Source organism: Triticum aestivum, chromosome 5B, assembly GCF_018294505.1.
Source record: "Triticum aestivum cultivar Chinese Spring chromosome 5B, IWGSC CS RefSeq v2.1, whole genome shotgun sequence".
Classification (NCBI taxonomy): Eukaryota; Viridiplantae; Streptophyta; class Magnoliopsida; order Poales; family Poaceae; genus Triticum; species Triticum aestivum.
Window position 1 is genome coordinate 505,439,424 of NC_057807.1, and position 72,089 is coordinate 505,511,512.

General features: G+C 46.3%; 1 protein-coding gene across 2 annotated transcripts; it reads right to left on the minus strand.

The window, feature by feature from the left end:
- Positions 1 to 29,277: 29,277 nt before the first annotated feature.
- On the minus strand, positions 29,278 to 36,952 carry LOC123112804 (transcription initiation factor TFIID subunit 5). 2 transcript variants are annotated; one of them, XM_044533898.1, is made up of 19 exons: positions 36,648 to 36,952; positions 36,164 to 36,245; positions 35,575 to 35,653; positions 35,340 to 35,437; positions 35,159 to 35,215; positions 34,526 to 34,613; positions 34,325 to 34,434; positions 33,994 to 34,095; positions 33,622 to 33,776; positions 33,182 to 33,292; positions 33,034 to 33,103; positions 32,920 to 32,959; positions 32,386 to 32,550; positions 32,049 to 32,125; positions 31,232 to 31,348; positions 30,831 to 31,096; positions 29,926 to 30,021; positions 29,767 to 29,842; positions 29,278 to 29,665 (listed from the first exon to the last, which is right to left on the minus strand). In XM_044533898.1, exons 1-19 carry the CDS (start codon positions 36,779 to 36,781, stop codon positions 29,618 to 29,620), a joined length of 1,971 nt encoding a protein of 656 aa, XP_044389833.1. In that variant the 5' UTR covers positions 36,782 to 36,952; the 3' UTR covers positions 29,278 to 29,617. The 2 variants fall into 2 exon arrangements, with proteins under 2 accessions (XP_044389833.1, XP_044389834.1); XM_044533899.1 differs by lacking the exon at positions 35,575 to 35,653.
- Between the last annotated feature and the right edge of the window lie 35,137 nt (positions 36,953 to 72,089).

Below are 72,089 nucleotides of genomic sequence, written 5' to 3' on the forward strand. Positions count from 1 at the left end.
ATCAAATATACTGTTAGAAACTTCAATAGAACTATTTTTTGTAACTTATATTTCATCCGTACTATATAGTGATACGCGTGCATCTTATGAACTAGAAAATGGGAAGTACAAGATTATATATAACCCTTAGAACTTTGTGCAAATCATAACTAGGTGAGGATTGGGGCGATGTGTCGTTCGGTGATGGTTCTGCTGTGGGCATGGTCTCTCGGGGGCACAATGTACGCCGACGCATGTTACTCTTGGATGATGTCTTCTCGTGGCAGAGACCGGCCAAAGGACCTAATTACAAAATGAAGCTACCCCTGCCAAATAGACAGAATTTGCAACTCTAACCTCACGGACCAGAACGACCAGCAACAATCTATGCCATCAATCATCGACATCGCGTTGACGTCATCCTCAAGATGAGGAGGCTGGAGGGACCTTATTCGTCGACCACCAGCAATGTGCTACTGCAGAACCCTTACCTAAGCTATCTACGGGCCAACATCGAGGTACCAGGGTTCTCCTCCCCCACACCACCGAAGAGGTCTCCCCCTTATCGCCTTGAGGATCCGATGAGGGAAGAGAGATGAGACTTCCATGACCAAAACTAGACCTTAACAAGTTATTTATCGTAACTGGTTTAGATTTGTAATCACATTTTATTATTCCAACTACTATTTTATAAACATGAATATGATTTAGCATTGTTTTTATTACACTCTTTTGTGAGTTGCATAGAAAAAATATCCTTTTTCTTCATAGAAGCGCTTCAATTTTTTGGAAAAAAAAAGTTCGTCGCTTGTTTTTGACATCAAAAGGTTTGGCACATAGGGTGTGTTTGGTTTGGCTCTAGCCAGCCGGTCAAACCTTTGCAAGCCTATATTTTGGTTAAGGTTTTACTCGCCCAAATTTTATTCAATATTGACCAAAAGGATGAATTGGAGTTGGCTAGAGTCAATGAGAATTGTCGAAATATTGGCAACCATGCATCCAACAGAACAGCAAAAAAAGGGGTAAAAATTGTCACCACCCAAACATACATGCGGATCCTATCATGAGAATTCAGGCATACACATCTTCTTTTTTGCGAAAAGGATCAAATCTATTATATAAAGATTCATCGAAAATACAAAGCATCTCAAACATAATAAAAATTATATTGAGGTCCATGGACCACCAAACGACCATTGCTGCCGCCAGAACGAGCCACCGAAGTGCCGATGTCACCACTCCAATATCGGAGCCAGCCTGACCTTGTCAATGACAGCCGGGAAGTCTGCATGCACGTACACCTAAGGACCAGCGCCCCAGAGTCACAGTCGTCGTCATTGAATCCTTGAATCATCTGAAAAATCTGACACCAAATATCTCCGTTGCGTACACGTGGCAGAAAATCCTAAGCTTGCCGCACCAAGGAGCTGGTAGGAACCTACGCCAGAGCTACGTATAATCCATCTCAATGAACGAACTTGATGAGGATCAGAGCCCGGAAGATTGACTCGAACCAGGAGCGCCGTCATCTGTACAAATGCGGCCCCTACGAGGACTGAAACCCTATCTATCTACTAGTCAGAGCGGGAGGCGAAGGGAAGGCGAATCCACAGGCTTGCCGGCGGAGATCGAGGGGAGAAAGGCTTTCCCAAGTTGCCTTGGAAGAGAGGCAAGGAAAGATTCTGACAAAAGCCTACGTGAAGGGCAAACACATACTTCATGGGGATGCATGTCAATTACCACTTTCTGCGTTTCCTCTCGTGTTCTGAACATCTGTTTCTGTATTATATTTTCTCGAAAGAAAAAACGATCTTATTAATTCACAAACTATTCCCAGTCACATGGAGATGACCAAACTAGATTACCTAGGAATCCTCCTTCAACCATTCCTTTTGAGCTGAAATATGCAAGTTTGGCAGGCTATATGGTTGAGCGTGTCAAGTTAAACTTTTTGTAAAGTTCGGTGGTAGACTGCTGGTATATAAAATAGAGCCATGCTTGATGTTGGCACGACTCCACTGGTCCCTTTGCAACAGCAGTTTGTTACCTGATGGCGACCCACGATCATCGTGGAACTAACTAGTAACATGCATGCATTGCAGTGCAAGGTAGGTAGATCCCTTGTTTCTTCCGAACAACACAAAGCGTGTGTGAAAGCCATTGCTTCTTGCAGCTAAAGTGCCACGCAGTGCATCTTACAGGAAACCGTTAAGATGTCCCCATAGTAGGTAATGTCACATGTTAGTTGGTAAGCATCCAGGCATGCATGTGAAGGTAGTTTCTGGACATCACATAATTTGTCCAAATCTGCTAGAGGACATACATACCTTTGCCAGGAGAAGAAGATTTTGCATAAACATGGGCAACAAATTATGATGGAATTTGAAGAAGAATGGAGTTAGTTAAAGAATCACAAGTAAACATTGACAAGGGAAAAAGGTGAAGAATATTAAAGGGAGGATTGTTTCTCCATCTTATTTGGTCATCCAGAATTTTTAGAACGTCATTTTTTAGTGTACTTTCACTTTTCACTTGCAGAATTTAATTCGTGATTCCGTGGTAAGTCATTACCAACCAAATTAGGGGGAGTTCTGCTGCTCTAGGCAGCAGTTCAGGAAGCAACAAGCCCCGTCTCTCTGGTGCATATTGCTGAACTAGCTAAAAGCTTTAGTTGTAACACTTGCTCTGAACTTTACTCCACAAGCATGTTTTCAGAAAATTGACTTGGATTTTTCTCAGTAGTTCCTATACTTATATATACACATATTGTGGGAAATGAATTGCTCTTAGATATTGTTGTGCTCTTTTGAAAAAGCGGGTCTGTGCATAAAACATACAGTGTGGGTTTCATATATATTCTAGGACCTGTGATGCCCAGCAAGCATGAACTCATTTAGCTTCCAGCTTTGTTAACGCATCGCTATGCTTTGTACAAAGTTTCGGCGCGGTGTCAGTTTTATGATAAACTAGACAATGCCCCGCGCGTTGCTGCGGGACGCTGGTATGACAAAGAGCTTAAAAGGGAGGATGGCAATGGGGAGATGAAGGAGTAAGAATGTGTTGCTGCAGATTTATTGTCCTGCAGCAAGAGTAGGAATATAAATGAGTGTTGCATTGAAACATGCAAGTGTGACAAATTATAACTTATTAAAACATATGGGATTTGTTTAATAGAGGAGGTATGCAATAGAGTGGGCAATATTCAGAAGAAATATCGATTGACAAACTCTCCATATCCTATTTGTGGATGTGTTGACCCAATACGTACATTGTTCATTTGCATAGAAGAAAGGCGCTTCGCAAAGAGATGCTTGTTTGTAACCAGTTAGAAATTAGTTCGGCAAAGTCTTCCAGCACCCTTTTTTTGCCTACTAAATTCCTTCATAAGCAAGCACAGTGGTATAATGCATAACTTTAGTTTGCCTACTTACTTAAAACAGGTGATCACTCCTATAGAAAACTTAAGAAAGACAGACCAATATTCAGTAGCACTACATTTGGATTTCCATCGGGGACCATTCAAATAGGAAGATCTCTTATGCTCGTATCCCAAAAGAGTACATATTCATACTGTTGATAACCAATTATGTTGCCTTCAGCGCGAACTACTAACGAAACAATATACATAAAATATTAACATTCGATTGTCCCCAAGAAGATGGATGAGCATATAACATTGTTATCTCATCTAATCACAAATATGATAGCAAACCAATGTTTTGAACGCCTTCAAATGAAACGGTAAATGAGGGTATAGACAGAAAAAGATAACATGTTAAAATTTTAACCGGCTAATTCAACTCTGCCTGTAGATATGAGCAATCAAGCATGTGCTGCTTTGTTCAATGTAACTCTGTAGCTCACACATGTAGCCATACAAAAGTATTGACCGGTTTTCATTTTGGCAAACACTTGATATGCAGAGAAATTAGCAACGGTAGTGGTCCTGAAAAGGCAAAGGATAAAATCATGGATTTCTATCAGTACCAATATTTACCTATTGAACAATGAACAGACCAAAGCTGAAGAAAGCAATTTGTCTGAAGTCAATGCCAGTAGCAAGAAATTGTTTAAGACAACTGAAAAAAAAATTGTTTAAGAGATTGAATGGCAAGAAATTTTGACCACCAGAGTGCAAATGAGACATACAAATATGATCCATCTCCATCCATTATTTAATTATAATGGGTTCCATAATACTGTACAGTACTTACCAAGGCCACAATGTGAGGACATAATATGCAAGCGTACCACCGCGAATAACAAAGGGCTTGATTAACTGAGACATGGTAGAAGGAACTGAACGGCGACGGCGGGGGCTGTGTATGTAGAATTACTAAGCAAGACGGCTTTTATGACTAATGCTGTAATGCAAATTCAGATGTACAACATCGTACTGCCCAGGAGGAAAATAGAGACAGGCAATGCAGGCCATGGTTAAGAAACACCCAAGCAATTTCTTATAGCAAAAATCGGATCAGTCCCGATAGAAACAATCTGATTTTCAAGCATTGAAGTCAGACATACACTCTGCACTGTTAAGGTGGAGTTGTGAAAACTAACATCAAATGTAATATCTTGGAAAAAACGACGGCTAATCCGACTCACCTGCTTCTATAATCTCTATATATGAAGTATTGCATGGCGGAAGATAGGAAGCAGAGACGCATAAGAATCCCTGTCTTGAGGCTCTGGGAGCAAACTGGTCCGGAGAGGGGAGGCGACGTCATCATCAAGGATTGCAGATGTTCCCGGCTAACACACACGGCACCAACAGGCGATGAGTGACCACAACGAAGACATCAAATTCATCCTATCAAGGATACTTTTACGAGGGTGCAACCCGACTGACACTCGGCCAGGGGCGTGTGCACGAATCTGTGTCGAGAACATGAACTACTCAGCTCCAACGCTGGCGGAGGAGACCTCAAATACGTCCCTGCTCCTGTACGTCCTGGGATTTAAGGAGATGTAGAGAAGATGCGTCAGTTACCCCTGCATGAGGAGGGATAAGGAAATCGATCGGTTTCTATGGAAGAAAGTAGTGGAAATTTAAGGAGAAGGGGTGAATGTGGAGAGGGGCTGTCGTGTATGTTAGAAGGGAGAGAAGGATTTGGTGGAATAGTTTTGGACGCCGATAAATGCCACACGTGTGGGCGTTAGAGGATCTGCCCACACATTTTGTGTGATGTATAAGAGGAACAGCCCACTCACCTACCTGTGGGCAAAACAAGTAATACCCATACACCTCTTTTCTTCCCTCCCGATCCCTCTCACACGCGTGTGTGTGGGCGAAATAGATAACGCCCACACGCCCCGTGCGTCAGGCCTCGTACCTCGTGGTCTCGCACGCCCCGCGTGACAGTCACCGCGCGCCCGCAGTTGCCATGGTCCAGACCCTCGTCCATGTTCGTTTAACTGTAGTTGCCATGTCGCTGAACTACGGTTGCCATGTCGGACAACTACAGTTGCCATGGTTGCTCAACTGCAGTTGCCATATATGGTCTGGTCTACTGCAGTTGCCACGATTTCAAAACTTTAGGAGTTGCCACCTACTAACACTAGGCAGTTGAGAGAGTTGCCATGTGCTCACAAGCACGCTACGGCAGTTGCCATGTAAAAGGAAGAGTTGCCATCTTCTTACGTGCACACTAAGGCATTTGCCATGTACAATGCAAAAACACATGGCAACTCGGGTAAAAGAGAGTTGTCATCTGCTTACGTGCACATTAGGCAGTTGTCGTGTACCCTGCAAAACACGTGGCAACTGACATGTCCGGGTAAAAAAAAAGAGTTGTCATCTGCTTACAAGCACAATAGAGCAGTTGCCATGTACACTGCAAAACACATGGCACCTAGCAGCTTGGGTGTGGGAGAGGAGACGGGCGTGTGGGCGAGATGGCAAATGCCCACACACCAGCCCTTGTGCGTTAATGGAAAGTGGCGTGTGGACGAACTGTTGAACGCCCACACACCGGCCCCTCCCGTGTGATGAAACGGCCGTGTGGGCGACCGGGTGAATGCTCACACACCAGCCCAGTCTTACATGGCACTAGAAACATGCCAAGATTCATGCGCTCACACACGGACGCGGATCCACGCGTGTGGGTGAGATGCAAACGCCCACACGTGTGGGCGTTAGTGTTTCCGATAGTTTTTATATATTGCTTGAGCCTCGTGGACATATATATAGGAGTACAAGGTAAGTCAGAATATTTCCTAGTCTAACATATGTTTCCTAATACAATCACGTTACTCAACATCCCCCCGCAGTCACAACGGTAGCGACACAGGCGGTGAGACTGAAGAAGAATCTGAAGGCAAGCCGACGGACACCCCACCCATAGTCGTAACGGTCGACGCATCGCGGAGTCGTGGCTGGAGTGAAAACCAACGAGGTTGCACAAGCAGGCGGTAGCCCTTTGTGCCGTTTGTCGTGGTAGCCGAGAGCGTAGGTGGTGGAGCCATGGTCAAATAGCCATGTGAAAAATACCGTGGTCGATGTCGAGTCGAGGTAACCGGTGTCGATGTAGTCGCCGTGGAGCCGCGGGCACAAGGCGGCACCAAGTTAGCATGGGCGCAGTGGTGCGCCGGGAAGAAGATGTTGTTGACGATGCGTCGCGGCGGGTTTGCCAAGCCCGGGGACACATCATGGATGAAGGCACGCACCAGTGTTGCCAGCACCGGGCATACGTAGACGGATGAAGACGAAGTTGACGAAGCGTCGCACCAGGCTTGCCAGGCCCGGGGACACATCGTGGACGAAGGCACGCATCAATGTTACCAGCACCAGGCATTCGTAGACAAGGGACCAGCACGAGCTGTACGCCATGTCGGAGAAGTCGGAGGGGCCAGCAGAGAAGAACTCGACGATGATTGCGGCGTCCATCAGCACGGGGTCGATGTCACCAACGGTGGTCGGAGTAGACGAAGTGGTGGGGGTAGATGACGGCGACGCTAGCGACGGCTGGTGCTTGGACGAAGACAAAGGGGGTGGACCGGGGTGGCGGCGGCTATGAAGGTAGCGGCGGCAGCGGCCAAAGAAGAGCGGCGGCGGCGGCCTGACGGCAGCGGCGGCAGCTAGGTTAGGAGTGCGGCGGCGGTGCTTGAAGTAGGCGAAGAACCCTGATAGTGTGACGAAGACCGGCGCGGACGGTGGTGTTCCCGCGCCAAGGGAGACAGTGCGGCGCATACCACAGGAGGTCGACGCGCGGTGACAGCGGAGTGGACTGCAGGCCGCGGCACTACGGCCCAAAGGGGCGACGCAGCGGCGGCAGGCGGGTCGGGGCGACGGCGGGAAGACCTCAAGGCGGCGGGGGGGGGGACCGCGGGCCGCGACGCTGCTGACCGAAGGGGCGACGCAATGATGATAACCCACAAGTGTAGGGGATCGCAATAGCTTTCGAGGGTAAAGTATTCAACCCAAATTTATTGATTCGACACAAGGAGAGCCAAAGAATATTCTTGAGTATTAGCAGTTGAGTTGTCAATTCAACCACACCTGGATAACTTAGTATCTGCAGCAAAGTGTTTAGTAGCAAAGTAGTATGATAATAAAGGTAACAGTGGCAAAGGTAAAGATAATAGTTTTTGGGTTTTTGTAATAGTTGTATCAGTAGCAACGGAAAAGTAAATAAGCAAAGAACAGTATGTGAAAAGCTCGTAGGCAATGGATCAGTGATGGATAATTATGCCCGATGTGATTCCTCATGTAATAGCTATAACATAGGGTGACACAGAACTAGCTCCAGTTCATCAATGTAATGTAGGCATGTATTCCGTAAATAGCCATACGTGCTTATGGAAAAGAACTTGCATGACATCTTTTGTCCCACCCTCCCGTGGCAGCGGGGTCCTAGCGGAAACTAAGGGATATTAAGGCCTTCTTTTAATAGAGAACCGGAACAAAGCATTAGCACAAAGTGAATACATGAACTCCTCAAACTACGGTCATCACCGAGAAGTATCCCGATTATTGTCACTTCGGGGTTGTCGGATCATAACACATAATAGGTGACTATAGACTTGCAAGATAGGATCAAGAACACACATATATTCATGAAAACATAATAGGTTCAGATCTGAAATCATGGCACTCGGGCCCTAGTGACAAGCATTAAGCATAGCAAAGTCATAGCAACATCAATCTCAGAACATAGTGGATACTAGGGATCAAACCCTAACAAAACTAACTTGATTACATGGTAAATCTCATCCAACCCATCACCGTCCAGCAAGCCTACGATGGAATTACTCACGCACGACGGTGAGCATCATAAAATTGGTGATGGAGGATGGTTGATGATGATGACAATGACAAAACCCCCTCTCTGGAGCCCCGAACAGACTCCAGATCAGCCCTCCCGAGAGAGATTAGGGCTTGGCGGCGGCTCCGTGTCGTAAAATGCGATGAAACTTTCTCTCTGATTTTTTCTCCCCGAGACGGAATATATGGAGTTGGAGTTGAGGTCGGTGGAGGTCCAGGGGGCCCATGAGATAGGGGGCGCGCCCTATAGGGGGGGCGCCCCGCTGTCTCGTGGACAGGCCGTGGGCCCCCTAGTGTATTTCTTTCGCCCAGAAATTCTTATTAAATTCAAAAAGTGCCTCCGTGGATTTTCAGGACATTCTGAGAACTTTTCTTTTCTACACATAAAACAACATCATGGCAGTTCTGCTGAAAACAACATCAGTACGGGTTAGTTTCATGCAAATCATGCAAGTTAGGGTCCAAAACAAGGGCAAAAGTGTTTGGAAAAGTAGATACGTTGGAGACGTATCAACTCCCCCAAGCTTAAACCTTTGCTTGTCCTCAAGCAATTCAGTTGATAAACTGAAAGTGATAAAGAAAAACTTTTACAAACTCTGTTTGCTCTTGTTGTTGTAAACATGAAAAGCCAGCATTCAAGTTCCAGCAAATATTATGAACTAACCGTACTCACAATAACACTTAGGTCTCACAATTACTCATATCAATAACATAATCAGCTAGCAAGTCATAATAATAATACTCGGATGACAACACTTTCTCAAAACAATCATAACATGATATAACAAAATGGTATCTCGCTAGCCCTTTCTGAGACCGCAAAACATAAATGTAGAGCACCTTTAAAGATCAAGGGCTGACTAAACATTGTAATTCATGGTAAAAGAGATCCAGTCAAGTCATACCCAATATAAACCAATAGTAATGAATGCAAATGACAGTGTGCTCTCCAGCGGGTGCTTTTTAATAAGAAGGGTGATGATTCAACGTAAAAGTAAATAGATAGGCCCTTCGCAGAGGGAAGCAGGGATTTGTAGAGGTGCCAGAGTTTGATTTTAAAATAGAGATTGAATAACATTTTGAGCGGCATACTTTCGCTGTCAACGCAACAACTATGAGATGGTTGTATCTTCCATACTACATGCATTATAGGCAGTTCCCAAACAGAATGGTAAAGGTTTATACTCCCCCAACCACCAACAAGCATCAATCCATGGCTTGCTCGAAATAACGAGTGCCTCCAACTAACAACAGCCCTGGGGGAGTTTTGTTTAATTATTTTGATTTGCTTTGATCTTTTTGGATCATGGGACTGGGCATCCCGGTTACCGGCCCTTTCTCGTGAATGAGGAGCGGAGTCCACTCCTCTTGAGAATAACCCACCTAGCATGAAAGATATAGGCAGCCCTAGTTGAAACATGATCTGCTCGAGCATACAAAACAGAATTTCATTTGAAGGTTTGGAGTTTGGCACATGCAAATTTACTTGGAACGGCAGGTAAATACCGCATATAAGAAGGTATAGTGGACTCATATGAAACAACTTTGGAGTTTAAGGAGTTTGGATGCACAAACAGTATTCCCGCTTAGTACAGGTGAAGGCTAGCAAAAGACTGGGAAGCGACCAACTGAGAGAGCGACAACAGTCATGAACATGCATTAAAATTAATTTACACCGAGTACAAGCATGAGTAGGATATAATCTACTATGAACATAAATATCATGAAGGCTATGTTGATTTGTTTCAACTATATGTGTGAACATGTGCCAAGTTGAGTCACTCAATTCATTCAAAGGAGGATACCATCCCATCATACCACATCATAATCATTCTAATAGCATGTTGACACGCAAGATAAACCATTATAACTCATAACTAATCAAGCATGGCACAAGCAACTATAATCTCTAAATGTCATTGCAAATATGTTTACTTCATAATAAGCTGAATCAGGAACGATGAACTCATCATATTTACAAAACAAGAGAGGTCGAGTTCATACCAACTTTTCTCATCCCAATAAGTCCATCATATATCGTCATTATTGCCTTTCACTTGCACGACTGAACGATGTGTATAATAATAAGAGTGCACGTGCATTGGACTAAGCTGGAATCTGCAAGCATTCAACTCAAAAGAGAAGACAAGTAATATGGGCTCTAAGTTAAATAAAAAATCATGCATATGAGAGCTACTAAACATTTTCAATATGGTCTTCTCGACCACTAAAGGAAAGAAAAGAAAATAAAACTATTTACACGGCAAAGCTCCCAACAAGTAAGAAGAAGAACTAGAAATCTTTTGGGGTTTTCAATTTAATTTCTACTACAAGCATGGAAATTAAACTCACTAATTTTTTTGGTTTTTCTTAAGGTTTATCAAACACACAAGAAGAAAAATAGAAAAAGGAGTTTAAACTAGCATGGATAATACAATGAAAGAGTATGAGCACTGACGACTAATGTGTGAACATGAATGTAAAGTCGGTGAGAAATACGTACTCCCCCAAGTTTAGGCTTTTGGCCTAAGTTGGTCTAATACCAAGGACCGCCTGGCTGATATCCATAAGTGAAACCGGGGTTGTACTGAGATGCAGCGGCAACCGCCTCCTGAGCTGCAGCGTGTTGGCGAGTTGCCTCCGCTCTCCTCTCGTGTTCAGCTGCTTCCTCCCTGGTGACAACATATTTTCCTTTTGCCTGATAATCAAAAAGGTAGGGAGCAGGAAGAGTAACATGGACGATGTTGCATCTGTTATAGGTTAGTCGATATTGGAGGAATTGTTCATTCCTCCCAAGAAATTAATGACTGACCATAGCTTCATAATCCAAATAAACAGGAGGTATTATCATATCTCCCTCTCATGGGGCTATACCAAGATAATTAGCCACACGGGTTGCATAAATTCCTCCTTTTAATAGAGAACCGGAACAAAGCATTAGCACAAAGTGAATACATGAACTCCTCAAACTACGGTCATCACCGAGAAGTATCCTGATTATTGTCACTTCGGGGTTGTCGGATCATAACACATAATAGGTGACTATAGACTTGCAAGATAGGATCAAGAACACACATATATTCATGAAAACATAATAGGTTCAGATCTGAAATCATGGCACTCGGGCCCTAATGACAAGCATTAAGCATAGCAAAGTCATAGCAACATCAATCTCAGAACATAGTGGATACTAGGGATCAAACCTAACAAAACTAACTTGATTACATGGTAAATCTCATCCAACCCATCACCGTCCGGCAAGCCTGCGATGGAATTACTCACGCACGGCGGTGAGCATCATAGAATTGGTGATGGAGGATGGTTGATGATGATGACAACGACAAAACCCCCTCTCTGGAGCCCCGAACAGACTCCATATCAGCCCTCCCGAGAGAGATTAGAGCTTGGCGGCGGCTCCGTGTCGTAAAACGCAATGAAACTTTCTCTCTGATTTTTTTCCCCGAGACGGAATATATGGAGTTGGAGTTGAGGTCGGTGGAGGTCCAGGGGGCCCACGAGATAGGGGGGCGCACCCTATAAGGGGGGCGCCCCGCTGTCTCGTGGACAGGCCGTGGGCCCCCTAGTGTATTTCTTTCGCCCAGAAATTCTTATTAAATCCAAAAAGTGCCTCCGTGAATTTTCAGGACATTCCGAGAACTTTTCTTTTCTACACATAAAACAACATCATGGCAGTTCTGCTGAAAACAGCGTCAGTCCGGGTTAGTTTCATGCAAATCATGCAAGTTAGGGTCCAAAACAAGGGCAAAAGTGTTTGGAAAAGTAGATACGTTGGAGACGTATCAACTCCCCCAAGCTTAAACCTTTGCTTGTCCTCAAGCAATTCAGTTGATAAACTGAGAGTGATAAAGAAAAACTTTTACAAACTCTGTTTGCTCTTGTTGTTGTAAACATGAAAAGCCAGCATTCAAGTTCCAGCAAATATTATGAACTAACCGTACTCACAATAACATTAGGTCTCACAATTACTCATATCAATAACATAATCAGCTAGCGAGCCATAATAATAAAATTCGGATGACAACACTTTATCAAAACAATCATAACATGATATAACAAAATGGTATCTCGCTAGCCCTTTCTGAGATCGCAAAATATAAATGCAGAGCACCTTGAAAGATCAAGGGCTGACTAAACATTGTAATTTATGGTAAAAGAGATCCAGTCAAGTCATACCTAGTACAAACCAATAGTAATGAATGCAAATGACAGAATGCTCTCCAGCGGGTGCTTTTTAATAAGAAGGGTGATGACTCAACGTAAAAGTAAATCGATAGGCCCTTCGCAGAGGGAAGCAGGGATTTGTAGAGGTGCCAGAGTTTGATTTTAAAATAGAGATTGAATAACATTTTGAGCGGCATACTTTCGCTGTCAACACAACAACTATGAGATGGTTGTATCTTCCATACTACATGCATTATAGGCAGTTCCCAAACAGAATGGTAAAGGTTTATACTCCCCCAACCACCAACAAGCATCAATCCATGGCTTGCTCGAAACAACGAGTGCCTCCAACTAACAACAGCCTTGGGGGAGTTTTGTTTAATTATTTGGATTTTCTTTGATCTTTTTGGATCATGGGACTGGGCATCCCGGTTACCGGCCCTTTCTCATGAATGAGGAGCGGAGTCCACTCTTCTTGAGAATAACCCACCTAGCATGGAAGATATAGGCAGCCCTAGTTGAAACATGAGCTGCTCGAGCATACAAAAAAGTATTTCATTTGAAGGTTTGGAGTTTGGCACATGCAAATTTACTTGGAACGGCAGGTAAATACCGCATATAAGAAGGTATAGTGGACTCATATGGAACAACTTTGGAGTTTAAGGAGTTTGGAAGAACAAGCAGTATTCCCGCTTAGTACAGGTGAAGGCTAGCAAAAGACTGTGAAGCGACCAACTGAGAGAGCGACAATAGTCATGAACATGCATTAAAATTAATTTACACCGAGTACAAGCATGAGTAGGATATAATCTACCATGAACATAAATATCATGAAGGCTATGTTGATTTGTTTCAACTATATGCATGAACATGTGCCAAGTTGAGTCACTCAATTCATTCAAAGGAGGATATCATCCCATCATACCACATCATAATCATTCTAATAGCATGTTGACACGCAAGGTAAACCATTATAACTCATAGCCAATCAAGCATAGCACAAGCAACTATAATCTTTAAATGTCATTGCAAATATGTTTACTTCATAATAAGCTGAATCGGGAATGATGAACTCATCATATTTACAAAACCAAGAGAGGTCGAGTTCATACCAACTTTTTTCATCCCAATAAGTCCATCATATATCGTCATTATTGCCTTTCACTTGCACGACTGAACGATGTGTATAATAATAAGAGTGCATGTGCATTGGACTAAGCTAGAATCTGCAAGCATTCAACTCAAAAGAAAAGACAAGTAATATGGGCTCTAAGTTAAATAAAAAATCATACATATGAGAGCCACTAAACATTTTCAATATGGTCTTCTCAACCCCCAAAGGAAAGAAAAGAAAAGAAAACTATTTACACAACAAAGCTCCCAACAAGTAAGAAGAAGAACTAGAAATCTTTTGGGGTTTTCAATTTAATTTCTACTACAAGCATGGAAATTAAACTCACTAATTTTTTTGTTTTTTCTTAAGGTTTATCAAACACACAAGAAGAAAAATAGAAAAAGGAGTTTAAACTAGCATGGATAATACAATTAAAGAGTATGAACACCGATGACTAGTGTGTGAACATGAATGTAAAGTCGGTGAGAAATACGTATTCCTCCAAGCTTAGGCTTTTGGCCTAAGTTGGTCTAATACCAAGGACCGCCTGGCTGATATCCATAAGTGAAACCGGGGTTGTACTGAGATGCAGCGGCAACCGCCTCCTGAGCTGCAGCGTGTTCGCGAGTTGCCTCCGCTCTCCTCTCGTGTTCAGCTGCTTCCTTGCTGGTGACAACATATCTTCCTTTTGCCTGATAATCAAAAAGGTAGGGAGCAGGAAGAGTGACATGAACGACGTTGCATCTGTTATAGGTTAGTCGATATTGGAGGAATTGTTCATTCCTCCCAAGAAATTGATGACTGACCATAGCTTCATAATCCAAATAAACAGGAGGTATTATCATATCTCCCTCTCATGGGGCTATACCAAGATAATTAGCCACACGGGTTGCATAAATTCCTCTAAATAAATTTCCCTTTATACTATTGTTCAGCAACCTACGTGCAACTATTGCCCCCAAGTTATAACCTTTATAACCTAACACAGCACTCTTGAGGACACACAGATCAGGGACTCATATGTGACATGCTTCATCCTTACCTTTAATACATCTACCAATGAAGAGAGCAAAATAATGTATAGCAGGAAAATGAATGCTCCCTATGGTAGCTTGTGCTATGTCCCTAGATTCTCCCACAGTAATACTAGGAAGAAAATCTTTAAATTCAGATTTGTGAGGATCATTAATATTACCCCACTGCGGGAGTTTGCAAGCAGTTGTAAAATTCTCTAAGTCCATGGTGTAAGATGTATCATAAATATCAAATATGATGCTAGGAGAATTACGCACACAGTTATATTTGAATCTCCACACAAAGGAATCAGTCAATTGATAGTACTGAGGACACTTATCTTGTAAGAAGTCCTCCAGCTCAGCATTACGCACATACGCGTCAAATTCCTCCTTAAAGCCTGCTCTGACCATAAAATCATCAGATGGCCACTCACAAGCTCGTACATTCGCATCCCTCGGTAATTCAACATCTTGCTCACGTATAGCAATCCTGGGCCCTTTCTTTACCGAGGAACCACCTTGGTACATTCTTCTAAGCATATTTATTTTTCTGAAATAAATCTGAAATTTTAGTACCTTCAAAATAAAAGTGAATAAAACTAAACAAGATTGGTAGCAACTACTCCTACAAGTGCCTAGAGCCTATATCATGCATTAGAATTGCTTAGGACCTCATAAATTTAACATGCAAACTCAAGAACATGGTCACCTATGCAGAAAAAAATTGCAATGAATAAAGCAGTAGAACAAAAACTAATTGGACCAATGGAGGAGTCACATACCAAGCAATAATCTCCCGCAGCAGTTTTGTGAATGGAGCTTTGAGCAAGGAGATCGAAAATCGCAGCAAAATGAGCTAGAACTCGTGCTTGAGCTGGATGGAGATTTTTTTTGGTAGAAGATGAAGTGTGTGGGTGCTGGCATAAGTGGAGGGGGGCCACCAGGGGCCCACGAGACAGGGGGCGCGCCCTATGGGGGGGCACCCTCCACTCTCGTGGCCTGGTGCTTGCCCCTCCTGCAGTGTTTTCAATGCCTAAAATCCTCAAATATTTCATAAAAAATCATACTAAATTTGCAGGGCATTTGGAGCACTTTTATTTTCGGGATATTTTTTATTGCATGGATAATTCAACAGACGGATAATACTTTTTTTGCTTTATTTATTCTAAATAACAGAAAGTAAAAAGTGGGTACAGAAGGTTGTGCCTTCTAGTTTCATCCATCTCATGATCATCAAAATGAATCCACTAACAAGGTTGATCAAGTCTTGTTAACAAACTCATTTCGAATAACACTAAGTTACCTCAACGGGATATGAAAATCCCCAATAATAAGAATATCATACTTTTTCTTGACAGTAGGGAGAGGAAATTCAAAACCTCCCATAATGATAGTTGGAACTTTTCCAATAGAGTTGATGCTATGAACTTGAGATTGTTTCCTCGGAAGTGTACCGTATGCTCATTACCATTAACATGAAAAGTGTCATTGCCTTTGTTGCAATCAATAACAGCCCCTGCAATATTCAAAAAAGGTCAACCAAGGATAATAGACATACTATCGTCCTCGGGTCAAGGATAACAAAGTCCGTTAAGATAGTGACATTTGCAACCTCAACAGGCACATCCTCACAAATACCGACAGGTATAGTAGTTGATTTATCAGCCATTTGCAAAGATATTTCAGTAGGTGTCAACTTATTCAATTCAAGTCTACGATATAAAGAGAGAGGCATAACACTAACACCGGCTCCAAGATCACATAAAGCAGTTCTAACATAATTTCTTTTAATGGAGCATGGTATAGTTGGTACACCCGGATCTCCAAGTTTCTTTGGTATTCCATCCTTAAAAGTGTAATTAGCAAGCATGGTGGAAATTTCAACTTCCGGTATCTTTTTTTTATTTGTAATGATATCCTTCATATACTTAGCATAAGGATTTACTTTGAGCATATCAGTTAAGCGCATACGTAAGAAAATAGGTCTAATCATTTCAGCAAAGCGCTCAAAATCCTCATCATCCTTTGTCTTGGATGGTTTAGGAGGAAAGGGCATGGGTTTCTGAACCCATGGTTCTCTTTCTCTACCGTGCTTCCTAGCAACAAAATCTCTTTTATCATAATGTTGATTCTTTGATTGTGGGTTATCAAGATCGACAGCAGGTTCAACCTCTACTTCATTGTTTTTGCTAGGTTGAGCATCAACATGAACATTATCATTAACATTATCACTAGGTTCATGTTCATCACCTGATTGTGTTTCAGCATCAGAGATAGAAATATCATTTGGATTCTCAGGTGTGTCTACAGTAGGTTCACTAAAAGCATGCAAAGTCCTACGTTTTTCTTTTTCTTCTTTTTGGAAGAACTAGGTGCCTCTAAATTATTTCTCTGAGAATCTTGGTCGATTCTCTTAGGGTGGCCTTCAGGATACAAAGGTTCCTGGGTCATTCTACCAGTTCTAGTAGCCACTCTAACAGCAAAGTCATTTTTATTATTTAATTCCTCAAGCAAATCATTTTGAGCTTTGAGTACTTGCTTAGCTTGAGTAGCAACCATAGACGCATATTTGCTAACAAGTTGGAGTTCACCTTTAACTCTAGCCATATTATCGCTCACGCGTCCTATCTCGAAAGCATTATTCTTTAACTCTCTACCAACATAAGCATTAAAACTTTCTTGTCTAACCATAAAGTCATCAAATTCATCTAAGCAAGGGCTATGAAATTTAGTAGAGGGGACTTCAACTTTATCATATCCATAGAAAGAATTTACCTTTACTACCTGTGTCGGGTTATCAAGACAATGTGGTTCTTCAACAGGCGGTATACTAAGACCATGTATTTCTTCAGTAGGTGGTAAATTCTTAACATCTTCAGCTTTAATATCTTTTTCTTTCATTGATTTCTTTGCCTCTTGCTTATCTTCAGGACTGAGAACTAAAACACCTCTCTTCTTCGGAGTGGGTTTAGGAATAGGCTCAGGAGTTGGCTCAATTGGTTCAGAATTGGCTTAGAAAGAGTCCAATTATTTTCATTAGTCAACATATTATTCAATAGTAATTCAGCTTCGTCGACTGTTCTTTCCCTGAAAACACAACCAGCACAACTATCCAAGTAGTCCTTGGAAGCATCGGTTAGTCCATTGTAAAAGATATCAAGTATTTCATTTTTCTTGAGAGGATGATCAGGCAAAGCATTAAGTAACCGGAGAAGCCTCCCCCAAGCTTGTGGGAGACTCTCTTCTTTGATTTGCACAAAATTATATATTTCCCGCAAGGCAGCTTGTTTCTTATGAGCAGGGAAATATTTAGCAGAGAAGTAATAAATCATATCCTGGGGACTACGCACACAACCAGGAGCAAGAGAATTATACCAAGTCTTAGCATCACCCTTTAACGAGAACGGAAATATCTTAAGGATATAAAAATAGCGAGATCTTTCATCATGAGTAAACAGGGTAGCTATATCATTCAACTTGGTAAGATGTGCCACAACAGTTTCAGATTCAAGGCCATAAAAAGGATCAGATTCAACTAGAGTAATAATCTCAGGATCAACAGAGAATTCATAATCCTTATCAGTAACACAGATAGGTGAAGTAGCAAAAGCAGGGTCAGGTTTCATTCTAGCATTAAGAGACTGCTGCTTCCATTTAGCTAATAATTTCTTAAGATCATATCTATCATTGCAAGCAAAGATAGCTCTAGCAGCTTCTTCATTCATAACATAACCCTCAGGAACAACAGGCAATACATAATCATTGGGAGAACTTTCATCATCACTATCATCAATAATAGCATCTTCAATAATTTCATTCTCCCTAACTCTAGCAAGTTGTTCATCAAGAAATTCACCTAATGGCAAAGTAGTATCACGCACAGAAGTAGTTTCATCATGCATAGCAGAAGTGGCATCATCAATAACATGCGACATATCAGAATTCATAGCAGTAGCAGGTTTAGGTGTCGCAAGCTTACTCATAACGGAAGGAGAATCTAGTGCAGAGCTAGATGGCAGTTCCTTACCTCCCCTCGTAGTTGAGGGAAAATCTTGGTTTTAGCGTCTTTCAAGTTCTTCATAGTGATAAACAGATATAAATCCCAAGTGACTCAGAGAATAGAGCTATGCTCCCCGGCAACGGCGCCAGAAATTAGTCTTGATAACCCACAAGTGTAGGGGATCGCAACAGCTTTCGAGGGTAAAGTATTCAACCCAAATTTATTGATTCGACACAAGGGGAGCCAAAGAATATTCTTGAGTATTAGCAGTTGAGTTGTCAATTCAACCACACCTGGATAACTTAGTATCTGCAGCAAAGTATTTAGTAGCAAAGTAGTATGATAATAAAGATAACGGTGGCAAAGGTAAAGATAATAGTTTTTGGGTTTTTGTAATAGTTGTATCAGTAGCAACGGAAAAGTAAATAAGTGAAGAACAGTATGTGAAAAGCTCGTAGGCAATGGATCAGTGATGCATAATTATGTCGGATGTGATTCCTCATGTAATAGCTATAACATAGGGTGACACAGAACTAGCTCCAGTTCATCAATGTAATGTAGGCATGTATTCCGTAAATAGTCATACGTGCTTATGGAAAAGAACTTGCATGACATCTTTTGTCCTACCCTCCCGTGGCAGCAGGGTCCTAGCGGAAACTAAGGGATATTAAGGCCTCCTTTTAATAGAGAACCGGAACAAAGCATTAGCACAAAGCGAATACATGAACTCCTCAAACTACGGTCATCACCGAGAAGTATCCCGATTATTGTCACTTCGGGGTTGTCGGATCATAACACATAATAGGTGACTATAGACTTGCAAGATAGGATCAAAAACACACATATATTCATGAAAACATAATAGGTTCAGATCTGAAATCATGGCACTCGGGCCCTAGTGACAAGCATTAAGCATAGCAAAGTCATAGCGACATCAATCTCAGAACATAGTGGATACTAGGGATCAAACCCTAACAAAACTAACTTGATTACATGGTAAATCTCATCCAACCCATCACCGTCCAGCAAGCCTACGATGGAATTACTCACGCACGGCGGTGAGCATCATGAAATTGGTGATGGAGGATGGTTAATGATGACGGCGGCGATGAATCCCCCTCTCCGGAGCCCCGAATGGACTCCAGATCAGCCCTCCCAAGAGAGATTAGGGCTTGGCGGCGGCTCCGTGTCGTAAAACGCGATGAAACTTTCTCTCTGATTTTTTCTCCCCGAGACAGAATATATGGAGTTGGAGTTGAGGTCGGGGGAGGTCCAGGGAGGCCACGAGATAGGGGGGCGCGCCCCCTGTCTCGTGGACAGGCCGTGGGCCCCCTGGTGTATTTCTTTCGCCCAGAAATTCTTATTAAATCCAAAAAGTGCCTCCGTGGATTTTCAGGACATTCCGAGAACTTTTCTTTTCTACGCATAAAACAACATCATGGTAGTTCTGCTAAAAACAGCGTCAGTCCGGGTTAGTTTCATTCAAATCATGCAAGTTAGAGTCCAAAACAAGGGCAAAAGTGTTTGGAAAAGTAGATACGTTGGAGACATATCAAACGATGGTTCGCGAGTCGGTGCAGCCACGGGGATGGCCTCAGGGCGGCGACGGGGACCGCGTATCGTGGCACGGCCCGAAGGGGCGATGCAGCGGAGACACACGAGTCGATGCAGCCGCGAGGAGAACCACGGGGCGGCGGCGCTGCGGCCCGACGGGGCGACGCAGCGGCAGCCCGTTGCTCGATCAATGGAGGGGCGTGCTGAACTCAGAACAATCTTCACGGGACCTGCGGAGGCGCGCGCAACCGACGGGCCAGGTTGGTCACGCGGCGTATATGAGGCGGATCGCGGCGGCAAGCGGGTGATCAAGCTGATCGCGCACGAGGACGTGGACGCCGCTCGATGGAGGCGTGGTGGCGGCGGAGTCCTGGATGAGGCCAGCGACAACGGACGGCGTGGGACGTCAGCACCGGCACCCGGGCTGCCAAAGCAGCGCCGGCGCCGGGGCAGCAAGGCCCGAGCGGCCAACGGAGCATCGGCGCCCGAGTTTAAGGTAGCCGACAAGCCTGATGCAGCTGAGGACGAGGCCAGCGAGGTAGACCGCCGAGCCACCGTGCAGACGTGGCGGAGGTGGGTGACGTGGATCGATGGGCGGGCCAGCACACGAGCGACGGCTATGATTGGTCGTCGCATGGCGCGAAGCCGCCGGATCGGAGCGATGCAGGTTTCTCGGTCGGAGCAGGGCGGTGACGGCCGACGTAGGGCGACGGGCGGACCGACGCGCGGACGGCGGCTGGCCTTGACGAGCCGCCTTGGCGCACGTGGACGTAGGGTCGGAGGAGAGGTCGGCTGGTCGCGTCGGGGTTGGAGTAGAGGCGCACGGGGGTCGACGGCGACGGTGGGCGACGCAAACCGATGAAGATTAAATTAGAAAACCAAAAAGAAAAAATGCCGATCAAAAACGACCGGCGAGAGAGCGAAAAAACCCGGAGCAAGGGCTCGGAAAAAAGACTCTATAGGACAACCGGCCAACACGGCTGGCGGACGAACCCTAGGCACGGGCGGCGCGGCCCCCGGCGGCGATCGTGGAGACCGACCGCCCCGGGGGCGGCGCGGAGCGGAAGCGGCGGCGCAGCTAGGGTTTGGATCGGTTAGGCTCTCACCATGTTAGAAGGGAGAGAGGGATTTGGTGGAATAGTTTTTATATATTGCTTGAGCCTCGTGAGCATATATATAAGAGTACATGATTTACTTGGAATACAAGGCAAGTCAAAATATTTTCTAATCTAACCTACGTTTCCTAATACAATCACGTAACTCAACAATGTAGAAGATCAACGGGAGAAGCAAATGCGTAAGTGGGGATGTGGCCGTTTCCAACACCGACGGAGAAGACCTCAAATTCGTCCCTCCTGTATGTTGTGTGGAGAAGACCAAACGTCAGCGTTTCCCCTGCGATTCCTCGTCGTACGATTTGTACGCTAGTCAGCTTGTGGTTGGTCCCTCCTGTAAGCTCGTGATAGAATGCTAATGTGGCTTAGTTGATGATGTGAATAGGCTGCATGTTAAGAGAAATAGGATAGTGGAGATGAATTATTTAGGTATTATAGATTACGCTTCGGCAAGGTTCATATTTAAGTCTTGGTTGGCCAATTGTTGCGCGCCTAACTAAAATCTTTCCTTCAAGATTTTTTTGAAGGTTTAAAAGACTTATATTTCATCATTAATTACATCATTCTCCATAGAAATGACGGACTGAACTTGGTCGGGGACCCTCCCGTCTAATATAAATTACCATGAGATCTAGCGTAGCTAGCCAGCCCGTGATCTACTTGGTTGCACTCTCGACGCACCAGGAATGTGCAACACAACGAATACAATTCCCCTGCTTCCTAATGTTCATGTACAGTTGTACACAGTGGACAGTCTTGATCTGCAGGTCCCAGTGAATTGCAGCGCCTCAAATACTGCCGAGCAGTCGGTTTCCAAGATTACCGTGCCAGTTTACCATTCATGTGGACGAGTGAGAGCACAAGAAACAACCTCAACTTCTGCTTCCTTGGCAATGTTCGAGCACTGTCGGAGTTCAGTTCCCAGCGAAAACAACATCTGTCCTTTGGGCTGGAATGCCTATTCGTGTTGCAAGTTACTCCCACCGTCCGAAAATACTTGTCGAAGAAATGGATGTATCTAGACATATTTTAGTTATAGATACATCCAGTTTTAGCCATTTTTTGAACAAGTATTTCCGGACGGAGGGAGTACTTCCCATTTTCTATGGGCACATAATTAATCCCTTATAATTTCAATCAATCATGTATTGTTGCGACTCTAATTGGCGCCTCTCATATATACGATGCCTTTGCAAGAACAACTTTAAGTGTTCTATATTGTGAAATCTGAATGTTCAAATTGAGATCCAGAAACTGGAATGGTTCTCCAGTTTTGTCTGGTGCTTGATGCAGCTATCTTCTCAGATACTGAGATAGTTTTTCTTATCTTTTGTGATGCCACAAGCATAATTACGAGGTGGCGATGTTGATTATAAGATTCCAATAGCATTAGAAACTAGCGAATTTACTTTTATGCGCGAATTTTATTCTTTAGTTTCTGGCGGTATTCTCATTGAGTAGTTTTCTCTGATTTTGTGTGGTTTACGGGCACTAAGCATCCTTGGGTGTTCTTTACGTGCTTGTCTCTAGGGGCGTCCTGATGGAGTCCTATAATAGCACCAGGTCATAACAGCCAAGCAGTGTCTTTTTTTTTTGCAAAACGGCAAGCAGTGTGGTTGTTCCTACGTTCGTGCCCCGAAGCTCCCATCCCGTGACAACGTCTCAATTATCAGACATGGTCTTGCTGTTCTTGCGCTCGCTCGACGGTCAGCCTAGCTGGAGCCTCTTGAGCCATTCTTATTGAATTTGGGGTGTGTTTTCTCTCCTGTTGCAACGCACGAACATATGTGCTAGTTTAAATATCAGTTGAGTTGTAACAAGTGCATCCTGACAGATCGAGACACCTGACCTCGTTGAATGCATAGATCAATCCGGTAAACATGCACGTGGAGGGACCAAAATTGGATGCTTCGGAGAAGCTAGATTCTTTGACAACAAACCTTTGCTTCAAACATAACATTTGAATTCATAATGCCTGGCAATGTTGTTCAAATGGTCTGAAACAAAACATAAACAGATCGTATAAGAGTAGCCGATCAGTGCTGTGAAAAACTGGCAAACCAAACCATGAGATCCCGCAAAAAAAGAAAAAAAGAAAAAAGAAAAAAAGAAACCAAACCATTGGAGGGACAAGCGAATCAGGATGATTAGGTCACGTCGATCATGTTTGTCTCACTAACCGTTCCCTCTTTTAGTTCCTCCTTCCCTCGATCACTCGATCAGTATGGTCAGCTCCCCAACCGATGCCGATGAGCCGGAGGCCGACGGAAAGAGGAGGGAGAACGCGTCAGGGTCGGCGTCTCCACGACGCCGGCCTCCGCCGTGTGCTCGCTCTCTTCTGTCAGCCTCCCGCGGGCACGGCGGATGGAACCAGCACACCACGTACCGGAGTAGAACAAACAAACATACTGCCGGTGCTGCTCGCCTGAGCAATTCATGGTGGCCGCCGTCGCCCGTGAGCTAGTAGGAGGAACGATGCGAGAGGGGTGAAGGGGGTGGAGAAATGCCGGACGGGGAGCTCGCTTTCGTTTCTTGCACGAGCTTGGGGGAATTTAAATTCCGTGCATGGTCGACGATTGTACGGGTATTACTACGTACGTGCGTGCACGACGCACCGCACCTGACGTAGTACGTGCGCCGATCCAGGAGAAGCATGCGGCGTGAGTGTTGCCACGGCGCCGCGCGGCGCGCCGGCCGTGTCCTTTCCCCGTCCACGCAGAGTCAGACGTGTCCTCCACACCAGCATTATTGTGCTGCTTCGTCAGGCAGACTAGTCCTCTACTCTGCCAACAGAGAGAATAGCACATTCTCTAATTTAGACGACATATACATGAGCCAGCTGAAATTAACTCAGCACGAACTAACACACAACTGGCAACATGCAAGGGAGAAAATAGCTTAGATAATTCAGAAATGCAGTTTCTTTTTTTTCGCGAATACGCAAAGCTTGCGTATCTTTTCATTGATAGAAGGAAAGAGATTGAGTACAATAATAGGTACAACACATGACATGAATGTAGGGAGCCATGAGCATGGTGCCCGAAGCAGAGAGAGACGGGATGCTTAGCCCGAACAGGATGAAACACAACTAAACCCACCAAAACTAAAACTAGAGGAGCAAACCAAATCAGCAGGATGTCAAACGAACATCTTCAAATCCAACACCGGGACACAATGAATCAGCAAGATAGCGCCTTCAAGAAGGGGAACAATGTCGTGCCGCCGCCGCCATCCAATCCGGAGAACTGGACCTAGGGTTTCCCCTGCTGCTCGACGAGGGGCACGTATCAAGGCCAAGGCAGCGCCTCTGGGAAGGGAATTGACACCCGCGAGTGTCGCCGCTGCCAGCATTGGTAAGCCGAGTGTGGATTTCGCCCGGCCCGAGTCTGAGCAATCCCAAAGTCGCCAGATCAGGTTCTGAAGCCCCTTACAAGGTAGCGGTCGACAAGACATGCAGTTTCTGTAATGCCCTCATAGCATGTAGTAATTGCCAACTCTCAAGAAGCTCTTAATTTAGCCTTAGGCCTTTTTGCAAAAAAGGATCTTAATTGGGTAATTGTTGGGTTTTATTATTTGAAGTTTGGCCCAAAGGTTGGTGTTTAAGGCAGCTAGATGTTCAAAACGTGTTTCTTCATGGTGTTTTAGAAGAAGAGGTTTTTATGCGGCAACCACGAGATAATGAGAACAGGAGCACACCTCATTATATTTGCAAGTAAGAAAAGGCTTTGTATGATTTGAAACAGGCCACAAGAGTCTGGTACTCAAGGTTGAGCACACAATTGCAACAACTTGGGTTTACACCATCTAAAGCTGGTATCTCACTATTTCTCTACAGTAAATGCAATGTTACTATCTTTGTTCTGGTATATGTTGATGATATAATTGTTGCTAGTTCAAGTCCAGATGCCACTACATGTCTGCTTAAGGATTTGAAGATGGAATTTGCTCTTAAGGATTTGGGAGACCTTCATTACTTCCTTGGTATAGAAGTCAAACAGATAAAAGATGGTATACTTCTGTCACGGGAAAAATATGCCAAAGATATCCTTAGGAGAGTAGGATTGGAAAGCTGCAAGCCTGTAAGTACACCAATCTCAACTTCAGAAAAACTCACTGTTGATAGTGGAGAAACACTTCGGCATGAGGATGCAACAAAGTACAGAAGTGTCGTAGGTGCATTATAATATTTAACTCTTACATGTCCTGATATTTCTTATTCTGTAAACAAAGTATGTCAATATTTGCATGCACCTCCAACTGTTCACTGGACTGTGGTTAAAAGAATTGTGAGGTATCTCGGTTTTTCTGAGGAGCTTGGACTAAAGATTGTCAAGTCTCCTTCCATGCTTTTGTGTGCCTATTCTGATGCAGATTGGGCAAGGTGTGTTGATGATAGAAGATCCACAAGTGGATTTGTTGTGTTTCTGGGAACAAATCTTGTATCATGGAGTGCCAGAAAACATGCTACTGTCTCAAGGTCCAGCACTGAGGCTGAGTATAAAGCTCTAGCAAATGCTACAGCTGAAGTCATGTGGATTCAGGCTCTACTTTATGAACTTGGAATTAAAACTCCGTGAGATGTGTGATAATATTGGAGCAACCTATCTTTTAGCTAATCCTGTTTTTCATCTACGCACAAAGCATATTGAGGTTGATTTTCACTTTGTTAGAGAAAGAGTAGCTCGTAAGCTACTGGACATAAGGTTCATTCCTATTGTTGATCAACTAGCTGATGGCTTTACAAAACCTCTCACCATGAGAAGGCTCGATGAATTCAAGTACAATCTCAACCTTGGAGTTCCTTAGGTTCAGATTTGGGGGGGGGGGGGGGGGGGGGGGGTGTTGGAATACTGATGTGTTGAGATAGGACTAGTGTTTAACTTGTAATCCTCTCCTTTCTCTACTTATGCTTATCTCCTACTCTACCGACCTTCTCATGTAACTTCACGATCCTCTCGATCGTCAGACTTGTAAGCCACGGGATCCCCAATATAAATACAAATGCGGCCCGAGAAAAGGGTTCTGCGCTTCCCACATAATTTACAGGGTCGACCTTCAATCTCCGGCAGCCACGCCATACATCACAAATGGCGCCTAAAGAAAAAAGAACAAAATTGGCGATGCAAAACATTGCATGGAACCACGTACGTCCACCACCGTGCGTGCCGGCCGGAGAAGCACATAGTAGTGTTCGGTGTGCCTGTGCGATGAACCAGAGTGGCCATCGTACAGGAAACGAACTGGCCGGTCAGAGGAAAGATGCACCTGATTTCCAACTAACAAATCATCAGATGGCATGATGATTTCGTAAGGAGTTTCCATATAAAAATTATGTAAGTGTAGCAAAGCTCGGGAAGTAGAGTAGAGAAAGCGCAGGTGATATACATATACAAATGAGGTGCACACGTACACAAACCGTACCTACATACCAAATGCATACACTGGGACAGACCAGCTGGAATATACAGGAAGTCGCTAAGGAGAACAAGAAAAAGAAAAATGCAGCACGGAACAGAGTAACCAGACCTGTTAATAGAAATTGCCGTGCAGCCATGCAAGGACAGGGAGGCGCGCGCAGAGCCCTCGTCGGGCCATTGCACTAGCACAGCAAACAACATCCCTTGGCTCGGCCAACCAGTCTAATCAAGTTGTTCGCCGTCAAGCAACGTCGCTGTGTTACCAACCGTCAAAATGATTATTGGAAAGGTAGAGCCTCTGTAACTTTGCCAGATTGCCGATGGAGTACGGTATAGGTCCAACGAAGTTGTTTCCTCCAAGATCTAAAACTGTTAGGTTCTTTAGGGCCCCAATGCTCGGTGGCACTGTCCCAGACAAGTTGTTTGCACCCAAAAGTAGCCATTGAAGCGAAACAGATAGATTACCGATATTGTATGGCAATGTGCCCCTTAGCTTATTTGTACTCAAGTCCAGTATTATAAGCTTGGATAGATTAAACAATGTTGTTGGAACTCTACCCGATAGCCTATTCTGACCGAGAAACACCGCCCGGTTCTCCCCCATATTTGGCAATTTCCCAAGATCTTCGGGAATGCGTCCTTTGAGTTGATTGTGGGTAAGTCGTTCATGTTCTGTTCGACATTGAAGGAAGAAAATGACTTATCCATAAAAACTTTTTCAGGCAACTGATGGACGAGTGCCCCCTCTTTTCGACGATAACAAGTCCAAAACAGAGGATTACTCGATACAACTACTAGTAAAATAAGGATGGAAGACCAACTCAAAACACCAATTTTTAGGCTTTTGGCTATCGGAAGTACTTCACATACGACGTGTTGTGGTACGATAATGGTATGATGGGTAATCCAACGGCCTTGCACATGAACGGTGTGATGTGGGATACCGTACAAATATTGGATGGGAAGTGTCCTGCACGTACGTATCAGTGTTGTTTGGCTTTTGTACGTGATGGTATAAGCCGGAAACCCATAAAATAGGTGATTTTTTTGGCTTATAAGCCAAAATGCAAAAGCCAAAGTTAAGCCCAACCAAATACCCCCTAACTCGTAGTACTTCGATGCAAAGTGCTAGTCTGAGCATGGTACATAACTACATATGAAAGTTCACAAAAAAAAAAGATTATAGCTCTAAGTTTGAAAATATGTGAAAAAACTGCAAAATAATATAAATGGTAACAAGCCTAACAAGAAGCACAAACCAAAAGATGTTTTTTTTTGCGGATTTGCTAAGCATCGGTTGCTTAGGCGCATCGTTGCCGGCACCATGCGAAGCATAGGAAAAGGGTTGACAGGTGCTCGCATGCGCATGAGAAGGGCAGAGCTTAGAGGGGTGGTCGGAATAGTTGTGGCATGACAGAAGAGGGTAGGCTGGCGCACATCAGCGGTAGCCGGTAGGCAGTTAAGCAGGGGCTAGAGAGTGGGCTGACTAGGAGGGGGAGAAGATGAATAGTACTCCCTCCGTTTCTAAATACATATCTATTTAGAGATTTCAACACAAACCACATACAGATGTATATAGACATATTTTAGAGGGTAGATTCAATCATTTTACTCCCCGTGTGGTCTTCTATTGGGATCTCTAAAAAGGCTTATATTTAGGAACGGAGGAATTACTGGACTGTTAAAATGCACTGATCATCCATAGAAACCTGGCAGCTAGGAAGGTGCTTCCTTTTATCGAGGATTACATGCCAAGAAAAGATAGTTACTCGATACAACTATAGTATATCAAGATGAGAGGACAACTCGCAAAATAAATAAACAAAAATCAGAACGAGAGATGGTAGTTGCGAACCTGTGATGGAGCGCACGGTAGGACGACGACCTCTTCTAGCTTGGGATTTTCCGGGTGGTGGCGTGTGACTAAGGCTCTGTTTGGAATGTCGTTTCTACTTTGAATACACTTGTAAAAGTTACAGGCCACCGGCCGTCGTTTTCGTTTCCACCTGCAAATCACTACTGGCCGGTAAGATACACTCGTAAGAAAAATACACCTGTATTTATTTACACCGATTCCAAGCGCGGCCTAAGGTGAAAGTTGGATGCTCAGCTAGATGGCTAGCTCAGGCCGCAGGGGTTTAAGAACACTTGCGCAGCGCCCCTCACATGCACACACTCGGGTCGCATCTGCCATTGTCACGCATCATTTCAGCTTCCACATCCAACGCAGCGGCCAGGTCAAAATTTTATGCCATCTCCCACCTACTTTGCGTCGCTGTTTCTGCGGGACAGAACATAGGCGCAGCCAAGCAGAGAGAGACCTTCTGCGCGGCATGTCGACAAAATGCAGGGTGCACGACAGTTGGGTATTCGGCATCATGAAGAAATCAACATTTACCTATGATAGGAACGTCCTGGTCCAGATGTCTGAAGATAGTAGTAGGAATAGGATACAAAATGGCACAAGCTTGGACCAATGAGGGCAGTCACAATTAACTCAACATCAGCAATAGCTAAGAGATATATATGGCCTTTGCTTGCCACTCAACTCAAGACACAGGTTGTGCTTTTTTTTCTCTTGCAAGTCGCATAACTATATAAAATGGCAGCTCCTTCAGACCCTACACCAAGATATTGTGAAAACAGCCCTCAAGTGGATCCTAGAAGCTTTTGGACCATTGACTTCTTGCATCAACCAAGTGTTCATGTTTCCTATTTGTGACTACTACCTTTTACATAATTTAAAATTAGCTAATGTTACAACAGCAATACACACATTTCAATGAGTCGCAATGCTCACAGGCTACAGTTTAAAAACCCTACCTAGTCGATCATAGAGTAGACTGAGATCAGTAAGGACAATGTAATAAGCTCCACAACAAGAGTCAGCCAATTAAACATCTACTTTGCTACTTACAGTCAAAACTAAGGGATGTAAATTGTATTCTAGAGAGCATATGGCAAGCTTAGGAGCCTATAGCGAGAGAGCGCCAGATGCAAACAAAAGATTCCTCCAAGAAAACTGCAGTTGGAAAAAAGCAGTTAGTTGGTTTTCGCTCAACACGGTAACTATCATATGTTAACTGATGAGAACGGTGGATGGAAGGAGAATGGGTTTCTCACCCGCAAGTTATAAACAGGAGTCGATTTTGTAGGGAGAGCTTTCAGCAGCCTCAGTCGGTTCGTAGAACCAGCCTTGCTGTTTCACAAAAATAAACGATATTTAACAACTAGAGTAAGGCAAACCAAAGCAGCCTTTTACAAGGGAGCCAACCAACTTACGTGTCATCCATCTTCAGGGCCTTTGTGCTGGACGCAACATCCCAGAGTTTAACAGTGCAATCAGCCGATCCAGATGCAAGCAATGCTCCCTCGCAGCTATAAAACAGAGGAAGAATTGTTGAACTAAGATGATTCTTTGGTATAGCATATTAGCATGAAATTAAGGTAATCATGCTTCTCCAAAAACTAGAAAAACATACTCCCTCCGTCCTATAATGTAACTAGACAGAACAACACAGCATGACTAGCAGCTAGACAGAACAACACAGCATTACTAGTCACTGGAAGAGAAAAAATGTACACTTCAAAACAGAAGAACTATCAGTGATACTCAATCTAATCCATTGATGGAAGACATTTTTTTACATAATTTATACTGGAAACAGTGGTTAAAACATGGAAAAAAAATACAGGATTTTTAAATAATAGATCCAGAAGTAAATCTACTGCGGTCAACCAACAACTGCATTGCAACCAAGTATAAGCTGGACCATCGATGTATGTTCAAGAAAAAACAATCACACACAGGCATTCAAGTTCCATGGTGTGGTCATTTGAAGACAGAATCATGCAATATTCCAGTTAAATACTCTAAAAAGGTGGCCAAAATGGTTAGTAAACCCATTGCTCATGTATAGATAAATCTAACCCAGTGTGAACTGAAGCCGCTGCTCAGCAAACTGATTAAAGGCAGAAGACAGGAAAGGCCAGTTTCTCAAGCCCTGCCATAAACTAATACTCCCTTCGTAAAGAAATCTAAAGAGCGTTTAGATCACTACTCTAGTGATCTAAAATGCTCTTATATTTCTTTACAGAGGGAGTACTCTTTACACATATTTGGTATATCAGCTACTGTTTGACACATGGGATACTAAGCAAGCAAAACAATGTATAATGATGAGTACCTGAAAGCAAGTGACCACACACAAGAGTTGTGTCCCGCTAGTGGTGAAACGCAGCGACCAGTAGAGAGATCCCACATCATGATGGTCCCATCTTCGTCTCCGGAGGCCATGTATCGCCCATCAGGAGACATTGCCAGTGATAAGACCATACTCCTATGACCAATGAACATTCGTATACATTCACCAGTTTGAACATCCCATAGCCTTACAGTTTTGTCACTAGAGCCGGTGGCAATGTAGTTACAATTTACATGCCAGTGCACACACTGTCAGATAAGTAGTTTGCAGAAGAAAACATCAGTCAGAACATGCAGACATCAGTAAATGGCATTGAAAGCATTCCCGTAGGCAGACTACCAATTCTCAAATCAATACAAGTTCAGAGATAGAAGCACACTTACATCAACATCAGCAAGATGCCCAGCCATTATCCGCAAAGGTTGGATTCTATCCATTGACCAGATTCGAGCAGTCCTGTCATGCGAGGCACTGGCAAAATAATGGCCAACTGGACTAAACTGCCACAAAAACATAAAAATATGTCAGCAATACAAGTATACAACGCACAATGATGTCTATTCAATACAACAGAATAAGAAAGCTATGCAACACAAATATATGTACCGGTCATAAGCTGTTGAAAAAAACATCAAGCCCAACAGACCTATTCCAAATCCCATCATCAGAAGTGTTCAAAATGAAGAACGAACTAGGAATATTTATCACAAGTATTTGCAGTTTTGCGCTCGCACCAAGATCAAGACTAAAACAATAGTAGGGCATGGACATTTTTTGTAACAATGAGGCCACTATTAGAACTCCAGAAGAGTTTTCTCTCAAAAAAAAATTCCAGAAGAGTTAATTAAGAACTACTGAAATGAGGCCACTATTATTAGAACTTCAGAAGAGTTTATTTAAAACTACTGAAATGAGGCCACTATTAGAACTTCAGAAGAGTTTATTAGAAACTACTGAAATCAGGCCACTATTAGAACTTCAGAAGAGTTTATTTCAAACTACTGAACAACTGACTGACTGTACGGCATCGACATTGATTGTAACAACAGATCTGAGCATCATTCAAATAAAAACTGCTGAAGAATCAACTAACTAATCAAATGTTTTCGCCTGTAACTAGGTAGTCAAGACACCCCATGAAGCAAGAACTCAAATGTTGTTTTCACAACAACGACACAGAGAAAAGATTTGTTCACATACTTGGACATCCCAAACTGGGTAATTGTGTCCTTTGTAACAAACAAGATTGGCATTCAGCTTGGTACTCCACAGCCGAACTGTAACAAATATATAAAAAATAGATGAACGGTTAGTTTGATTAAATAAATGAACAAGGAAATGAATGGTACTCCCTCCGTCCCATAATGTAGGACGTTATTTGTTTTTGTCCTACAATGGGCCGGAGGGAGTACAAAAAAAGTACTCCCTCCGTCCCAAAATAAGTGTCTTGAGCTTAGTACAAATTTGCACTAGAGCTAGTACAAAGTTGAGACACTTATTTTGGGACGGAGGGAGTATAATGTAAGTGACACCTTACTTGTTGAATCTGAAGATGATGACAGGAGAAAATCTCCAAATGGACTAAAGGCAGCGGAATAAACTGGTCCAGAATGACCTTGGAATAATGTATACGGTCTTTTCCCCTCAGATGTTGATGACAAGCGCTCGTCCTGTGAAGATCCATTCTCTCCTTGTGAACTAGCTGAGAGTCCCCAATCAGCAAATACCATCAAGAATTCAAGACAGAAATGAAAACACTACTATGTTAGGAATATGTTCTATGATTATTCTGAAGTTCTGGACAGGTTCCAGTCAAATACTGCAACGCCGTTAAAATATTCTAGCATGTCTAACAAGTAGCTCCAGAAGACATTTATTGCATTGTCCAAGACATGCATCAGTGCTACAACACCACCTTAAACTTCTAGGTTGTAACTTAAACTAAATGAAATAAACTAGAATCCTTAGAACAAAAGGCTACCATGACCGAAATCAGGTGTGCAGTTACAGAAGCATTTCACCATATCAGCGGAACAGAAACATCAGCAATATGTAGTGTAGAACGACTAACATGTTTTTGCTGGTTGACCAATCTTTGCCATATCCCAAACCTAGTGAACAAGAAAATTTTACCAGTTAATGTAGTGATCACATGAGAAACAAAGTATCACCTAAAGGGACTAACCTTTACTGACGAGTCTGAGAACCCACCAACAACCAAAGATCCATCGTTTGAGATCGATGAGCAGTTTAATCTGTGTTCCACAGGATAATGTTTTCAAACCAAAGTATGCACACTGAAACAGTTGATACTAAATTACAGCTAAGCTTACCCGTTATGTGTATTAAGGAATGTGTAGAAGCTAACAGATGGCAATGCCAAGTTATTCAATTGTGCACGGTTTCGCAGGTCCTCAAGAATTGATTGTTCAACTTCAACAGGCCTGAAACAAACAAGTAATTTTTCAGGATCGTAAACGCAAGGCTGACACTTGACAGATCAAAAAGTACACAAGTGAGTATGTTCTGCAAAAAGAAAAAAGAGCAATATTTGGTCCTCCTGAAACTTGTAAGATAACTTTTCCAAGAGAACCCGCATAAAACCCCTCAGCCTTTATTTTAGGTTCCAAGTCAGACTCAAGCGCATGACACTCACATGTCTGGAGTATGGACCCACATTCAGTTATAGGAATGGTATTTATTTTCAAAGAGTACAGTTGATAAATTATGTAGAACTTTTTTTAGAACTGCAGATAAGAGAATAAATGTTTACGTCGCTGGAAGGGTTAGCTCCGGTTTCACACGAGGAGCCGCAGAAATCATGCTTGTTTCGGATTTGGTATTTTTCCCTGTTGCACCTACAAGCTTATCCTTTTTGAGCTTTTTGTTCAGAGGTCCACCCTGCTTTCCACCTTCTGAGGATTTTTTCTGTAGCAAATATAATAAGAAATAATGAAAGATCCAAGTTAGTAACAGAAAAGGGTATATGGACAGCATTCCTGTTCTTAAGATAACAGCAGAAGAAGAGAAGAACAAAAACATGCTGCTGAGTGTTGACAAAAAAGGAATGTCCAGGTTTCAATGGCAGAGAGCATATAACAAACATAATATAACAAGAGTCCCATACTATGAGAGAATTTCTTGCCTTGTTATTATCTTCTGCATCTGCATCCTTGCTTTCTGCTTCAGCTCTATCAGAATCTAAGAGTGCTTTCTCCATACGCTCCTCAACTGAATCTTCAAGCAACTGCATACCATAAATTTAATTTTAACAATAACACATGCCTAAGGATAACGCAGAATAAATACTTAAATAGAAAACTGAAAAATTGCTCTCATGGAAGAGGTTCGTTTGGGAAGTGGCAAAAACAGTGCTACTAGAGTTTTTTCCCTATTTGATCGGCATTGTTAACCGTTTTGATAGAATAGATAATAGGAAAGAAACACATTGATCACGGATGTGCTGAATAACATACCCCCCAATGCACTTCCTTCTGATTTATCTGTTTTGCCAAGTCTTTGCTGGTTCCAACCAGAGCAACAACATCCGCATCATCAGAGATCAATGAAGGCTGCCCAGCGGACACTGCCAATATAGATAGAGGGAAGTGGTGGAAAAGTGAGAAGTGAGGGTAAGTAAAATGTGCGATATAAACTCAACAGACTGGGAACTGTACCTTCAAAAATTATCCTTTCATTGATTATTCCAAGCATCACAAGAGCTTGTGTTTTCTGGAGATACTGGAGAAGTAATTCATATGAATACTGCAATGAAACACGAGGTAGAAACTTTGAACAGAGCAGTTGACATAATTTTATAGGAAAAACAAAATTGCAGCAAAGAAAAAAAGGTGAGATCATGATGTATCAACGAGTTGCCAATTGAACTAGAAATCACCACATGGAATGTGCTTCGCCAGCAACATCTGTTAAAAACTGGTCTATATGCAGTTTGCGTCTCATATTTGACACTAGCATTTAGTATATGTATTATGGTATCATGATGACGTATCATCTACTCCTATGTGAAACTAGTTGCCCATTAGGATTCAGGAAGAAAAAGCTTGTAACAAACCTTAGATTGTGTTTGTCTCCCTTGGTCATAACAACACTTACCAAGTAAGTGGTGGAAAAGGGTACATGAGAATAAAGCATCTCAACTTATAAAGCTAATGTCACAACAACGGATATGCATCCAGTGGAACATTTTATCTATGCGCATTGATTTAACTCAAAAGGGTGACCCACCCATACAATCGTAGTTGAAACAAAGAGATGGAATGCAAATATAGAACTTGGTGCAGTATTACCTCACATAATTTAATTCTGAATTTATTTTCCCTTAAAGATCGTGCCAGATCCATTTCCTGAAAATTATAGCAGGCAGAACAATAAGTGCATGTTTTGTGAATCCTGAGAAGATAAAATCAAATAAACAAATGCAAATCTCCATTGACACTTGAATGGATACGAGAGAGCTAAATGACGAACCTCCAAATGCAAAGGAGAAAGAGTGCCTTCCAGCTTTTGGAGATCCCTTGAATGCATCAGTTCATGATCTTCCCGAAATTTAAGGAAAAATGCCCGAGCTGCAGGATTCATATGTGGTGATATCAATGACAGAAATGCTCCAAATAAACTAATTGGATGCATAAAATGCAAACAAATATTATCCCAGAAATGTACACAAACTACAAATACCTTCCTTGCCCACAAAAATAATTACCTTCTAGTGTATGCCCCTCTGACACTAGATCCATGAAGCAATGGATAAACGCTGGATAAAGGACACGGAGTAATTCATGCTACAATATTAAAAAAAAACTCAGGCATGAAATATATATAGCTGAATATACAAGAATAAAAAAGGCCATTCCATGTAATAGGTACATCAAATTAGAGCAAGTAGTCCATCCACCGCAACCAAATATCCCATTTCCAGCGACTACAATCATGTGACAAGTACATGATTATGCTTATGTGAATGGTTTTTGCTTTCTAGAAGGAGCTCTGCAGTGTGAACACATGCCATAGAACACAAAAAACATTTCAGAAATGCTACGTACATCTGAAGCTAGTAGGCAAGCATTCAGCCATGATGCCGGAAGCCTGGTGCACCAACCACAAGCAGGCATGATCATTTTTAACAAGAGAAACATGAAGATAACTCATGAGTAGCATGCCAGATTACTGAACAGTGTGGATATAGCAGCTACATGCCTCAAAACATCTGTGAATGCTGCAAAGCAAAGTGCATTCAAATGTACTACTAGAGCTGTAAACATGAATCACAATCCACACTTAATGTAGCACACCTTGTATTGGTCCAGAGAATTGTATGCCCATGATCTTAGCTTGTTGTAGCCATCATAGTATCTTGCTGGGTCGTTATCCGGCCTGTCAACAAAGGGGAACATAGTAATTTTTTCAGATTAACATGGAATTAGAGCAGTTTTCGAGCATATTTGACATGATACTCTAGATTAGCCCCCATAAACTATGCTCAAGGCCCAAATCATGTTGAAGGTTTGCCATTGCCCAAGCCAAAGTAGTATCGATTTCTCACGCTCGAGCGGGTAAGCTGATTCTGAACATCGGAGTGACTTAAACCTAGCAGAAACAGCCCGGCCCGAGTCAGGATAGCCAAGGCGCCGCGGCTCGGCCACTCGGAACCACCAATCCGGCGCCACTCCTCACACAAACGGCACGAAAACCGGTGGCTACTACGCGAGACTTGGGGGACGAGGCCGCTGCGGCCACCACAAGGGGCGGCGGGGTCGAGATTTAGGGGATTCGCACCTGGAGAGCGAGACGTCGGAGAGGGAGGTGGTGGAGAGGCGGTTGCGCTCCTCCTGCAGCGCGAGCTCGGTGAGGCGGAAGCCCTTGCGGTGCAGGTACTGCTGCACCTTCCTCTCCATCTCCTCGTCCTCCATCGCTCGCTGGCTCGCTCGCCGGCCGGCCGCCGTGCCCCGGGGAGGGAGGCGCCCTAGGGTTTAGGGGCGGGCCGGATCCGCTGGTACGGTGTGGGCGAGCGGGTCGGAGGGGAAGACGAAGGCGGAAGGGGATTAGAGCAGGCCAGCGAGGCCGGATGGGCTGGGACCGGCTCCTCTACCGTGCCGCTGGTGGGCACGGCAGAGTGCCGTGCCTTTTTTTTGTTTTGTTTTTTGAGGGTTGTGCACATTGATATGGGCCAGAAAGGCTTACCTCCTGACCAAAAGTCTATCTTAAACTAGCCCAGACGTTCACGCTTTCCTCCAAAAACAAAAAGACAAAAAAAAACTGATGCATCACGCGGCTGCACAGGTAGAAAGAAAAAATAACTATTTTCCTACCTATGTTTCCTAACCCCTAAATAAACTATTGCCCCTATAAAATACTAATTTATTATTATTGTCTCAAAAGACTAATTACCTATTAATTAATATTTTTTGATGGGTCTATTAATTAATTAATATACACGAGCAATATTTAAAAAATGAAAATGAACTCATATTAGCTAACACGTTTGTCCATACATGTATTAAAATTTCTACAACTATTTTTTCATAAAAAATGGTTTCTTAATTTATTTTATTTTTTATCAATTTCATTGGTATATTTTATTTTGGTGGATTCCTTTTTTTCATGCTACTTGTGTAACTACAGCATGTCCACCGATCGCACACTCGCAGTCACAAGTTCATCGGTCTTGCACAACTATATGTTCACCTATCTTTCATAGGTGCCAATGAGGGCAGTGGAATTATTTCCCCAGTGGGGTTAAGTGCTGCTAAAACATGTTAGGAAGGGCCAGAAGATTATTTTAAAACATGTCCGACAAACATGACTGCCGCCGAGGGTCTCTCCTTGCTCCTCCCTCGTCGTCGCCAGGGGGTGCGGCCAGGCGAAGCCTGGTCGTCGCCTACTGTTGTGGGGCCTCTCTTTCTTCCTCGTGTGGGCGCTGTGGCGCAGGACGAGGCGCCCTTGCCGGGCTGCAGCGCGGACGGTGGGCGTCGCAGCGCAGCAGCGCACCGGTGCTCCTCTACATCCCCGGGCTCCATGGTGGTGGTGGTGGGTACCCTCTCGGTCGTGTGGGCGGCGAGAGGTGTATCGACGGGTGGCTCGATGTAAGGGCATATTTCACCCCATGTGGTTTTGGTGATTGATGACAATGCTTTTGCGGACTAATCGTGTGCTTTGAGCATTTCATATGTTTAGGCACAAGATGTTTCGTTGCCCCTCGAAGCCTAGTGAAGACGGCGTTCCTTTACGTTTTTTTCGGTGGATTTGAGTCATAAGAAAGCCGTACTATTAAGAGGGGGTCCGCTTGAAAAGGTTAGGGTGGAATCATCACGTACACGTCTATTCCTTTGCACCACCTTTCCTTTGCATCTTTGGAGCACCGACCGTTTATCCGTGTCTTTGCAAAATGAAGGTCTCCTAGTGTTATTGAGTTGTGGCATGCGGTAGTACTGCTCAAGGGAGCAGTAGTACCGCTGAGGCCCATGGTAGTACCGCGCCGCGGGCACGATAGTACCGTGGCCTCTGGCCCAGCACAGCAACACGAGCGGAAGTAGAGCGGATGTAATTTTTTACATCCGCGCCCTGCGCGGTAGTACTGTGTCGGATTTTTGCACACACTACTAGGAAAAGGGCTATAGATGGGATGGGCACTAATGGCGCACCTGTCAGGTAGTGCGCCACTACTATATACTAATGGCGCACCATTTGGTGATGCGCCATTAGTGTGGAAGACACTAATGGTGCACCAGACACACGGTGCGCCACTAGTAATATTTTTTTTTTGATTTTTCCATACATACTAATGGCGCATCCGAGCGAAGTGCGCCATTACTAGTTCTAACTAGTAATGGCGCACCGGCCACAGAGTGCGCCTATTCTTTTTTTTATTCTTTTTTTTTGCAAAACTACTAATGGCGCACCGTGTCACAGTGCGCCATTACTAGTTTAAACTAGTAATGGCGCACTATGACTCGGTGCGCCATTAGTATATATATTTATTTATTTTACTTTTTTGCAAAACTAGTAATGGCGCACCACCTGCAGGTGCGCCATTAGTAATCAGGGTTACTAATGGCGCATTTGCAGGTGGTGCGCCATTAGTAACCTGGTACCCCAACAAGATATTTTGGACAACCACACCTACCCACTCACTTTCCCCACTTCATTCCCTCCACCTCCTTCTCCAAGCTTTCGGCTGCCTCCTCCTCCTCACCTCATTTGCACCATAGATTCATCAAAATTAAGTGGTGAAATTACCTTTTTTTTGATAGTAAGTAAGGGGAAAGCTATCTTCATGTTGTAGATCTACTTTTTTTCTCCCTAGCTCACTCCAACAACGTGCGCATGCACTTTTTGTGGCCTAGCTAGATCTATGTATGTTTGTGATGTTGCATATGTTTGTGGTGTTGCATATATTTGTGTGTTTGCAGGTACCGGTATTTGAAATGCGATAGTTGCCAATATTTTGCCGGAATGTTGATTCATTTCCGTTTCGGCGAGAATTTTGGCACTATGCATTCTTTTTGGTCCTATTTTTAGGGAAGGTCATGCCAAAATTTTTCTTGGTTCTAAAATATCGTTTTGCTCTACCCCGCAGGCGACCATGGTCCGCACGATGACCGAAGGCATCGTGAATAGGTTTTTGAGCTCCGCGAAGGCCGAGATGCTTCAAAAGAACGAGACGGAGATAAGATGTCCGTGTCGAAGATGCAAGCTGAAGAGCCTTATTGCGGACCCGGATTCCGGGCAGGTGCGGGACCACCTACTCTTGCGTGGTTTCATGGATGGCTATCGGTGGCAAGGTGATGAAGATGACTATGAAGTCGTCCATGGGGACGGGCAAGAAATGAGGAAGGACAACAAGACAACCACCGCGGCGAGGGCGAGCGAGAATACGAAGAATCTCCAGGACATGATCACGAGGTGATGCTGTACACAGTCATCATGTAGAAGATGTCGTACATAATGATGAGGAAGATCAAGACGAAGGGCATGATCATGAAGATGAAGATGCCGGAGCAGACAATGATGGAGGCTGGGTGCAGGACCCTCATATTCAAGAGTTGCTTCTCAAGCGGACGGATAACGCAAGAGCTGCCGCCCAAGAGAAAGCTAAGCTGGATCAACTGGAGATAGACGCGGTTACTCCATTGTATGAAGGATGCAGGCCCGAGGATACCCTCCTGAAAGTAACGCTCATGGCTCTGGAGATGAAGGTAAAACACAAAATGACCGACGCATGCTTCGATGAGAACATGTCATTCTGGCACGAATGACTTCCCAAGGGGAACAAGTGCCCGACCAGTTTCGAGGAGGCGAAGAAAATCGTGTGTCCTCTGGATTTACCGCACGTGAAATACCATGTGTGCATGAACAATTGCATCATTTATCGGGACGAGCACGCGGAGTCTACCATATGTCCAGTGTGCGGCGTCACTCGATACAAGAAGAGGAAGAAAGCTCCTCGAAAATCGGTGTGGTACTTTCCGATCACTCCTCGTCTGCAGCGGTATTTCGCGGACCCTAAGGTAGCAAAGCTCCTGCGTTGGCACGCGGATAGGGAGGAGAAGAAGCGGGAAGATGACGGAAATGATCCGGAGATAAATAAAAAAGACAAGATGCTGAGTCACCCTAAGGATGCGAGCCAGTGGCAAGCATTGAACTTCGAATACCCAGAATTTGAGAAGGATCCAAGGAACATCGTGCTGGGCGCGAGCACCGATGGAGTCAATCCGTTTGGCAGCCAGAGAAGCACACATAGCACCTGGCCTGTATTTGTGTGGATGTACAACCTTCCCCCCTGGTTGTGCATGAAGAGAAAGTACATTCACATGAGTGTGCTAACTGAAGGGCCGAAACAACCAGGGAACGGCATCAATCTGTTTCTGGGGCTGCTGAAGGAGGAGCTAGACGCGCTGTGAAAAACGCCAGCCAATACGTGGGACGCCGTAGAGAAACAATATTTCCCTATGAGAGCCGCACTGCTCACGACGGTGCACGACTATCTCGGTTACGGATATCTCGCGGGGCAGCTAGTCCACGGATTTTCTGGATGCGTAAGGTGCATGGATGACACAACGTATCGCCAGCTAGATAGAGATCCCGGGTCTTCAAAAACCGTGTTCATGGGACATCGAAGGTGGCTTCGCGACGATGACCCATGGAGGAAACGCAAGGATCTGTTCAATGGTGAAACCGAACCCCGAAAACGCCCGTGTACGAGGAGCGGCGAGGAAATAGACGAGCTGTTGAAAAATTGGAAAGATTGCCCACTGCTGGGAAAGAAGAAAAAGGCGCCAGAGCCGGGAAAGAAGCGAAAGGCGCCAGAGCCGCTGCTGAAGGTATGGAAAATGAGGTCTGTTTTCTGGGACTTGCCGTACTGGAAGATCCACCGTGTGCCTCACAGCCTTGATGCCATGCATATCACGAGAACGTGTGCAAGAGTATGTTTGGTACCCTGCTCAACATGCCAGAGAGGACCAAAGATGGGCCGAAAGCAAGGGCAGACTTGAAATCAATGGGCATCAGGCAGGAGCTTCACGCTAATGATGATGATGATGATGATGATGAGGCGAAGCAAGACACAGAAAGTCGTCGCAAAGGCAAAAAGGCCAAGAAGACCGGAAATGACTACCCTCCCGTGTGCTTCACTCTAAGTCAGGAGGAGATCGAGCAGTTTTTTACCTGCCTCGTAGGAATAAAACTTCCCTACGGTTACGCGGGGAAGATAAGCAGATACCTAGACCCAGCGAAGCAGAAGTTCAGCGGGATGAAGTCTCACGACTGTCACGTGCTGATGACACAGATACTTCCAGTTGCAATCTGTGGGATCATGGACGCGCATGTCCGTGAAACGCTATTTGGCCTATGCAACTTTTTCGACGTCATCTCTCGGAAGTCGATTGGCGTGAGGCAACTCAGAAGGCTACAGGAAGAGATCGTGGTGATAATATGCGAGCTTGAGATGTACTTCCCGCCCGCATTCTTCGACGTTATGGTGCATCTGCTGGTCCATATCGTGGATGATATCATCCAACTCGGGCCGACGTTCCTGCACAGCATGATGCCGTTCGAAAGGATGAATGGTGTCATCAAAGGATACGTTCGCAACATGTCACGTCCAGAGGGAAGTATAGCCAGGGGCTTTCTGACCGAAGAGTGCATCTCCTACTGCATGAATTATCTAGGCATCGAGAACCCCATTGGTCTGCCCGTCAATAGGCACCTCGGCAGGCTCGCTGGATGGGGTCACCGTGAGGGTCGCCGCGAAATGCATGTCGACTTCGAGGGTCGACTCGCCGACTTTGAAGAGCAAACCTAGTCGCGCTACAACACATAGACGTGGTCGATCCTTTGGGTGGTAGAGCACAAAACCTTTATTGAGAAGACGTACAATGACCGAGGCCAACAGAGGACGGACGGAGATATAATCAAAGAGCACAACTCATGTTTCACGCGTTGGTTCAAGCAGAAGCTTCTGTCGTACCCTTTACATGAGGATTCTTCCGCGGAAGAACAACTCATATTCGCCTTGTCACAGGGCGTCGAGCACAACCTGATGACCTATGAGGCATACGATATCAACGACTACACATTCTACACCGAAAACAAGGACATGAAGAGCGATGGTTATCAAAACTCCGGGGTAACGATGGAATCCTACACCGGTAACAATAAGGACAGATACTACGGAAGGATCTAGGAGATCTGGGAGCTGAGCTACGGGGAGAGAAGGTCTCGATGTTCCGTGTCAGATGGGCCAAGAGCGTCCTAAAAGAAGACCGGTATGTCACCACCATGGTTATACCCGAAGCCAAATCCAAGACCGCAGGCGCAAACGTCACCACGAAAAATGAGCCATGGGTACTGGCTTCCCAAGTGGACCAATGCTTCTTCATTACCGACCCATCAAAGCCCAGTCGTGTTGTCGTGAGGAGAGGCAAAAGGAAGATCATCGGAATGGATGGAGTAGCCAATGAGCAAGACTTCGACAAGTACGGCGATCCGAAGATCGAACATGACGACGACGATGAAGTAGCAGCACACACCACAAGAAGAAGCAGGACCACCCTACCTAAAGGACGCCCGTTCCACAGAAGAACTCCATTTGCGAAAAAGAAGGGCAAGAAGATTGTGAACAGATAGCTAGCTAAGATCGATTGTATTTAAATCGTAGTCTTCATTTCTCGATTGTATTTCATGGGCACTTTTTGATATCATGAATATTTTTATATTTCATGGGCACTTTTTGAATTCATGAGGACACTCGATCTCGATCCCCCTCCATCTCGATCCCGGCCCTCCATCTTGATCCCACCCGCACCCTCCCCCACTAGCTCCACCGCCGCCGACGACCCACCGCAACCCTCCCCCGCTCCACCGCCGCCGACGAGCACCCGGCCCCCCGCACCCTCCCCCGGCCCGCTCCACCGCCGCCAACGGGCACCCCCCGCACCCTCCCCCGCTCCACCACCGCCGCCGATGATATTTTCAAGTAACAAAATTGATGTTATTTTTTAAAAAATTATTACTATTTTTATAAAAAATTATTACTGTTTCATATTCATATTCATTTTCTAAAAAATGATAATAAAAAAGTGTAGACTACGATTGTTGTTAAACAACAACTATTACTATTTTTATTAAAAAATATTACTGTTTCATATTCATATTCATATTCCTTTTTGTTAAAAAAAATTCTTACTTATGGCGCATGGGTGGCTGGTGCGCCATTGCTATCTAAAAAAAGAATACTTATGGCGCACTGTGGCGCTGGTGCACCATTGCTATGAAAAAAAACATTCTAATGGCGCACCGCCTGTGGGTGCGCCATTAGTAATCTTACCCATCCATACACCACCGCGCCGCTCCTTCCCCCCTCCCTCTCGCCAGACTACTTTGATTCGTCCCTCTCCCTCCACCGTGCCGCTCCCTCCCTCGTCCCTCCCTTCACCGCGCCGCCGCCGCCGCCGCTGCCCCGACCCACTGCGCTGCAGCCGCCCACGCGCCCCCGCCGCCTCCCTCTCCCCTTCCTCCCCCTCGAGCGCTGCCTCCCCCCGAGCGCCGCCTCCCCCCCTCGAAACCCTAGAAACCTCAGAGCCACCCCGACCCTCGTCGGACTCCACCCCCGCCGCCCCCGTGCCCCCGCGCCCCCACCCCCGCCGCCCCCGCGCCCCCACCCCCGCCGCGCGGCCGTCCGCTCCTGCTGGCCCCGGCCTTCCCCCGCGGCGGCGACGAGTAGAGCAGCCGACGACAACGGCCTCCTCCGCTGCGCCCCGGCCCCGTTCTTCCGCTGCCGCGGAGCCACCCGTCCCGGGGCGAGGCCTCCGTGTTTCTGCCTCCGCTGACCGACGCGGCCTGCTTCCCCTGCGGCGCCTCTCCTACCGCTGGTAATTTTCTCGTTGGTAGTTTGGTATTACTTGAATTGGTGTATGCGTTGTCTGATCCTTGTTGTATTGCGGTGATAACCCCGAATTGGAAGTTAGACTTGCAATTTCTGTTCCTAGACATACCTGAGACAGAGATGTATGCATTGTCTGATTGTTAGTATGATTGAGACAGAGATGTCACGATTGTTGTATGCATTGTCTTAGTTTGGTATTAGTTGAATTGGTGTATGCATTGTCTGATTATTGGTAGTTTGGTATTAGTTGAATTGGTGTATGCATTGCCCCGTGTGCGTTGTCGCCTGGCCGCGCCCCGTTCCGCCACTGCCCACTGCTTCTGCTGTCGCTAGCTGCTGCTGCTCTTAGTCATTGTTTGCTACTGCTGGCCGCTGATGCTGATGCTAAGCTACTTCCGCTGCTTTTTTCTGCTAATTGTTGTCGCTTGTAGTAGTTGCGTTGGTGTTGCTGCCGCATACAGGCCGACCATTAGGTTAGTTAGCTATAGTTTAGGATAATTGGCTTAGGTGGTTAGGCTAATTGGTGGTTATTAGATTTAGTGTATATGACATGTGGAACCTACTGTTAGATAAATCTCCAGTGATTATCTAGTTTTGTTCTAGATAACGATTAAATGTGGCTGATTATCCTCTCGATTCGGTCACTTGCTCGTTTCAGTTTAATGATTGCATTATAGTCCACTTTTTCAGTAAAATGTTCTGTTGCAATTCAGTCCATTAGTTTGGTGCTGAAATGATCTATCGTAATTCCTTCTTTCTGTTGCATTGTTTGGAATTGTATCTCACTTTAGCTGCTAAATTCTCTGGAATTAATGCTTCATATGATGTTCAATTTTTGCATAAGTTGAAGAAAAAATAGTTCTACTGACAAGCAGAAGAAAGGATTGGGCTCTGGTCCAAATGATGTTTAACATGAATTTAACTAAACAGGAATTTTATGTTATTGCTGCTGAAGATGAGTAGTTGTAGGAAGATGATGCATAGTAGTTTTATGTTGTTGTAGTAGTTGTAGACTGTTATTGTAGTTGAAGTTGCAGGAGTAGATAATGGAGTACTACCAATTCACTGTTAGTAAAGATGTTGAACACACAACTGTTGTTTACTCTAGTGATAGGAGTAGTAGTGGTGGCCATCTAGTTGGACTACTACTGCTAGGACTTGCTCCAGATTTTAGGATTTCTTTTCTTTTAGGATTTATTTTCTTCTAGGAGTAGGTTTTTATTATTTTTCTGTTGTGATTGTTTTTTGAGCTCTTTCTTTTTCATTTCCTACTACCCTTATCCTAATTATCTTAAATTGTTATGATGTGTGTAACAGGATTAAATCTTGGATTTGCTAGTGGACTTTGGGAGTTTCTTAGCCAGCTTGGTGACTCCATATTTTTCACTATTTCAGCAAGTCTTTTGTAAGCATTAAACTTTCAGCACTATATTTTTATCTTATGTGTACAACTGTTTGCTTCCAATTGCTATATATGTATTGTTGTTACTAAAAATGATGAAGCTCCTATCAATTCCTATATATGTGTATTGATATAGTTCAGATTTGATTAGTTCCATAAATTTGTATGACCAAATATATATTTCAGATTTGTATAGTTTCAGAGATTTGTATGACCAAAGATACAGTTCAGATTTGAATTGTTTCAAAAATTTGTATGACCAGAGATACAGTTCAGATTTGAATTGTTTCAGAAATTGGTATGACCAAAGATGCTATTGTATATAAATGGGCTGCTATAGAACTGTTCTTCATCTTTACAGTGTTGTTGTATAGAAATATGCTGAATTTTCTGCTCTGATTATTGCTCAAAGAAATTTAGCAAAAAAATGGGGTCCTGGGAGACGCCGCTGCTGCTTGAGGCCCTTGAGAGGCCCTTCGTGTCGTGATGATTTTGCAGGTACCCCGAGAGGCCCTTGAGTTTGCCGGAATGTCGATTAACTTCCGTTCCGGCAAATTTGGGTACTCCATATATCCTATTTTCAGCAAAGGTCATGCTGAAATTTTTTGTGAATTTTAGCATGACTTTGCTAAAAATCGAACATATGGGGTACTTTCTACTAATGCATGGGCCGAGGTATCTTAGTACTTAATTAAGTAGGATCTCATAGGTGGCAATAGAGCCAAGTGATTAGTGCCAAGTGATTAGGCCCAACCTAGGGTGCCTCGGCAATGATAAACCCTAAATAATGAAAACTTAACTTAGCATTTAGGGTGCCTCGGCGTCGACAAACCCTAAATGATGAAACCTTGGCTTTTAGGGTGCCTCGGTGTCGATGAGAACCTAAATGATGTACGCTTAGGCTTTTAGGGTGCCTCGGCGTCGACAAACCCTAAATGATAAAAGCTTAGCTTTTAGGATGCCTCGGTGTCGACAGACCCTAAATGATGAGACCATGATCTTGTTCCTTGACAATAACTGACTTTTTGACCAAATTGTTTTCCTATTTAGAGCGAAACATGGCCAACAACGATGAGGCCGGCGGTTCGGGCGGCAAGCAATTCTGGGAGCTGTCCCAGGAGATGGAGGAACAACCTCACCGCTATGAGGACACCGCGGAAGACACCGATCCTGACTACACAACCCCTAGTGGCGTCGGGGATGACACCACTGATGGTGCCGCCGAGGATGCCACCACTGATGATGGCGGCGCACACACAGATGGCAGCCAACCAAAGAAGCAAAGGAAGGACCGGCGCTCGAATGTGCTCCGCTCCCTCAAGGAGGAATTTACTCAAGTGGACTCCGACGGGCATCCAACGGAGCCCAAACATATAGTCAAGGGGTACTCGCTTCAGCTCGGGTGCATTCTCCGGAGCACCGTCTCGATCAACACCGAGAACCTTAGGCATAAGGACCGAGGGAATTTGCGCAACCTCCTCTTCAGAAGCTGCACGAACGATACAAGTTCCTCGCTGTCGGTGTCAAAACCGGCGGATCTCGGGTAGGGGGTCCCGAACTGTGCGTCTAGGCGGATGGTAACAGGAGACAAGGGACACGATGTTTTACCCAGGTTCGGGCCCTCTTGATGGAGGTAAAACCCTACGTCTTGCTTGATTAATATTGATGATGTGTGTTACAAGAGTAGATCTACCACGAGATCAAGGAGGCTAAACCCTAGAAGCTAGCCTATGGTATGATTGTTGTTCGTCCTACGGACTAAAGCCATCCGGTTTATATAGACACTGGAGAGGGCTAGGGTTACACAGAGTCGGTTACAATGGTAGGAGATCTACATATCCGTATCGCCAAGCTTGCCTTCCACGCCAAGGAAAGTCCCATCCGAACACGGGACGAAGTCTTCAATCTTGTATCTTCATAGTCTTGGAGTCCGGCCGATGATGGTAGTTCAGCTATCCGGACACCCCCTAGTCCAGGACTCCCTCAGTAGCCCCCGAACCAGGCTTCAATGACGACGAGTCCGGCGCGTACGTTGTCTTCGGCGTTTGCAAGGCGGGTTCTCCTTCACGCTCCAGGTGTTTGTCGGATAGTGTCCGGTTGCTTCATAAATGTTGCGCTCCTTGGCTTCCACGTCCAATAATGGCCTTCTTCCACGTGTTGTACGAATGCAAAAAGCCAGGGTATTCTTACGTTTTACCCCCTAGCTGCGCGAATAAGCTGCCTATAAGAGAGGCGAGGATCCAGATCCAAATCACACCATCCTCCTTCCGCAAGTACTCATCGAGGCGCATCTGACAAAAAATCCATTCCAACATGGACAGTCAACGCGGCTCCTCTTCTCGCGCTCCTAGTCCTCAGCTAGGAGATTGGAGGAGATGCTCAGTCCCGCATAGCGAGTTAGTGACGCTCCAAGCAGAGGGATACCTTCCCCCGGCCTTTATGGTTCCGGTTTGAGCCGGACTGGCCACCTACAAGGGTGGGAAGCAGGCGGAGAGCGTCCCCAATCCCTCCAAAGGAGAGCGGGTATGCTTCGTCCCCTACTTAATAAGGGGACTCGGATTTCTTATACATCCGTTTCTCCGGGGGCTCCTGGAGTTCTATGGACTCCAACTTCACCACCTCACGCCTGCCTCCATTTTGTACATCGCGGGCTTTGTAGCTCTTTGCGAGCTGTTCTTGGGCATCGAGCCCCATTTTGCGCTGTGGAAGAGGCTGTTTTGCCTCGTACCCCGTTCTCATGGGTGGTCGATATATCAAGTGGGCGGAGCCGAAATATGGCGCATCCCTGGGACCGGATATCTATCCAGAACCCCGAAGAAGGCGTCCAAAGACTGGCCTTCGGAGTGGCTCTATATGGAAGAGGCCCTGCTGCCGGATCCAGTTCGGATCGGCCTCCCAGAGTTTAGCAACGCTCCTCTGAAGAAACGCCTGAGTTGGCGCCCGCGGAGCCCTCAACGGGAAGATGATAGGAGCGTCCACTATCTGATGGGCCGGATACGGCTACTAGCCCATTCCGGATTAACCATGATTGGAATCATGGCCACATGCATTATGCGAGGGGTGCAGCCACTCCAATATAGGGGCCACCCTATGTGGGATTTTAACGGGGAGAATGACGCCTCCCGTCATGGCCGCACGGGGCCGGGATCGGCCGCCGATCTGGTGAAGATCCTGTCCGGCTTGTACAAGGGGGAGAAGGAGGACTTCCTCCGCACGAATCCATTGAATGGATTCTCCATGAATAACCCTCGGAGCTGGGTAAGCGGACGCTTATATATTTGATCCGTGCTTTCAAAGGTAAGTGTCTTACTTTATGATTTCGACGCAGGAAATACGCCGGGATGTGGCGGGCATAGAAAGCCCAACTCCACAACCCGAGGATCTGGGAAGATCCCTTGATCCGGCCTCCAAAGAGGATCTGGACATAAAGGTGGATTTGATTGACGGGGTGTTCCACCAGCTGAGCATAGACAATGCTTTAGTCGCCATTACGGCTGACTACCCCGGTTTATGTCCGGCTTCCCAGGTGAGTACGACCGAAGTCCTGACACCGTTACTTTTTTAATGCTTATTTCTGACCACCGTGTACCAATGGTGCTTGGCAGGAGGTGCCTTTACGGCGGGAAGTCGAGCCTGTGGCGACTGATCAAATGAGGTCAGTGCGGCCTAGCAGGCGGAAGAGGAGTGCGGCGCGAATCGAAACGTCACCGCAAAGGTATGGTGCACCATTGTCTTTTAAGGGAGAGACTCCTGGGAGGCATATTAATGCTCACGATTCTTCCAGGAGAAAGAGTGCTCGCCGGATTGAGTCCGGAGAGGGTGCCCACCAAGCCTCCGCCAGCCAGGCTCCAACGCCTGGTCCAGAGGGGGAGGCGAGTGCAAGGCGCGAGCCGGATGCTCCTCCAACGGAGGATGCTGACAGGTTGTCCGCCACCAGGTCTGAGGTGGAGAGCGCCATGAATCACAGGCGCCGTCGGACAGTTCTTCGTGACGCGTGTTTCTCCCCTGAGGCGTTAAATGCCTTTAATGCGGGAGACGTGCACCTCCATGCTGCTCAAGATGGTTTAACCAGAGCCACGCAGCAGTATGTAAAGGACATACGGGTAAGGAATTTTAATAGTTATATATGCCAGTAGCCCCCGAGACTTAAAATAGTTAAACTAACTGATTTAAGGATCATTTGTTATGCAGGATCTTACTGAGAAGAATACCCACCTGTCTCAGGAGCTTCAAGAATGCAAGGCCCAACTTGAGGCCGCACTAGCCGCTGCCAGGGGAGCCACGGAGACCCCCTCTGGTGATTCATATTTTGAAAAAAGAAGTAGTTTATGAAGTGCGGCGTGTGTGTATAGGCTGACAATAATATTGCAGAGGGTGCCAGACTAGATCCGGACAAGCAACAGCTGCTGCGCTAGTTGAAGGCCGGCGAGAGGGTGCTTATGAGGGTGCAGCAGGAGAGGAACAAACTCCAAGATGCCAACACCCAGCTGGGTGAAGAACTAAAAGATGTTCGGGTCCAGCTATCTAACTCCGTAAAGGAGAATCGGCGGCTTCGTCGCGGCATTTATAGTAAGTGCTTGAGCAAACTCTTTTGAAAAGAAGAGTTTGGCGAGGAAGTCGATTGACAGAAATGTGTCTGTAGGTGTGCTCACGGGTCGTCCGGCGGAGGAGATGCCTGGTTCCACGGGAGACCCTCTTCCCGAGCTGCTGCAACTGCACAAACGTGTTTAGCAGGCGATGAGCGGCGTTGTTCAGGCCTTATGGCCTTCCTTCTCCCTGCCCAAGGGCCTTGGAGGGCTTGCTGAGAAGCTTCAGGGAGTACGGCGACGTCTCCATCTGTGGAAGATGTCGGCCTACCGTCAAGGCGCCAGGGAGGCCTGGGCCATGGTGAAGACGCGGTACCCGAAGGCTGACCCAAACCACATGGCCGAGGTCGGACCTGTGGGGCCCGATCGGAAGGAGATCCCTGTGAGCTTGATGTACGGCCAAGTAGAGTTGGCCGCGAAATATTCCCAACAGGACTGTAAATTAGACAGCCTGTTAGATGGGATTGAAGAGGAGTACAATCAGTCTGTTTGACGATGTAATTTTAAAATGACATGTAAAATGCCTTCTAGCCGGATTGTAGATCGTTTGCCTTTGCGGACCTTTTCGCTTCAACCTCGGGACCCAACAGTCCGGAGTGTGTCCGAATACCCTTACGGTTATAAAAGAACCGGGGCATGCATGGAGACAAGGCGTAGGGGTCATAATTGCTTTACCAGACAAGTGCCCAACTAGCTATGTTATATTACATGGTTAGTAAGAAACATCTTCTAGGGAGAATAGTTCCGTTAAGGGTTCCTTTCCCTGGGAGGCATGCCCTAAAGTGCATGTCCGAACTGCGAAAATAGCAGAAAAAGCATCTGGGGGCAGATAAATAAGTAAGTAATAAATCATCTCTCAGGTCACCGACCGAATATTCCCTTAAGAACGCTAGCCTTCGGCTTCACCCAGTCTGAGGTACACATCCGGCTGACCCAGCAGTAACAATCGCAGAGGTGCTCCCTTTACCTCCTAGCCGAACAATCGGGAACGTAGGGGTAAGCACAGGAGCCAGGCACCCAGATTGGCCAAAACTTAAGTCATATCGATGGATATAATGGTGATCAAAAGGTACATGCGGAAGTGTGACACATGTGGTGGTCATGAAGCCCATATAAATAAGCTTCTGTCAAAGAAGCCCCCAGGTATAACGAGTGCGAGTAGCACATCGATTGAGTGCGAGCAAAGCGCAGATTAGCCCTCAAGAGGTTTGTACTGAAAGAGGGAGGAAAAAGGAGGGAAAACAAAGACAGCGAAAAAACATGAAAGGTGGACGGAGGAAGGAGACGAACCCTGAGTCCGGCGCTAGGCGTAAAATCTTCGGAGACGGGCTGCGTTCCATGGGTTTGGCTCGAGTCGGTTGTCAGATGCGTTGCGTAGACGGTATGCACCACCGGTAAGGACTTGGTCGATGATGAAGGGACCTTCCCATTTGGGCTTAAGTTTGTCCTTTTTCTTGTCCGGTAGGCGTAGAACTAGCTCGCCAACATTGTAAGTTTTGGCCCGTACTTCTCTGCTTTGATATCTTCGAGCCTGCTGTTGATAGAATGCGGAACGGGATTTTGCCACATCGCGCTCCTCCTCTAAAGCGTCCAAACTGTCCCGCCAATCCAACTCGGCTTCTCTTTCCTCGTACATGCGCACGCGAGGTGAGTCATGAATTATATCGCAGGGCAAAACTGCCTCAGCGCCGTATACCATAAAAATGGTGTGAATCCGGTTGTGCGGTTTGGCGTGGTCCGCAGCCCCTAGAGTACAGAGTCGAGCTCCTCTACCCAGTGCGTGTTAGATTTCGTGAGGGACCACACTAATCTGGGTTTGATGCCGCTCAAGATTAGACCATTTGCTCGTTCCACTTGACCATTAGTTTGAGGGTGGTAGACTAAAGCGTAGTCGAGCTTGATGCCCATGTTTTTGCACCAGAGTTTAACCTCGTCGGCCATGAAATTCGTGCCGTTATCAGTGATGATGCTGTGGGGGACGACAAAACGGTGTACTACGCCGGATATGAAGTCTATCACAGGTCCGGATTCTGCCATTTTAACCGGCTTGGCCTCTATCCATTTGGTGAATTTGTCCACCATGACCAATAAGTATTTGTGCTTGTGGGTTCCCCCTTTAAGGGGTCCAACCATGTCAAGCCCCCAGACCGCGAACGGCCAAGTAATGGGTATAGTTTTGAGGGCGGTGGGTGGCATGTGGCTCTGATTAGCAAAGAGCTGGCAACCGACGCATCATTGGACTAAGTCCTGAGCATCTGCCCGGGCGGTCGGCCAATAAAATCCTGTACGGAAGGCCTTGCCTACAAGGGCCCGGGCGGCGGCGTGATGCCCGCCGAGTCCGGCGTGAATTTCAGCCAGGAGATTTCGCCCTTCCTCTTCGGAGATACACCTTTGAAGGACTCCGGTTGTGCTTTTCTTATAAAGTTCTCCCTCATGGACCTTGTAGGCTTTAGATCGCCGAACTATGCAGCGGGCCTCATTTTGGTCTTCAGGAAGTTCCTGCCTGATTAAGTAGGCTAGGAATGGTTCCGTCCACGGGGCAATTATTGCCAATATTTCGTGGGCTGAATCTGTTATTTCATTGGCTGAGCCACCGATTGTGTCAGAATGTTCTGCGTTAGGTGATGCAGTTGGTTCCGGATTGTTATTTCCGGACTCCTCTTCCCATAATACGGATGGCTTAAAGAGCCGCCCCAGGAAAATGTTTGGAGGGACGGCGTCGCATTTTGCGCTGATGCGTGCCAACACGTCTGCTGCCTGGTTATTATCCCGGGCTACATTGTGGAATTCGAGTCCTTTGAACCGGGCTGACATTTTTAGGACAACGTTACGGTAGGCTGCCATTTTCGGATCCTTGGTGTCAAAGTCTCCATTTACTTGGGATATTGCGAGGTTTGAATCCCCGTGCACCTCTAGGCGTTGAATACCCATGGAGATTGCCATTCGGAGGCCGTGTAGAAGGGCCTCGTATTCGGCTACATTGTTGGAGTCCGTGTACATTATTTGAAGCATGTATTGGACTGTGTCTCCGGTTGGGGACGTCAAGACGACACCAGCCCCCAAGCCAGCCAACATTTTGGAGTAGTCGAAATGCATGATCCAATTGGAGTATGCGCCGTACTCTTTAGGGAGTTCGGCTTCGGTCCATTCGGCGATGAAGTCAGCCAGAACTTGCGACTTGATAGCTCGCCGTGGTTTGTAGGTTATATCAAATGGTAAGAGTTCAATGGCCCATTTTGCAATCCTGCCCGTCGCATCGCAATTGTTTATAATGTCGTTGAGAGGTACTTCGGAGGCCACCGTTATGGAACACTCTTGAAAGTAGTGTCACAGCTTCTGGGATGCCATGAACACCGCATACGCTATCTTTTGATAGTGTGGGTACCAGGACTTGCATGGAGTTAAGACAGTGGATACGTAGTACACTGGTTTTTGAAGAGGGAATTTGTGCCCTTCTGTTTCTCGTTCGACGACGAGTACCGCGCTGACAACTTGATGTGTTGCTGCGATATATAACAACATCGGTTCGCCCAGGTTGGGCGCGGCCAGGATCGGATTTGTTGCCAATACAGCCTTAATTTCTTCGAGTCCGGCCATGGCAGCATCTGTCCATTCGAAATGTTCGGTGCGCCGGAGGAGGCGATAGAGAGGCAGCGCCTTTTCTCCCAAACGGGAGATGAAGCGGCTTAGAGCCGCCATGCATCCAGTTAGTTTTTGTATTTGCTTGAGGTCTTTTGGGATATCCAATTGTGACAGAGCTCGGATCTTGGCTGGGTTTGCTTCAATTCCTCTACCGGATACAATGAAGCCCAAGAGCTTTCCGGCTGGTACGCCGAAAACACATTTTTCCGGGTTGAGCTTAATGTCATATGCTCGGAGGTTGTCGAATGTCACCCTCAAGTCGTCTACTAGAGTTTCGACGTGTTTGGTCTTGACGACCACATCGTCTACGTATGCCTCTATTGTTTTGCCTATCTGGGTAGCCAGACATGTCTGAATCATGCGCTGATATGTTGCGCTGGCGTTTTTGAGTCCGAAGGGCATTGTGTCGAAGCAGAATGGCCCGTATGGAGTAATAAATGCCGTTGCGGCCTGGTCTTTTTCCGCCATCTTGATTTGGTGGTATCCGGAGTATGCGTCGAGGAAGCACAATGAATCGTGCCCTGCGGTAGCATCGATGATTTGGTCGATGCGAGGGAGAGGGAAAGGGTCCTTTGGACAGGCCTTGTTAAGGTCTTTGAAATCGACACAAAGGCGCCAGGATTTGTCCTTTTTTGGTACCATTACCAGGTTGGCTAGCCAGTCCTGATGTTTTATATCTCTGATGAATCCGGCTTCTAAGAGTTTGGCTAGCTCCTCTCCCATTGCCTATCTTTTGGGTTCGGAAAATCGCCGAAGAGCCTGTTTGACTGGCTTGAATCCTTTTAGGATATTTAGGCTGTGCTCTGCCAGCCCGCGTGGGATTCCTGGCATGTCTGAAGGGTGCCAGGCAAAAATGTCCTAATTTTCCCGAAGGAATTATCGTAGTGCAGCTTCTACATCAGGATTTAATTGTGCCCCAATGGAGGCCGTCTTTGTGGGGTCTGTTGGATGGACCTGGAATTTGACTATTTCGTCTGCTGGTTTAAAAGAGGCGGACTTAGACCTCTTATCGAGTATCACATTGTCCCTATCCACCGTGGAGCGCAGCACAGTGAGCTCCTCTGCCGCTAGGGCTTCGGATAATGCCTCTAGGGCCAGTGCGGCTGTCTTATTTTCAGCGCGGAGTGCTATATCTGGATCACTGACGAGAGTGATTATTCCATTGGGCCCGGGCATTTCGAGCTTCATGTACCCGTAATGGGGTATAGCTTGGAAGATTGTGAATGCCTCTCGCCCTAACAAGGCGTGATATCCGCTGCCGAATGGGGCCACTTGGAACGTGACCTCTTCGGACCTGTAGTTGTCCGGCGAGCCGAACACTACGTCTAGTGTGATTTTTCCTGTGCAGCGTACTTCTCGACTAGGGATTATTCCCCTGAAGGTTGTGCTGCTTCGCTCAATGCGGCTCCAGTCAATTTCCATTTTTTGGAGGGTTTCCTCATAGATGAGGTTTAATCCGCTGCCGCCATCCATGAGTACCTTGGTAGGACGAAAGCCGTCCACTATCGGACTGAGGACCAATGCGGCTGGTGCTCGAGCTATTCGGAATTTAGGTGCATCGCTGGCATTGAAGGTGATAGCTGTGTCGCTCCATGGATTCGTTGTTGCTACTTGGTAGACTTCGGCGAGGCTGCGGATTGTTTGCTTCCGCATGTTATTTGATGCGAAAGTCTCGAAGACTGTTAATACCGTACTGGTACTGTTGGGCTGGTTGTCCGGGGCTAGAAAGCCTTCGCCACTTTTGGCCACCTGCCGTAGTATCCAACATGCTCGAAGGCTATGTGTTGGAGTGGCGCCCTCCGTACTGTGGATTTTGCAGGGTCCGTTGAGCCATCCCTCTAGTACGGTTCCATGCCCTTTAGGTTTTTTTTGCTTTTTGGTTTTTAATCCAGGTGCTTGAGTATGACGCACCCTTTTATTTTGGACTGGGGTTGTATTCAGGGCCGGATTGTCCCAAAACCTGGTTTCGGTTTTCCAGGCGCTCTCCATCGCATCTACAATGGTTGCTAGGTCGGTGAAGCGTGTAACTTCGCGATGACTTATGGCGTTTATGATTCCCTTGTCCGTGCAATTGTTGCAAAAAACTGAAATCGCGCTTTCTTCACGGCAGTCCTTTATCCTGTTCATAACCAGGAGGAATCTGGCCCAGTAATGATATACTGTTTCATCGGGCTCTTGCCGTATTTGAGATAGATCGCTTATGTTTGGGTGGGCGGGTGGAATTAAGTTCGGAACCCCGCCCGATCTGAGGCTCAAAGGCCAAGAAGTTTCCGGATTTGGAAGCTTGGTTTGATGGATGCCTTCCAACAAATCTGGTCCGATGCCTGACTTTAGGTTCAGTATTTGATTGACGTCCATCTCTCCGTGGGAATCCGGCATGGAGGGATCAGGAATCCAGACATAGCTGGTTTTTAACATAGAAGAGGAGTCGCCGCATTGTTCCTCTACCACAACAATGTGGTGGGTAGCCTGGGGAGAGTTAATTTCTCTCAGATCGGCTTTAAGACCAATCTAATCATAGTCTGTAGTGACTCCCAGGGCGGCGATGCGATCCAAGAGCTCGTTTACGGAGGAGAGCTCAATCGGATCTAACTGCTCGATGAATTCCGAGCTGACGTGAAGATCGCTTTTGATGACCTAAGAGGTCATCATCGGAGCGGTGGCCGAACAGGCGGTCATAAGAAAATCACCTAGCCGGATAGTTTGGCCGGCGGCCAAAGCTCCCTTGACGACAGCGTCGTCTTTAAAGACGTGAAAAGGCATCCTTCCTGATTGCGATGGCACAGAGGAACTCTCAATGAAAGCACCAATGTCGGTGTCAAAACCGGCGGATCTGGGGTAGGGGGTCCCGAACTGTGCGTCTAGGCGGATGGTAACAGGAGACAAGGGACACGATGTTTTACCCAGGTTCGGGCCCTCTTAATGGAGGTAAAACCCTACGTCCTGCTTGATTAATATTGATGATGTGTGTTACAAGAGTAGATCTACCACGAGATCAAGGAGGCTAAACCCTAGAAGCTAGCCTATGGTATGATTGTTGTTCGTCCTACGGACTAAAGCCATCCGGTTTATATAGACACCGAAGAGGGCTAGGGTTACACAGAGTCGGTTACAATGGTAGGAGATCTACATATCCGTATCGCCAAGCTTGCCTTCCACGCCAAGGAAAGTCCCATCCGGACACGGGACGAAGTCTTCAATCTTGTATCTTCATAGTCTTGGAGTCCGGCCGATGATGGTAGTTCGGCTATCCGAACACCCCCTAGTCCAGGACTCCCTCACCCGCCGAATTTGAAAACACACGCCTCTCAGGGAATAAAGTGAACAGTGCCGCCCTCACGAGGATGAGCACGGCCCTGTCTACTTGGAGAAGCACGGTAAAGAGAATGATTGATAAAGGTGATAGTTATGAGAAGATCAAGGCGAAAAATCCTTCGATCAGCGAAGATGACTACAAGGAGTTCAAGATCAAGTGCGAGAGCAGCGCAACCTCCGAATCAAGTCAGTGGGGGAAAGAAATGCGGGAGTTGAACTTAGGGTAACACAAACTCGGCCCCGGCGGTTACAAAGTGGCGGAGCCTATATGGGACAAGGAGGACGCGGAGCTTGCCAAGCAAGGCCTATCGCCCCGCTTCGAGAAATACAGCGGTGACAAGCAGACCAGGAACTTTGTCAGGGCCCGGTACAAGGAGGACCCAATAACAAAGGAGCTTACCACGGATCCGAAGACTAGGGCGCTTGAGCTTGTTCTGGTAAGGAATACACCCCCGCGTAATTAGCTCCATATGGTTGCACTCTAATTAATCCCCAATATTTCTAAATGGTTCACGTTCCTTCTGCATGTCAGGACCCCGATTCTATGTCACACCGATCTAGCATGTAACACCTCATATCACTTTGTGACCTCACGCACGGTATTCCCACGGGTGTCGCCTTACCATGCCCGGGACCGTTTGCGCCTTTTGGCACACGTATATGACAGTGTCGCTAGCATCCATATGACAAAGAACCCGGGCTGACATGGCTAGTCGTGAACCCAAAGTGGCACTAACTTACAGGGACAGACATACATGACCCAACATCGAACGTGTCGGTCATCAGCGAGAGAATCCAAGCTGTAGCAACTGGGCTAGCAGAACTCCGGTAAACCGGGCTGTAGCAGGCTAACAGGACTCCGGTAGACCCCGCGTGACATTTCCCCGAAGGTACAGACACAGGAACGAAGGACACATGCCGGCCAGCCTAAGTGTTCCGGAGTAGTAGCAAGCTACCAGGGCTCAGTGGAAGCACTAGGAGACATTTCCCGGTAAGAGAGGCTACTAAGGATAAACAACTAGATAGTCAGATCCCACACATAGCAATACACATTACACGTACGCATAACATGCAAGTATGTGCTGTACGACATGGCATCACAACATAACTCAACAACTCATATAGATAAGGCTCAAAGAGCCAACATAGCATTTATTTCAAACAGGGGTCACATGACCCAACATTGAGAGCATACAAGCAACAAGCGGAAGTATTACATGTCTGAGTACAGACATCTACAAATGAAAAAGGCTGAAGAGCCTGACTATCTACAACATCCGATCAAGATCGTAGCTGAGGTACAAGCTACTTGTCGAAGTCCACAAGAACACTAGTAATACCGAAGTCTCCGCTGCAAAAACATAAATAAAGCAACATGAGTACAAAGGTACTCAGCAAGACTTACATCAGATCCTATCATACATGCATTTGTATTAAGAGGGTAATGTGGGGTTCAGTTGCAGCAAGCCAGCTTTGACTCAGTGGCTATCATGTTCTACGACTACGAGAAACTTCTTTGAGGTGAGATGGCGCACACGAGTCCACTAATCACCACATAATACACTACTATGGATTCATCCCCGTCTCCCTACGAGAAGGCCATCCATAGCACTCACACTTGTCTTGAGCATTTTAGAGTATCCACTTCAAGTTGTCTATGTACCATGTAAGCATCCAAGAAGTCCATAACCGTGGACTCGGCTATTCGAATAGATCATGTTAACCCTGCAGGGGTGTACTTCTTCACACACGCTCTCGCCACTTACCGCCATGTACACGTCATGTAACTAGGCAACCTTCAAGTGGAAGCCTGGCAAGGGTGTCGGCCATGACCTGACTAACCACACAAGACTCTAGTCCAGGTTTATCGCCTATTCGGGTTCCATCCGCAAGGAGATCCGGCCGGGGTTTCGCTCACGGCCCCAAACGATGTGTGCAGGGTTCCCGAGCCCACCATCTGGGTGCCAGTCGGTACACCAGGCCACATGTGCCTAGTCTGTCCCAAGCCCACCCCGTCGGGTGCCACTTGGTAGAAAAATAGCACTACCTACAAACACCAAAAACTAGTTGCAACTCCTGGACAGAGATCAAGTTGGTTAATAAGTCGAGAGGGCTTGGAGCGCCCGGAGCCCAATGTGTGGTAGTATTGAGTCATTGGACAACATACATAGAACTCAGTGCTTAAGGACGGTTCCAGTGAGACAACCCACCATGTACTCCTACATGGCCTTTCACCGCTACCTCTACCAAATCGTGTTCACACACTTCACTCTCAACATCAGAACAAGAGCATTGCACTCCAATTCATTCCCAATGAATCAGACCTGACACACTCTAAGCAATAGCAGACATAGCATGGTAGGAACACAACAATGGCTTCAATCAACTCCTACACATGCTAGTGGGTTTCAACTATTTACTGTGGCAATGACAGGTCATGCAAAGGAATGGGTTCAACTACCGCAGCACCAAGTAGCAATTGAATCGTTATTGTCCTAATGCAATAAATGAGAGCAGGAGCGAGAGAGTAGGATTGTATCGGAATGAACAAGGGGGTTTGCTTGCCTGGTAGATCAACAAGGAAGGCACTGCTCCAAAGACAGGTACTCTGGAACGGTCTCCGGAGCAGGACCTATTGAGAAGGAACGGTGCCATCAATCAAAATACAAACATATGCAACAATATGATGCATGATCATGGCATGTAGATGTGATGATGTTTGAGCTAATGCAACTAGCATTCATTTGGTTGAAGTCCATTTGAATCAAGAATTCAAATGCAACTCCAAGTTAAGTCTTTAATAAATGCCATTTTAGTGTTTCACCTATACAGTAGGTATAAGTTGGTTTGTCATGCATGAAACTAGAACAGATGGATAGATTGCATTTTCCTGATAATTTTACATATATAAATTATTTCAATCTGAGCTACGGTTGAATTTCTATGATTTATTGAAGTTATAGCATTTTATGGATTTTCCTGATTTATTTTAATACCAGAAAATGAATAACTGCGTCAGCATTACAGAGGCATGATGTCAGCGAGTCAACCGTGGCTGACCGGGTCAAACCTGACATGTGGGGTCCACACGTCAGTGTCATGGTTAATTAACAGAGTTAATTAATCCTAACTAGAAACCTAGCTAAAAAGGATTAGTGGCGCTGGGGCCCAGTGTCAGTGTCAGGGGGTTAATTGAGCGATGAATAGCACCTAACTAAGCAACCACGTCAGCCCGCCGGAGTTTTGGCCGGCGGCGACCAACAACGCGGCGGCGACTCGCCGGACTTGCGCTACGAGCGGCGGCTGGACGCGCGGAGACCACCGGGGCGTAGCCCGTTGTCGTCCGCGTCCAGGGGAGCAGGTGGGAGGCTGCAAAGGCGCCGGAGCTTGCCAGAGCGGAGCTCGGGGCGGCGGCCGGAGTTCTGCCGAGTGCGCGCGGGTGCTGCGGGGCATAGCAGGAGCTGCGGGTCGCGGCGTTGGCCTTATGGAAGGCTGCTGAGCGCGGTGGCAGGTGCAGGCGTGGGCTGCGGTGGCTCTGGCCACGACAGGGAGGTACCACGGCGGCGCCACCGCTCGGGTCTGGCGGCTAGCATGGCTACGACATGAAATCGAGCGCGGGGAAGGAGGGGAAGCGGAGGAGAACTCACGGCGGTCTCGATGGCGTCGTGTGTGAGCTCGGGGAAGGGCTGGAGTCGGCGGGCGGCGAAGACAATCTCCGGCGACCAGAGGCGAAGATGGCGACAGCGACGGCTCCACGGGGCGTCCGACGAGGCGCGGCTTGGCAAAGAGGACGAGGGCGACGTGGCGGAGCTGGGGAGCGTGTCGGGGAGGCGAGGGGGAGGCGGTGGCTACGGCAATGGCGAGCGGCGGTGACGGCAGCGCTCGGCTAGCGAGAGAGAGAGCGGCAGAGAGGAAGAGGGAGTGAAAGAAGGGGAGGGCTCGATCCAGACGGCACCCGCGTATCTATCCGCGGCGTCGACGTGGCGGGGGAAGCAGGCAGGCGACCAGGAGGTGGTCGGACGCGTGCGTGCGCGCCACGGGCACACGTCCCTGTCCTCCTGGCGCGGTGGAGACGACGACTGGCACTGGCCAGTTGGCTGGGCCGGCCTGTTGGGCCACTGGGCCAGGCCAGGCCGCACAGTGCCAGGCCGCAGGTAAGCTCCCTTTTTTCCTATTTGTTTTTCTTTTCTATTTTTCTGACATATGTTTTGATTTAATAAAAATACTAAATCATTTTATTTCTTATGCCAATTTTTGCAGGAGCTAGTGGTATTATTCGAGAGCTCCTCATTAACTAGCATAATTTTTGGACAATATTGTATATATATAACAATATATATCCAAAGCAAATATTTACTGCATTAATTCCAAATGCCCAAAATAAATACTTATGAGCTCCTAAAAATATTGGTTTGATTTTTATCTCTGTCCAATATTTTCAGAGAGCAACATGAGCATTTTCTTGGACCTTTTTGGAGCAATTTTTATCTGGGTCATTTCCAGAAATGAGTGTGAGGGTTTCACAAATCCTCATTTCAAATTTAAATGGAATTTAGACATGATGCACACATGACTAGCTAGCCTCGAGCATACCAGAACTAGGGATGTGACAACTTGCCCCCACTTGAAAGAATCTCATCCCAAGATTCAGGGGTCGACGGAAAGAAAGTGGGGTACTCCACTCGAAGACGATCTTCTCGCTCCCAAGTAGCTTCTCTCTCGGAATGATGAGACCATTGAACCTTGAGAAACTTGATGTTCTGACGTCAGGTGACACGCTCTGCTTGATCAAGAATGCGAACAGGGTACTCTCGATATGTGAGGTTATCTTGGAGATCAAGCGTTTCGTGGTCCACTCCACGGATGGGATCCGAGAAGCAACGCCTAAGTTGAGAGACGTGAAAGACATCATGAACTCGAGAAAGATGTGGGGGTAGTTCCAACTGGTAGGCAACCTCTCCTTGTTTAGCGAGAACGCGAAAAGGACCAATGTAACAAGGAGCCAACTTGCCCTTGATACCGAAATGATGGGTACCCTTCAAAGGAGTAACCCGAAGGTAAGCTTTGTCGCCAACTTCATAAGTCATATCCTTATGATGGCGGTCATACTGACTCTTTTGACGAGACTGGGCTGTTTTCAAATTCTCACGAATGATGCGAACTTGCTCTTCTACCTCCTGGATCATGTCCGGTCCAAAGAATTGTCTTTCATCGGTTTCTGACCAGTTCAAAGGTGTTCGACATCTTCGTCCATAGAGAATCTCAAAAGGAGCTTTCTTGAGACTGGATTGATAGCTATTGTTATAAGCAAACTCGGCGAGAGGAAGACATTTTTCCCAATCCATACCGAATGAGCAAACACAAGCTCTAAGCATGTCTTCGAGAATTTGGTTGACCCTTTCCACCTGACCACTCGACTGAGGGTGGAAAGCGGTGCTGAAGGAAAGATGGGTTCCCATGGCAGTTTGGAAACTCTCCCAGAAATGAGAAGTGAAAAGACTACCACGGTCTGAATTGATCTCTAGTGGAACACCATGGAGTGACACTATCCGAGAAATGTATAAGTCAGTGAGCTGACTAGCAGTGATACTCTCTCGAACAGGAAGGAAGTGAGCCACTTTGGAAAGATGATCAACGACTACGAAGATAGCATTATTCCCTTTCTTGGTCCTGGGAAAGCCGGTGATGAAATCCATACCAACTTTATCCCATTTCCACTCAGGAATAGCTAAAGGCTGAAGGGTGCCAGCAGGTCTTTGATGCTCTGACTTAACGCGACGACAAACGTCACAGTTAGCAATAAACTGAGCGATTTCTCTCTTCATCCTAGTCCACCAGAACCTCTGGCATAGGTCCTGATACATCTTAGTACTACCGGGATGAATCGTGAGAGGAGATTCATGCGCCTCCTTAAGAATCAATTGTCGCAGATGTTGATTCTTGGGAACCACCAAACGATTCTCAAAGAAAACAACACCACGATCATCCATAGAGAAACATCCATCAACTCCCTTCTTAATGTTTCTCTTGATCCGAGAAATTCATGTGTCTTGCTTTTGAGCAGCGACAATCCGATCCTCAAGATCAGGTTTCGCCACCAAGGTAGAAAGGAAACCGTGAGGAGCCATGTGAAGGTTAAGCTTACAGAATTCCTCATGGAGAAGTGGTTGGCCTTGCTGCAACATGAGATTGTTGCAATAGGATTTACGGCTTAGAGCATCAGCCATGACATTGGCTTTGCCTGTGGTGTAGGTAATCCCTAGATCATAATCTGTGATCAACTCCAACCAACGTCTTTGCCTAAGGTTCAAATCTGGTTGTGTGAAGATATACTTGAGACTCTGGTGATCGGTGTAGATCTCGCAACGTTTACCAAGAAGGTAATGTCGCCAGGTCTTGAGTGCATAGACTACGGCTGCAAGCTCTAGATCATGTGTAGGATAATTCTCCTCATGTGGATGCAACTGTCGAGATGCATAGGCAATCACATGACGATCCTGCATAAGAATGCAACCTAGTCCCTGTCATGAGGCGTCGCAGTAGATAACAAAGTCTTTAGTGAAATCCGGTGGCACAAGTATGGGAGCAGAAGTCAGGCGCCTTTTCAGTTCCTGAAAACTGTACTCACACCGTGGGGACCACTCAAACTTTTTATCTTTCTTGAGAAGTTCCGTGAGGGGTTTGGCTACTTTGGAGAAGTTTTCAACAAAGCGGCGGCAATAGTTGGCTAGATCAAGGAAACTCCTAACTTGTTTAACGGTTTCAGGTGGAGTCCAATCAAGAACGGCCTTAACTCTCTCGGGATTGACAGCAATGCCTTTACCAGAGATTACGTGGCCTAGGTAGGTCACTTCTGGCAACCAAAATTCACACTTGGAGAACTTGGCATAAAGGCGGTGCTCTCTGAGTTTTTCTAACACAAGTCTAAGATGTCCGGCATGCTCTTCCTTGTTCTTCGAGTAAATAAGGATATCATCGAGGTAAACCACGACGAACTTATCTAAGTACTCCATGAAGATCGAGTTCATCAAGCGAGAGAATGTAGCTGGAGTGTTGGTTAGACCGAAGGACATGACGGTGTACTCGTACTGGCCATAACGAGTGACAAAAGCCGTCTTAGGAATGTCCCCATTTTTGATCTTGATTTGGTGGTAGCCTAACCTCAAATCAATCTTGGAAAAGACTGAGGATCCAGCGAGCTGATCATACAGATCGTTGATCCTGGGGAGCGGATACTTGTTCTTTATCGTGACCAAATTAACGGGACAATAATCTACAACCATCCGGTCCGTACCATCCTTCTTCTTGACGAAGAGGATGGGGCAAGCCCAAGGAGAAGAACTAGGACGGATGAAACCCTTTTGCAAGGACTCATCAAGTTGTTTCTTAAGCTCGGCTAGTTCTAAAGGTGCCATTTTGTAAGGTCTCCTAGAAATTGGAGCAGTTCCTCGGATAAGATCTATGACGAACTCTAAATCTCTGTTAGGTGGAACACCTGGCAGTTCCTCTGGAAAGACATCCGGAAAGTCACGGACTACCGGGATATCTTCAAGGTCTGGAACAGGGCTGGCATGAAGAGAATAGAGCTGACGCTTTGCAACTCTAGTGAAGACAGTGACTATCTTGCCAGATGGGTGTGTAAGCTGAATAGATCTTGTGTAAGAATCAATCTTGGCATGATGAGCTATCATCCAGTCCATACCCAAGATGATGTTAATATCTGAGGACTTGAGGGCTACATGTGATGCAAGAAATACAAGTCTATCAATAAGGATTTCATTACCATGGCTGATTCTGGTGGTCTGCCATCTAGACCCTGGGGTTTGGATTTCAAGCGGAGTTGGCATGTCACAAAATGACATGTCGTGCAAACGAGCATAGCCTTCAGAAATGAAGGAGTGAGATGCTCCAGTATCAAATAGAACCGATGCTGGATGACAGTTGACAAGGAGTGTACCAAGAACGACATCCGGATCATCATGAGTGTCTTTAGCTGAGACATGATGCACACGTCCATGTTCAGTGGGGGCTGGCTTGGCACTGATCGTCTTGCTTGATGGCTTAACACAGCCAACAGTCTTCTCGGGCTGGGGTGGAGCATAACTGGCCTGAGAGCAGTCACGTGCATAGTGTCCTGGCTTCCCGCATGTGAAGCAAGTCCCTGAAGTTGGACTTGGACCCGCACTGACAAGAGGTCTACCAGTAGGCCTGGGTGGAACATACGTCTGAGCTGGGGGAGGCACCACATAAGATGGTCTCGGTGTATATCCAGAAGGAAGAGCGGAGTTTGGAACCCAAATCCGGTGCTTCTGAGAACCAGAACCGGAGGAAGATCCCAAATCACGAGAGTTGTCTCTGCATTAATGGCCTTGTTCACAAGAGCCTGGAATGTATCATAATGATGCAGGTGGAGATCACGACGCAACTTGGGGTTGAGACCCTTCCGGAACCTAGCCTGCTTCTTGGCGTCTGTGGACACTTCTTCTGTGGCATAGCGGGCGAGGTTCTCAAACTCTCTACTGTAAGCATCAACAACCATCTTACTCTGGGTGAAACTACAGAACTCTTCTCTCTTGCGATCGATGAGGGCTTCAGGAATGTGATGCTCGCAAAAAGCCTCAGTGAAATCTCTCCAGGTAGGAATCTGACCAGCTGGAAGCATAGCCTCATAGTTCTACCACCAAAGACTAGCAGGACCTTCCAGGTGGTATGTGGCATAGGTGACCTTGTCATCTTCAGCTACGTTCGCGGAACGCAGCTTATGAGTGATGCTACGGAGCCAGTCATCTGCGTCGAGTGGCTCGATGGAATGATGAAAGGTAGGTGGGTGCAAGCGAATGAAGTCATGAATGGTTACATACCCTTTGAACTGATGTGCGGTGTTCTCCTCGATACGTGCCAACAGGCGGTTAGACTCACGCTTGTTTCTCTCCATCTCTAACATGAACTCTATCAACGAAGGTGGGTCAGGAGGATCCTCATCCCTACCATCTCCGTGGTTCTGGCTACGAGCAACATAACTTCGCTTAACTGATGACATCCTGAGAAACGAAACCAAGGACGGAATCAGCATCAAGTATAGGCTATAGAATGAAGGATAAGGAAATCAGTATCCCTCGAACTCCTAGGGAAATTTCGGCAGCATAACGGTAGTAAAATGCTCAGAATGAGACATCCTGCTAAAATGGGGTAGTATATCAACTCAACATCACCAGTCAAGGTTCTGAGATCATACTAAACAGGCTACACTCGAAGTACTCGAAACTGGGATATGACTCTGATCAACCAATCCTATGGGACTACGGAGTAGTAACACGTGATCCTGATAGATGGAAGAGAAAGCCTAGTTCCTTAACCCCCTAGGAAAGATAGGATGACTCAGATCAAAAGGCCATGAGGTATAAGGAGTAAAAAGATCCTTACATTCCTTCCCACTATCAATTCCCTTACATAAGTAGAGAATTTCTAGACTCAACTTCGACCAGTTTGGCTTGGTAATCCTACAGGCAGTCAGGCTCTGATACCAAAGCTGTCAGGACCCCGATTCTATGCCACACCGATCTAGCATGTAATGCCTCATATCACTTTGCGACCTCACGCACGGTATTCCCACGGGTGTCGCCTTACCATGCCCAGGACCGTTTGCGCCTTTTGGCACACGTATATGATAGGGTCGCTAGCATCCATATGACAAAGAACCCGGGCTGACATGGCTAGTCGTGAACCCAAAGTGGCACTAACTTACAGGGACAGGCATACATGACCCAGCATCGAACGTGTTGGTCATCAGCGAGTGAATCCGGGCTGTAGCAACTGGGCTAGCAGAACTCCAGTAAACCGGGCTGTAGCAGGCTAACAGGACTCCGGTAGACCCCGCGTGACATTTCCCCGAAGGGACAGACACGGGAATGAAGAAGGACACATGCCGGCCAGCCTAAGTGTTCCGAAGTAGTAGCAAGCTACCAGGGCTCAGTGGAAGCACTAGGAGACATTTCCCGGTAAGAGAGGCTACTAAGGATAAACAACTAGATAGTCAGATCCCACACATAGCAATACACATTACACGTACGCATAACATGCAAGTATGTGCTGTACAACATGGCATCACAACATAACTCAACAACTCATATAGATAAGGCTCAAAGAGCCAACATAGCATTTATTTGAAACAGGGGTCACATGACCCAACATTCAGAGCATACAAGCAACAAGCGGAAGTATTACATGTCTGAGTACAGACATCTACAAATGAAAAAGGCTGAAGAGCCTGACTATCTACAACATCCGATCAAGATCGTAGCTGAGGTACAAGCTACTTGTCGAAGTCCACAAGAACACTAGTAATACCGAAGTCTCCGCTGAAAAAACATAAATAAAGCAACATGAGTACAAAGGTACTCAGCAAGACTTACATCAGATCCTATCATACATGCATTTGTATCAAGAGGGTAATGTGGGGTTCAGTTGCAGCAAGCCAGCTTTGACTCAGTGGCTATCCTATTCTACGACTACGAGAAACTTCTTTGAGGTGAGATGGCGCACACGAGTCCACTAATCACCACACAATACACTACTATGGATTCATCCCCGTCTCCCTACAAGAAGGCCATCCATAGCACTCACACTTGTCTTGAGCATTTTAGAGTATCCACTTCAAGTTGTCTATGTACCATGTAAGCATCCAAGAAGTCCATAACCGCGGACCCGGCTATTCGAATAGATCATGTTAACCTTGCAGGGGTGTACTTCTTCACACAGCTCTCGCCACTTACAGCCATGTACACGTCATGTAACTCGGCAACCTTCAAGCGGAAGCCTGGCGAGGGTGTCGGCCACGACCTGACTAACCACACAAGACTCTAGTCCAGGTTTATCGCCTATTCGGGTTCCATCCGCAAGGAGATCCGGCCGGGGTTTCGCTCACGGCCCCAAATGATGTGTGCAGGGTTCCCGAGCCCACCATCCGGGTGCCACTCGGTACACCAGGCCACGTGTGCCTAGTCTGTCCCAAGCCCACCCCGTCGGGTGCCACTTGGTAGAAAAATAGCACTACCTACAAACACCAGAAACTAGTTGCAACTCCTGGACAGAGATCAAGTTGGTTAATAAGTCGAGAGGGCTTGGAGTGCCCGGAGCCCAATGTGTGGTAGTATTGAGTCATTGGACAACATACATAGAACTCAGTGCTTAAGGACGGTTCCAGTGAGACAACCCACCATGTACTCCTACATGGCCTCTCACCGCTACCTTTACCAAATCGTGTTCACACACTTCACTCTCAACATCAGAACAAGAGCACTGCACTCCAATTCATTCCCAATGAATCAGACCTGACACACTCTAAGCAATAGCAGGCATAGCATGGTAGGAACACAACAATGGCTTCAATCAACTCCTACACATGCTAGTGGGTTTCAACTATTTACTGTGGCAATGACAGGTCATGCAGAGGAATGGTTCAACTACCGCAGCACCAAGTAGCAATTGAATCGTTGTTGTCCTAATGCAATAAATGAGAGCAGGAGCGAGAGAGTAGGATTGTATCGAAATGAACAAGGGGGTTTGCTTGCCTGGTAGATCAACAAGGAAGGCACTCCTCCTCAGGCAGGTACTCTGGAACGGTCTCCAGAGCAGGACCTATCGAGAAGGAACGGTGCCATCAATCAAAACACAAACATATGCAACAATATGATGCATGATCATGGCATGTAGATGTGATGCTGTTTGAGCTAATGCAGCTAGCATTCATTTGGTTGAAGTCCATTTGAATCAAGAATTCAAATGCAACTCCAAGTTAAGTCCTTAATAAATGCCATTTTAGTGTTTCACCTATACAGTAGGTATAAGTTGGTTTGTCATGCATGAAACTAGAACAGATGGATAGATTGCATTTTCCTGATAATTTTTCATATATAAATTATTTCAATCTGAGCTACAGTTGAATTTCTATGATTTATTGAAGTTATAGCATTTTCTGGATTTTCCTGATTTATTTTAATACCAGAAAATGAATAACTGCGTCAGCATTACAGAGGCATGACGTCAGCGAGTCAACCGTGGCTGACCGGGTTAAACCTGACATGTGGGGTCCACACGTCAGTGTCATGGTTAATTAACAGAGTTAATTAATACTAACTACAAACCTAACTAAATGGATTAGTGGCGCTGGGGCCCAGTGTTAGTGTCAGGGGGTTAATTGAGCGATGAATAGCACCTAACTAAGCAACCACGTCAGCCCGCCGGAGTTTTGGCCGGCGGCGACCAACAGCGCGGCGGCGACTCACCGGACTTGCGCTACGAGCGGCGGCTGGACGCGCGGAGATCACCGGGGCGTAGCCCGTTGTCGTCCGCGTCCAGGGGAGCAGGTGGGAGGCTGCGGAGGCGCTGGAGCTTGCCGGAGCGGGGCTCGGGGTGGCGGCCGGAGTTCAGCCGAGTGTGCACGGGTGTTGCGGGGCACGGTAGGAGCTGCGGGCCGCGGCGTTGGCCTTATGGGAGGCTGCCGAGCATGGTGGCAGGTGCAGGCGCGGGCTGCGGTGGCTCTGGCCACGACGGGGAGGTACCATGGCGGCGCGACCGCTCGGGTCTGGTGGCTAGCGTGGCTACGGCACGAAATCGAGTGCGGAGAAGGAGGGGAAGCGGAGGAGAACTCACGGCGGTCTCGATGGCGTCGTGCGCGAGCTCGGGGAAGGGCTGGAGTCGGCGGGGCGGCGAAGACGATCTCCGGCGACCGGAGGCAAAGATGGCAACGGCGACGGCTCCACGGGGCATCCGACGAGGCGCGGCTTGGCGGAGAGGATGAGGGCGATGTGGCGGAGCTGGGGAGCGTGTCGGGGAGGCGAGAGGGAGGCGGTGGCTACGGCAACGGCGAGCGGCGACAACGGCAGCGCTCGGCTAGCAAGAGAGAGAGCGGCAGAGAGGGAGATGGAGTGAAAGAAGGGGAGGGCTCGATCCAGACGGCACCCGCGTATCTATCCGCGGTGTCGATGTGGCGGGGGAAGCAGGCAAGCGACCAGGAGGTGGCCGGACGCGTGCGTGCACGCCGCGGGCACACGTCCCTGTCCTCCTGGCGCGGTGGAGACGACGACTGGCACTGGCCAGTCGGCTGGGCCGGCCTGTTGGGCCACTGGGCCAGGCCAGGCCGCACAGTGCCAGGCCGCAGGTAAGCTCCCTTTTTTCCTATTTGTTTTTCTTTTCTATTTTTCTGACATATGTTTTGATTTAATAAAAATACTAAATCATTTTATTTCTTATGCCAATTTTTGCAGGAGCTAGTGGTATTATTCCAGAGCTCCTCATTAACTAGCATAATTTTTGGACAATATTGTATATATATAACAATATATATCCAAAGCAAATATTTACTGCATTAATTCCAAATGCCCAAAATAAATACTTATGAGCTCCTAAAAATATTGGTTTGATTTTTATCTCTGTCCAATATTTTCAGAGAGCAACATGAGCATTTTCTTGGACATTTTTGGAGCAATTTTTATCTGGGTCATTTCCAGAAATGAGTCTAAGGGTTTCACAAATCCTCATTTCAAATTTAAATGGAATTTAAACATGATGCACACATGACTAGCTAGCCTCGAGCATACCAGAACTAGGGATGTGACACCGCAGGACACTGAAAGCAGTAGCGCGGGGTCGTCTTAGAGCTCCCCTTTCGACACCCCTTTAAATAGGGCGTTGAACGTAATGAAAAACAAGGATAAGCTCAGTAAGCCGACGCCAGCTGGTAGTGTGGCCGGCAAAGGCTTGTCCACAAAATGGTTGTCATACTATACCGCTGGTGGGCTAAAGGAGAAAAAGACCAGCTCGGAAAGCCAGACGCGCGAGGTTGAAGCACTCAAGGCACAAGTGGCGCGGACTCCGGAGCTTGTCCAAGAGCAAGTGGAACAACAACTAGGAACGAAGCTCAACGCCATGGTGCCTACGTTGATTCATGGGCTGACGACATGGATTGCGGGCGGCCAACAGGGGCCTCCCCCGGTTCCCAGCTTCACGGCCAGCAACTCGCACAGCGCGCAGGCGGCGCCATTGGTGTCTCGGTGGAGGCGGTATTCGTGTCTCCGGCGCCGGCACGGGCATTAGAGCTTAATGCACCCAGGTGTACGTCGGCCGGCACCTCGCCAGCAAGCGGCCCCTCCGTCAGTTGCACGCCCACCGTTGGCGGTGCCTCGACATTAGCCGCGCTCGACGGCATCACGGTAACTAAGCCTCTCGGCTGATGACTTCATCTCCTTGCCTTTGACTGGGCATCCCTGATACCCTACATGTTTTCGCAGGGCGCCGCCGACGTTCCTTGCACTCTTCTGCACTTCGTGCACGGCGAGTTGGTCGATGTCGCCAAGGGCAGAATCGTTCAACCGGGCAACCCCATGTTCCACGGTAATCCGATGCCACCCACAATGTATAGGGTTGAAGTGGTTCGGGTGCTGCCAGGCTGCGACGAGCTGTTACCTCCGATTCGACCCACTGGGGCTGACGGAGTTCCGGACTAGGGGGTGTCCGGATAGCCGAACTATCATCATCGGCCGGACTCCCAGACTATGAAGATACAAGATTTAAGACTTCATCCCGTGTCCGGATGGGACTTTCCTTGGCGTGGAAGGCAAGCTTGGCGATACGGATATGTAGATCTCCTACCATTGTAACCGACTCTGTGTAACCCTAGCCCTCTCCGGTGTCTATATAAACCGGATGGCTTTAGTCCTTAGGACGAACAACAATCATACCATAGGCTAGCTTCTAGGGTTTAGCCTCCTTGATCTCGTGGTAGATCCACTCTTGTAACACACATCATCAATATTAATCAAGCAGGACGTAGGGTTTTACCACCATCAAGAGGGCCCGAACCTGGGTAAAACATCGTGTCCCTTGTCTCCTGT

What these genes read in the sequence shown, in the direction of transcription:
- LOC123112804 (XM_044533898.1), bottom strand. Translation starts at nt 36,781, where the DNA reads ATGGAGGACGAGGAGATGGAGAGGAAGGTGCAGCAGTACCTGCACCGC. An exon ending in TGGTCAACCAGCAAAAACAT is followed by an intron (nt 32,551 to 32,919) that starts GTTAGTCGTTCT and finishes GGGGACTCTCAG; the next exon opens with CTAGTTCACAAGGAGAGAAT. An exon ending in GCCCTGAAGATGGATGACAC is followed by an intron (nt 29,843 to 29,925) that starts GTAAGTTGGTTG and finishes TTTGTGAAACAG; the next exon opens with CAAGGCTGGTTCTACGAACC.